Source organism: Rhinopithecus roxellana, chromosome 13 (genome assembly GCF_007565055.1).
Source record: "Rhinopithecus roxellana isolate Shanxi Qingling chromosome 13, ASM756505v1, whole genome shotgun sequence".
Taxonomy (NCBI): Eukaryota; Metazoa; Chordata; class Mammalia; order Primates; family Cercopithecidae; genus Rhinopithecus; species Rhinopithecus roxellana.
The window spans coordinates 70,957,648-71,027,704 of record NC_044561.1 but is presented as its reverse complement, the minus strand read 5'-3'; the positions used below and the strand labels follow the sequence as shown (position 1 = coordinate 71,027,704).

Genomic DNA, 70,057 nt, shown 5'->3' with positions numbered 1-70,057 from the left:
CCAGTTCCCTTCGCCGATTCTAGCCGGCACTCCTTTGCTCTAATGAACAGCAAATGTGAGCACAGCAGGTTTGCGACGCTGTGTGAGCCTTCTAGAGAATCGCAGAGCCTTCTGGAGAATCGTGGAGCCTAAGGGTGGTTTGGGGACATCAGAGCTGCAGGGGGTAAGGCAGTGAAGAAAAATAGACCTCGTCTGATTTCTTCCCCTAGGGATTCAGGCTACTTAATGAGCCAAATAGTCATAAACCGTGTTTGGGGACCGTACGGATAATGGTCTTTCAGTGACTGGCAAACCTGCTGCCTGCAGTGCCGTGTGTGAAGCCTTGGTCCCTAGTCCCACCACAATGGACTCCAAGAGCTTCCTCCCCAGCCCGGCAAAGGGGCTGGGCTGCTGGGGCTGAATGCCTGGCCTGTGGTAGGGACGGGTCTTCCAGGCAGCACAGAACACACCTGAGAGGATCAAACCACGTGCGGTCTCAGCACCTGCCGATGGAGTCATAAGAACAACCGAAAAAATCAGGGAGCTGGGGACAGGGACCGGTGCCTACACCAAGGACAAGCAGCCTCTCATTCCTTATCTAGAAAGCACAGGGGAGGCGGTGCTCGGGGCCCAGCATCTGTGTCTGTTACTTTTAGAAAAGTTTTACACTCAATTATCCATGTCAAGCTCAACATCATTCATTCTCTGAAAAGAAAACGAGCAACAGTTAGGCACCCCAGCCCATGGTCTGGGCTTCCTCTCCCAGAGCAGTCCTCTGAGACCAGGCTAAGCTGTTGGGGGTTGAAAAAGCAGGTCCTGAAGACTTAGAAGTATAGGGGTTGGGGGTGATTGCATGGGGAGGGAGAGCTGGGCCCAGCCTTGGGGAAGCATGTGGTCCAACCAGCAAGGCACTGGGTACAACACAGGGTACAGCAAAGGGCTCCTTTCTCATCCCACAGCCTGAGGAGAGGTACCTGGTGACTTTAAATGGGGAGGGGGTGCAGCCGGGGAGGGGCCCCGAGGGGAGCCCCCACACTGTCCTTCAGGAGCCTGCCCGAGAGGCTGACCTCTCTCCTGGGCTTAGCTGCTCTGCTCTGTCGGCCCTGGATCGGATGTCCGTGCCCTGGTCTTCTGCCCACTGGACACAGTTTCCCCTGACAGGAGAGCAGGGTATCAGGGCCTGCCCTCCAGGTATCCTCATCCCCTAGGAGGTGAATAAGTGATGGAGGTGTCTCCTAAATTCACAGATGACTGTCCCAGGACATCGGGGCACATGGCAAAAACCCAAGTCAAACAGTTTGAGAGAATAAAGGTTCCATGGGACTGAAAGTCCAGGGGGCAGCTGGGGCTGGCCAGGGCCTCAAATGGTGTCCTCAGGAAGCTTCAGGCTCCATTTGACTCCAGGAATGGTCCCAGGAGGGCAGGAGTCCTGGGAAGACATGGGGTTCAGACCCAGAGAGGGGCTTTGTAATCAAATGCATACCTGTGGCTCCTCCAAGTTCCTGGGTTGGAATTCCAGCCCCCGCTCCTCCAAGTTCTTGTCTTGGGATTCCACCCCCCCGGGCAGTGTGAGAAGTGGGGCCTTTGGGAGGGGGTTTGCTGGTGAAGGTGGGGCTTCTTGCAGGAAGGCGCTCTCCGTGAACCAGGAAACAGGCCCTCGGCAGACCTTGAACCTTCCCTTGATCTTGGCCTTGCAACTCCCAGACTGTGAGAAGGGATTTCTGTTGTTTAGGAACTCCATCCAGCCTCTGGTGTTGTGTGTCAGCACCGCGAGTGGATGGAGACAGGCTCCCTCTCTCTTGCTGCTGGGATGTCTCCCCAGGACCTTCCATGTCTTGCCACCCTCACCTCCCAGCCAGAGGGAAGCCAGGAAGCCAGGGAGATGCTGCCTGACTGGCAAGGGTGCCCTCTCTCCACACCCCCTGCCAGAACTTACTCTGTGGCATGTCTAGCTGCAGGGGAAGTGGGAGATGAAGCCCTTAGCTGAGACTTGGGGTGAAAGGGAGGGGGAATTCAGAGGCGGCCGATGGACCAGCCCTGCCTGTGTCCGTGGCTCATGGGAGCCCAGACTTGCTATGTGGACTGGGCTTGGCGTCCCCATGCTGTCCCCCTTGGTGTCCCACATAGGCCCATGCTGGCACCCCTGTGAACCCTCAGCTCTCTCTGAGGGTCATGGAGGGAGTGTGCCACCCTCAGTGAGCTGGGCAGCTGCCCTCAGACCCTCTTGCCCCTGGGGTTCCTTTCCCCATGGCATGGCCTCACGTTGTTAAAGAAAGCGTCTCGAATGGGCCTTTGCAGCTCCAAGGCGAGAATGACAAAGGAGGAACCATTTCAAGGTTTCGCTTTTGGAAACTCCTAGGAAGCGACTACAAAATGGAAAACATTTTTCCTGTTTCAATATTTCTAAGCATGGAGGACTCCTGACTGCGGATAAAGGCATACACTTTGGATCTCCGGAGACGCAGAAGTCATGTTTATGCAAACTCCATCCTTAGACCAAGGAGGAAGGAAGCCTGAAAGTCAGAGGGAAGAGATGCCCCCACCACGGCACCCAGTCCTGCCTTTCCCAGAGGGCAGCCTGGCACAGCCATGTGGAAGGAAGAACAGGCATGACAAGACCCTCAGCTTCCTGCTCCAACTCCAACCCTGCCTCGCACATCTCCTCACCTCCTCCAGGCGGGGGGCCGGACTGCTGAGCCTTCAAGAGAATGCAAGAGCTGCGGGTCCTTTCTCTCCTGACAATAAACGGAAGACTCGTATTAGCCGAATGCAACCCTTTTAGCTTTACATCGCCTAGTGTGCTCACAAGCACGCCTGGAAAGTTAACCACAAATTGGTGCATTTGTAAGAGCCATAAGCCCGCAGCTTCTGGGTGAGAGCAGACAAAATGCTACTTCTGTTTTGCAGATGGAACAGATGGGCTGGCTTGGCCCTCTGCAGCGCCTGTGTTGCCTGTGTGCTGTCTTTTCCCAAAAGCAAATTGCAAAAAGAAAATGGCTTTCTGCTGGGGGCCCAGCAATTAGGAACCCTCCTTCCAGCAGGAGGAGGCAGAGAGGAGAGTATAGGTAGGCCAGGGAGGGTATAAGGAGAAAAGGGAACGGGCTTAGGGGGCTGGGGGCTGCTATTCATCAGTTTTAAACCTTCTAGTCCAGAGAAATTGGTGGAAACGTCACAGGAAATTCTAAGGGACACTGTGTCCATCGGCCTGAGGTGTGTTCATAGCAAGCCCTTCCCAGGAATAATTTTTAGGAAACTGGGCTGCATTGAAATATGTCTTGGAGATGGATCTTCTTTCCTCAGAAGATAATCTACCTAATTCCCTGTTTCCTCCAAAACATCAGCTTTCTTTGTGTGTCTCTTGGCTGATTTCTTTAAAGCTGCTGATGGGTTTCACAATCCAAGGTGACTCCAGGCCTTCTCTGCTTCACCCATCCACGCGGTTCTGCTCAGCAGGCCTGGAAAGGCGCACGGTGAGATTGCTGGTTGGACAGGAGTCAAGGCTGTGCTTCTGCGAGGAGTCAAGTTAGAGCCGTGGCAACAAGTCCCCCCTCCTTCCTCTCCTCCCACCACCCCACTGCCTGCTGCCTCGGGCGGGATCCCAGAGCCACCAGCCCTGACCTGGGGCCCAGGTTGAATGTGCAGTGTCTTCCACTAGCTCCAGGAATAAAACTCCATGTCACAGGCACAGAGGTCCAGGAGCCACGTCCTTAACCCCTCTGTCTTCTGACCTCGGGCTGCACACTGGCCCAACCCCTTGCTGCCCGCCACCCTTCCTGCTTACACACCACATTCCAGGACTCGGTGAACGTGTCCTCCTGCCCTCCTTGGACTAGTCTTCCCAAACTGCCCCACCTCAGCCAGTTCCCCCAGACATCCGGTGCTCTCCCCGTGAACGTGCTTGCTGTAGCAGCCCTGCCGGTCAGCCAGCACGGAGGCACTCAGTGGGCTGGGCAGGCAGGAGTCCCAAGAGCCCGCAAGGCCCCAGCAGGGACATCAGGGTGCAGGACGCTCCAGTGCAGACTGCTGGGGTGCAGGGCGCCCGTCCTTGCTCCTGTTCACGGTCCAGCAAGCTGGGGAGGGACATGGAGCTTCATGGGCAAGATTCCTCCCTAACTGTGCCTCCCCCGCTCCACACAGAGCCGCTCTCCGGGCCATCTCCTGGACACCCACCTCCAGGTGCGGAGCAGCTGCAGCCACCTGGACTGTGGCCTCTGCCTGCTCTGTCCTCATACTGGGTTGGCCTATCCTGAGAGGCCCCCTCTGTCCTCACTCTCCGCAGCACAGCTTGAGACACCAGAGCTGGACAGGAGGGGAGTGGTCTCTGGGCCGTGTGGAGCTGGGCTCTGGTCCTGAGCGCCTTCTGCTTGGAGGTGAAGGCCAGGACAGGTGCAGCCAGGGTGGGCAAAGAGAGCTTGGGGGACCCTGGGCCCCTCGTGCTGTCTTGGAGGGGAGAGGTCTGGTGTATGGCAGGGACTGGGCCCCAGCAGCCTCTTCCCACCTCCCCAGCCCACTTTAGCCATCCTTCCTTCACTCATCATTCAGCCAGGCTCTCTGGACACGACCAGTGTGGGATGCTCACAGCTGGCCTGCTGTGAGGACAGCACCGTGGCTCCCTGTGCGTCCAATGTGCCAGACCCTCTCAGGCTGCCATCACTCTGGTTCTCCTGCCTCTCTATTCCACATTTAAGGGCCTTTGTGACTCCTTTGGGCCCAGGACAGCCCAGCACAGCCTCCCCATTTCATGGTTGATGAGCTGCCTTAATCCGCCTGCTCCCTAATCCCCTTTGGCAGGCACCCCAACATATTCACAGGTTCTGGGGAGTCTGGCATGAACATCCTTGCGGTCCTTACTCTGCGCACCATGTGGGCAGCGCCATCTCATCCACACCCATGAACATGAGGCACAGTTAACATCCCCATATTCCAGAGGAGGAGGCTGAAGCTCAGGCCGCTCACTCTGGAGGTGGCAGAGCCAAGACTTGAAGCCCCTGGGTTGGACTGCAGATCCCAAGCCCTCTGCCTGGTCAGGTGGAGCAGAGTCTCATTCACACTGAGAAACCAACCAACTGCAAGCAGGAGACGGTCCCCGGAGCTGCAGCCAGCGGAGAGGGTCCCTGGAGCTGCAGTCAGGAGATGGGGCTCTGTGCATCTGAGCAGACAGAACACAAAGCATGGCAGAGCAGGCAGAGGATGCCCTCCTCCCTCCCTGCTGGGCACAGCCTTCTTTGCCAGGTGGATGCCAGCCCTGGGGAGAGGAGACAGAGCCTCCTGCGGGGCCTCAGAGAAAGGACAGGAGATGAGCGTGGGAAGAACTGCTCCTGCCAGCAGGGACCCTCTGAGCCCCTGTGCCTGGTAGCCCAACACGCATGCTGGTATACACACATGCGCGCACACACAGACCATGTGGACAGCAGGCGATTCACAGGAAGACTTGCAGGTGATTCACAGGAAGACTTGCAGGTGCTGGCACCCAGGCGAGGGGAGAGGCTGAGCAGGTGAAGTACCAGCTGTTCCCTCCAGGTACTCACGATTCGCTCAACACACATCTCCCTGTCCACTGAGTACCAAGCCTGCGCCAGATTCCCACAGAGCCAGGTGGAAGGCAGATGGCTCTTGGGGGCATGAAAATTAAGGGAACTTGACCACTTTTGCCCACTAGGTGTGAGCCCTTGAACCAAGGGCTCACCAGGAGGCTCTGGCCTCCAGGCAGATGGCAGAGACACACTTGTTGATATATGTCTGACGACTGTGTGAGTCAGACCATCCGGCTGAATCAGAGCCCGGAGGAAATACATGATTGAAAACTGGGCCTGTGGCAGAGCAGCCAGCTCTCCATGGAGCCACGTCAGGTTTGAATTAGAAGATTCTTGGCTTCTTAGCTGCGGCAGGTGAAGGAACCCTGGATGATTTGGGATTTGGAGGGAGTGGTGAGACGTGGTCCCGGCGGGGGAGACCTGGGCTAGGGGGTCAACGGAGCAGGAGAGAGCATGGGAAGGGAGGGAGGCTGTAAGAGCAAACTCCCACAGTACACAGCCAGGGTGACCTTCAGCCCCACTGCTTGAGACTGAGAAGGCTCCAGCTCCCAGGTCTCTGGACTTGCTGCTTTAAAACCTCGAAAGTCCCAGGAAAACCAGAGTGAATTGTTTGTCCTACCCCGAGCCTCCCAGCCTGCTGGTGCCATCTTCCTCAGGCGACCTGCGGGCACTGTGGAATGGCCATCCCGGCTCACCTGAGGCCCAAAACAGGAATGCTGAGTGTCTATGACGCTGATGGGGACCTCACAGAACTCTGGTGGCCAATCTCTCTCCATCCTCAGCCAAGCGCACAAGACAGCCACGGCAACGCCCCGAGCATGTCCCCACTCGGGCACAGACGGAGTGTGTGACCCCACTCCGGGCCATCCTTCTCCCACCCAGCCTCTCCAGCTGCCCTGCAGCCACCGGGGTGAGCCCTGGCCTCTGTGTGGAATGAAGTGTGTGCACATCACAGGATGCTCACAGCAGCCTGGCGACCTAGAGGCCACGTCGTGCATTTCACACACAGGAAACTGGGGGTCCAGGCTTGGTGAAGCTGGGATTTGAAACCACCTCTTCTCCAGCCTGTCACCCCGACCTGCCCTCTGTATCCCTGGCCTTCCTGGGGCCCATCCCATGCAGCAGCCACTGCACTTGTGGGCAGCCACACCCGCTTCCTCTTCTGGTTCTTCCCTGAGAACACGGCTCACGTTTCCAGAAAGCTGGCCAAGGTCCAACGGGCGACCTGGGAATGTGAGGGACAAGGATGCCGATGACTGAGGATTGATCAGCCATAGCACAACCCCCAGAATCTGCCAACAGCCCCAGAGATGCCTGGAGCGCAGCCAGCATGAGGCTGGAAGGCGGCTCCGCCCTCCTTGCGGGCCTGCGAACACTCGCTGTGCGTACACATGTGCAGGTGCCGCTCTGTTTTTAAAGATCCTCCTTGGAACGCTGTACGTCCTGGAACACGTGCAATTTCCGTGCTGTGGGTGGGAAAATCTATAGCCAAGCTCTACTAATTATGTTTATTACTTATCTTCTGTGCCTCTAACACATAAACGTTTCTCCCCCACCTGCCTTCATCCTCATAGGAAACGAACTACTGCTGCCACTGAAAAAATAAATGCCTGTTGTTTTCAGCCACTGAGTGTGGGGCATTTTGTTATGCTGCAATAGATAACTGATGTAGATGTTACTGTAAACTTAATTTTTTCAGTTTAGTAAGAGGGCTTCCTGCTAGCAAGAGTCGCCCAACAGTAGTTGGGGGCCTGAGGGAAGAGAAGGATGGAGGCTGGAGAGATGGTGACTCTCCTACATTCAGAAGCCTGAAGCCTGCTGCGAACCAGTGACAGGTTTTGCACATCCTGCTGGCATGGCCTCATCCTGTTCACCATTGCATCTGCTCCACTCGTGCAACACAAACCCACTGAGTGCCAACTACATGCCGGGCAGCATTGGAGGGACTCAGGGTAAGCTAGACAATGAAACAAGCAGGGACCCCCACCCTTGGGAGCATCTTCCAAGGACCTCTCGTGGTGACTCTTTGGACGTGATTGTCACCCCAGGCACAGATGACTACCTTGCTTGGTAATAAGAACATGGCCTTGCTCACACCACTCAGGGAACCACAGAAAGCCAGACTATCCCCAGCACACGGGCTGCCCCGTTCAGCACTCCTGCTGCACCCTAGCATCACAGCCGTGCCTGTGGACCTCGGTCCTTGCTGCCCTTGGGACCGGCCGGCTCCTCAACAGGCAGCACTGGGAATGTCGGGATCGGGGCAGCAGGTCCCCAAGGTTCTCCAGCTTGCAGGAGACACTCGCCCCTGGAGCCCTGCCCCCCACGAGGCTGTGCCTGGCTTCACGTGTCAGTGAAGGCATCTGGCTGGCCAAGGGTGTGGCTGCATCACCAATGGGCATGACCAGACCCGGCCCAGCCCTTCCCAAGCTTCACCGGCACTTTCTTTAAAGAGTCTCAGCTGTTTAGGAAGGGCTTCTGTCTGCAGACATCAGGAGAGAAAGGGGCAAACAACGTGGAGTTAAAATCTTCTGGCTGCAGAGCCATCCGGTTGGTGAGTGCACAGAAGAACTCAGAACAGGCGAGCGCCTTGGAGCAGCCGAGCGGCATAGCTGCCAGGAGTCCCCACCGGGGGCCCGCCATCCACTGTGTAGAGCAAGGCCTTCCAAGTGACATTTTCCTATGTGGTTTTAAGCAAATGCTCCATCACAATATTTGCACTAAGTTGCCTTTTATGATTTTTTAAGCTCCCAGGCTAACTCAAAGATAAACCTTTGAAAATAAGGGCAGCTTAGCCAAAAGGTCAGGGGTTTGAAAACCAAACAATGAGCTTAGGCAGAGAGAGAGCACAATCTGCTGCATCCTCCTGCTTTGGCGGACAGAGGGAGAGACTCCAGTGGCCATTGCTGTGGCCTTCCTCTTTGTGGGGGTCTCGGCAGAGGTGCCTGATGGCCCAGCCCGTGGTCAGGCCCCAGTGTTACCAAGACAGTGGTGAGTGCCTGGACCTGACACTGTCCAGAACATGTACTCCCTGCGTGGCATGGACACTAAGGTCCCTGCCCAAGCCCCTGTACTTATCTGGTGAATCATGCCTTCCAGAGGACAAATCCGGCCTATTCCAGCCTACTCTAGTGATGGAACACCTCACCTCACACCCGACACTTAGCTGAGGGTATCCAGCCCCTCTTCAGCCTGACATCAACCTCGTTCATTCCCAGTGGAGACCCATCAGTAACAGCCCTGCCCTTCGTTCAGCTGCTATTCCCATTTTACAGACGACTCAATCGAGGCACAGAGACGCTAAGGACACTCGTCCAAATGTGAAGTAGCAGAGCCAGCGTTCAAACCCTATCTGCTGGCTTCTGAGTCCACTATCCTGGCTTCCAGCAAAGGGACCGCTGGCATTTCCTTTGATGCCAGGATTTCTAAACTCTGATGTTTGTGAGCTGCAGCTCCCTGACAACAGTATCAGGCTTCGGTTGAACAGAGAAGCCCAAAGCAGGGAGAGAACGGATGAATAAGCATGGAGTCCCGCTGCCAGCCATCAGCTCAGGAGCCTTGAATTCTCCTAGCCGGGTGGGCCCAGGAGGGGGTTCCTCAGCCTCCCACTTCCCTCAACACCCTGCGACCCCTACCCCAGCCTGCCCAGGTTTCCTGCTCCCAGCACAACAGCTGCAGCCAGCAACATCCACAAAGGCCAGGCTGGTTCCTCACACATGGAGCAGCAGCTCTACCCAACCTCTACCAGGGGTTCTGGGGAGGAGGGAGCAGGGGAGGGAGCGGGGAGGGAGCGGGGAGGGCCTAGAGAAGGGACAGTAGGTGCCCTGGGGGCTCCTGGGCAACCCAGACATGCAGGGGACAAGCTTGTGCCTGGTCACCTATGCCAGTGCTACCAGGCGCTGCAGGGACAGGCAAAGGACAAGAATCTCGCTCTCACCTGGCTCCCGAGCCAGGGGCAGGGCACCCTGTGAGGCGCTCCGAGTGAGGGAGTGGGCAAAGCCTGCAGGGCCTGTGAGGAGGCACTGACGTGTGCTGTGGGGCTGCCCCTCCCAAATCCTGCTGGGGTGTGGGCTCTCAGGGTGACTTCTGATGACAAATCCAGGCAGTAATAAGGGGCCCAGGGGGTCACATCCCATAGCGTCATGAGACCGGCCCAGGGTGCCAGGTGCGGGTCCCTGAGCGGGAACGGTGCTGTTCTGGGCACCTGCTTTCCGCCCTCCCTCATTAACCCCTCCCCAGACTTTGATGAAACCATCTGTGGCTCCTGGCCTCTGCAGGACCCAGCCCCTCAGCTCCTCAGCCTCTGCAGGTGTCCCTCGGTGCTGCCTCACACCATCCTGCCCCAGGTGATAACTATGCCAAGCCCCCACCATTCCCGCTGGGCATATCCCAGAAATAGGCATTCACAGACCAGGCACGCCCATGACCACGGCCAGATTTTTCTTTTTTTTTTTTTTTGAGACGGAGTCTCGCTCTGTCGCCCAGGCTGGAGTGCAGTGGCCGGATCTCAGCTCACTGCAAGCTCCGCCTCCCGGGTTCACGCCATTCTCCTGCCTCAGCCTCCCGAGTAACTGGGACTACAGGCGCCCGGCACATCGCCCGGCTAGTTTTTTTGTATTTTTTTAGTAGAGATGGGGTTTCACCGTGGTAGCCAGGATGGTCTCGATCTCCTGACCTCGTGATCCGCCCATCTCGGCCTCCCAAAGTGCTGGGATTACAGGCTTGAGCCACCGCGCCCGGCCAAGATTTTAAAAGGAATCACAAGCAATGTAATCTCTAGTGGTCCTGGAGCCCCCCTGGGCACCCGGCTTCTGGCACCCTGTGGACACCCAGGAGTAGAGGGGCGGCCCAACCAGCTGCGCAGCGGCCCAGCCCTGCCAGCGGGGAGCTTCCTCCCTCCCTGCCCTCCGGATACACCCTCACCCCCACTGAGCGAGCCCAGGGTTGGGGGAGGTGCATAGTTCCCTTACTAGCCGGAGCGAGAAATTGCGGAGAACAGGGAAAAGGGTGGCAAGAAGGGCCCGGTGCACGATACCCGCCGCACCCGCCCGGAATCCTGGTTCCCTGGAGCGCTCAACCCAGCCCGCCCTGCCCCGGGGAGCGGGAGGGGGCGACCCGCCAGGCTGCACCCGGGTGGGGCGGGGACGACAGCGGGGGCTGCCTCCCTCCTCCGCCGCCAACTGCTGGGCGCGCAGCGCGGCCGCCGGCTCCGTGGAGACGCGCAGAGCCGGGAGGGCGCGGGCGCGGCGGGAAGTGTGCGGGGCTAGGGTGCGCGGAGAGCGCGCGGGAGGAGATTCGGAGCGAGGGAGGGGAGCGCGCCGGGGCAGCCGAGCGTGCATTCCTCCCGGCGCCACAAGCTCGCCCCGCGCAGCCCGAGCCAGCCTGGGCGCTGTCCTCGGGAGCCTGGGGGAACCGCGCGATTTGGAGATCGGAGGCACCCGGAACCCGTGGCAAGCGCCGAGCCCAGAGACAGCCCGAGGAACTGCGGAGTCTGGAGCCAGGAGCTGGGAGTCCGGAGGAGCGCGGAGCCCGGAGCTCAGGGCGACGCGTCTGGGTCTGGCGCTTCCCGGCTGGACGGCGCGCCCGCTGGTCTTCGCCACGCGCCCTCCTCTGAGCTCCCGTTCATCGGTCCCCGACCGAGACGTGCCCACTCCTGCCCGGACTTCCAGCCCCGGAGGCACCGGACAGAGCCGCGGACCCCAGCGCCCACCATGCGCCTCAACAGCTCCGCTCCGGGAACCCCGGGCACGCCGGCCGCCAACCCCTTCCAGCGGGCGCAGGCAGGACTGGAGGCGGGGCTGCTAGCCCCGGGATTCAGCAACGCTTCGGGCAACGCGTCGGAGCGCGCCCTGGCGGCACCCAGCAGCGAGCTGGACGTGAACACCGACATCTACTCCAAGGTGCTGGTGACCGCCGTGTACCTGGCGCTCTTCATGGTGGGCACCGTGGGCAACACGGTGACGGCGTTCACGCTGGCGCGGAAGAAGTCGCTGCAGAGTCTGCAGAGCACGGTGCATTACCACCTGGGCAGCCTGGCGCTGTCCGACCTGCTCACCCTGCTGCTGGCCATGCCGGTGGAGCTGTACAACTTCATCTGGGTGCACCACCCCTGGGCCTTCGGCGACGCCGGCTGCCGCGGCTACTACTTCTTGCGCGACGCCTGCACCTACGCCACGGCCCTCAACGTGGCCAGCCTGAGTGTGGAGCGCTACCTGGCCATCTGCCACCCCTTCAAGGCCAAGACCCTCATGTCCCGAAGCCGCACCAAGAAGTTCATCAGCGCCATCTGGCTCGCCTCGGCCCTGCTGGCGGTGCCCATGCTGTTCACCATGGGCGAGCAGAACCGCAGCGCCGACGGCCAGCACGCCGGCGGCCTGGTGTGCACCCCCACCATCCACACCGCCACCGTCAAAGTCGTCATACAGGTGAGCCTCAGTAACCAGCCCGGGGCTCCCCTCTCCTTCACCCCAAAAGCAGTGCCAGTGGTGTGCCTTCTGGGTAGGGAGTGGGAGAGATGTCACAGAGACGGTCTACTCCTGTGAGGCTGGGAAGGCGGTTGGGGCAGCTTGGGGGCAGCTCCGGAGTTGCCAGGCTCAGCCCCTATCTTCTCCCCTCCTGTTGAGGGGATGGAGCCCCTGCCTGTGACCTCCCTGGTGTTGGTGGCTGGGCCTCGGACGTCTGCGAATTCCTTAAGTTCTAATGGAAACATGTGCGCTGGCACCTGCGTCTCCAGAGGAAGAGGTCCCTTTCATCAGCTTCTCAAAAGGCTTTGTGCCCCCAACAGGTGACGTTCCTCTCCTCTGCAGAGAAGCCCCCAGAATGACTCTGCCAGTGCCTCCCGGCTGCCTGCCCTGACCCAAACTGGGGAGTCAGAGCAGAACCTGATGCCATCTTCGGCCAGTTCCTAGTTTAGCCTCAGCTTTCCCATCTGTATGAGGGGGTAGTCGTAGCTTTGACCTCAGAAGGTAGAGCATTTGAGAGAGAACGCGTGGGAAGTGTTTGCGTAGAAGCGCTCGCAGGTACTATTACTGCTGGATGGTGGGGACGATGTTTCTGCCGGGAAGGTTGTGAGGCTCTGCGTGTGGCGGTGGTGTTGTGGTGAGGTGCGTAAAACTGGAGCCGAGTGACCAAGGGCCCCCCAAGGGTCTGAGCAAAGCGCCGTGGGAATGCAAGTGGGAAGCCCCCTGGGAATCAGTTTGGCTGAGGTTGGTGGCTGGAGGGGAGGACTGATCCAACCAAAGTCCCGAGCCGGAGGTTGGTGTCCAGGGAGGAAGTCAGGGCTGGTCGGGTACTTTGAATGGCATCTTGGACATGAGCAGCCTCAGAGGTGTGGGGTTTCTTCCATTTCTGGTGGGCTAAGGAAGCCAGAGGGTGAAGGATCCAGGCAGAATCGCCCACCTCTGCCCAGCTTGAGGGGCTGGGGTGGCTGGCTGTCCCCCTGGCTCCCCACACACCAGCATTGGCAGCCTCCCAGCTAAGCTTCTGTAGTTGCCTGGGCAGCCTGCATATGCCAGTGTGCCCGGTGGGGGTGGGGGCAGCAGTGCCAGGCAGGGCGTCACCTGGGCCCTAACTGACCCTCCACTGGCCACCACCCAGGTGGGCTGGGGGGTAGGGGGTAGAACTGAGCTCCCAGTCTCCCCAGCTGCACGTAGAACTGGTGGCTGCAGGTGTCTCCTTTCGGGGAGGCCCCTCCCACAGACACTGGTAGCAGGCAATGAGTCAGGGCTGCTTTGCCTCTGCCGCAAGAGTCCCTGCCCTCACCAGAGGCAGAAGTCGGCACGGACCGTGGGGTACACGCAGTGATAAGTGACCTCTCGCTCCCTTTGAGGCTTCGTCTGCTCTCCCCAAGCTCCTGCCTTTGATTGGCATTGGCCAGGGGGAACCTCCCCCCAGTCGGCGTGGAGGGGCCCCAGGGGGACAGCCGCTCAATCCTTCGGAAGGTGAGCAGTGGAGGGGTCAGTGCTGTCACTGCCCACCCAGGAGGTGTCCCCGCTCAGACCCCCAATCCTCCCGCTCCCCTGGCAAAAGGCCAGGAGCTCACCAGCCTCCTGCAATCCTCGAAAACAAACAGCCAAAAAACACAGGGGCGTGACGACAGCTCGGCTCCGCCCCCGAGAAAGTGTCCTCCCCGGCGTGCGTGGGCGCTCTGCTGGGTACTTGGGATTGGGCACCTGTGGGGCATCACTTTGCCTCCCCAGGCACCATCTGCCCAGCCTTGTTGCCTCGAGGCTGCGAGGCAGATTTGGCCAAGTCATGCTGCGGCCAGCCACAGGCACTCGTCCACTCACAGAGGCCTGTGACACTTCAATCCTGGGACAGCGGCCCCACGCCCTGCAGACGCCATGCTGGCCGAGCGTTGCTGAATGCCCCTGGCGTCCTCCACACCCTTGGAGAACATAGTTTCCACTTTTCTTTAAAGGGCTCAGCTGCGTGCCTGGGAGCGGCTGGTTACAAGGGTGCTCCTCCATCCGATGCTGGCGGCCTGGGGCTTTCCAGGGCCCTGATGCCGGCTGCTCCGTGTGCTCGAAAAGAACATTCCTTGTAGGAGAGGCCTTGGCTTCCCTCGACCCCTGCTCTGCCATTTGCCGTTTTACTAGAGGTTTCCCTAGAATTAGGGGGTTTATGATCCCCCCGTGGGCTTCTGGGCCACTGGCAGATCTGGGTGAACATTCAGTTTTCAAACGATGATGTCTGACTGAAGAGGGGCTGGATACCCTCAGCTAAGTGTCTTCCTCTCAGTGACCACGTTTGGAAGTGTTGGGGCAGTAGCCAATCAAATGGCCCCTCTTTCCAAAACAGAGGTCCTTTCCTGCCCCAGGGGCCCCTACGAAATTTTGGCCTGGGCACTTGCAAACAGAAATTGTGTTTAGAAATAAGGTGGTTTGGTGATAACACTTTGAAGCAACTTACGGTAATCCTCCCTGAAGCCAGCTGGGCATTTTCCTAGTGTGTAGCTGGGGCTGGCAGTTGATGGTGGAGTGGGCAGGGCTCTCAGGCCAGCAGACAGGACCTGGTGCCCAGGACCCTCCCAAAGGCCCCAGACCTGGCCCCAGTGCCAGCAGTGTGACTGGGAGAAGGTGCTGGGGGCTCAGGGACTTACGGGTGCTCCTGGGTTCCCCTGGACATCCTACCCCTCCTCTAGCCCACCCACATACGTGGCCCCACACAGGCAGATGGCCCTTGCTTCTTGGATGGTCCCCCATGGCACAGGTCCAACCTCCAGCTTTCACCTCAGCTGTGACAAGGTCCCGGTGGCACAGGCTCTGTGTGTCAGGGCTCAGGGCTGATGGCCCAGATGATGGGTCATCAGAGTCCCATGCTTATCCATCCGTGGTGTGTATACCGAACATATGCACACATGTGTGTATCCAGGGACCCATGGTGGCAGGGGCCTGGGACCTCAGGTATCCGATTCAAATCAGATGAGGTGGCTGCAGCCTTTGAAAGTTTTAGAGATCCGCCCCTGACCATGGCCCCAAAAGAAAGCAAACCCTCTCAGCCTCACAGGCATGAGTCCATTAGATCCTTCTGAGGGGCCGTGAGGACTCCTTTCATCACTGCCATTTTCTGCACCAAGGGAGTCCTGTTCCTGCAGGCTCAGCCTCCCTGCCTCCTCCTTCATTTTCTCTGCAAGCCTTCTTCATATTGAGTACAAACAGCAGTGCTCTTTGCTGGGTTAGATCCCAACTCAGAGGGCACCTGCTCCCTCCCAGGGGTAGACAGGGGCCTCGATTCATGCAGGAGGAGCTGGTGTCCTACAACCCCTGATCCAGAGGCATCCAGGAACAGACAGATCGCAGGGCGACTTGGCGAACACCCCGGCTGTTCACGGCTGGCAGAATTCCAGGAAAGGAGAGGCAGCTGAGACAGGGAAGGAGACGGGTTCCAGTGAAATCCGGCCATGGATTATTTCAGGGCTCCTGTCCCGTGCCCCAGGCTGTGCCCAGCAACCTCCACAGGCAGCATCCTCATTCTTAGGAAGGATACAGAGGTGTTTAGAGTGTGGAGTCTGCAACTTATTCTCAAATCGTTCAGAAAAAAAGGTGTGGCCAAATGGAAGGAGAGCAAGCAGACAGTGAATCAAGGGAGGAGACTGCTCGTGGGCCACGCGGCACTGGGCTGCAGACCTGCCACAGGCAGCCGAGCGTCCTGCGTATTCTTCCTGCAACTGTTCAGCAGTGGGAACTATTTCAAGTTAGAAAGTTGCAGAAGGCCGGGCGCAGTGGCTCACACCTGTCATCACAGTACTTTGGGAGGCCAAGGTGGGTGGATCACCTGAGGTTAGGAGTTCAAGACTAGCCTGGCCAACATAGGGGAACCCCATCTCTACTAAAAATACAAAAATTAGCCGGGCATGGTGAAGGATGCCTGTAATCCCAGCTCCTTGGGAGGCTGAGTCATGAGAATCGCTTGAGCTTGGGAGGCAGAGGTTGTAGTGAGCCAAGATCACACCACCACATTCCAGCCTGGGTGATAAGAGGGAAAATCCGTCTCAAAAAAAAAAAAAGTTACAGAAGAAGGAGTTCTTCAAGGGGTCCTTAGAACAGCCTGCCCCACTCTGACCTCCCCTGGGGACAGGAAGGGGACCCACAACATGCAGCTCTGGGCGGCTCTGGCTCCGGCTGTGGCAGCCACAGTGTCCTCACCTGCAGCGCAGGGCTTCGAGTGCTGTTGGTGTGAGGCCAAGAGTCACACTCTTCCTCCAGTCTGAAAAGCCCATGACCCTTTAGAGGAAAGGAGTGGAGCATTTTTCCTGCCTTTTCTATTCAAACGGTACTTTAGAATAACCCAAGAAGGAGGTAAAGGGCAGAGTCTCAGCACAGAAATGTTCACCAATAAGTGAAGAAGGAGCAGGAGTGTCAGAATCCCACTCATCAGGTGCAATCCTGATCAAACGATGGATGCAGGCATGGATTCTTGGCAGCTGCTGGTGTCACGAAGGGGAGAGAGTTAGGTGTGAGGTGAGCCCTGGTGTGCACATAGCCCATGGTATCCTTGCAGCAAAGCCATTGAATCTGAATCTGATGGAGCCCCTGATGCCACTGCCAACACACAGGACACACCAGGGACAGAGGAACAGGGACAAATGCACCATTAGGATGCAGCCAGCAAAACCCAGACCACAAGAAACACCTCCGGACAAACAACTCATTCTGTCCTACAAATAAACAGGGAATCGGAGACGGTGGCCTGGATTCTTGGCGAAGACTCGGACAAGTCAACCTGTCGCAGAATGCTGGCACCAAAGCTGATCATTCTTCATGCCAAGAAACAGCGAAAAAAGCCTGGGTAGTTGAATAGCTACAAATTCTTGCTGTCCAGAGCTGTTATGGGTGTGGTTTTCAAAATGGTCCTGATCTCTTAGAGGTACATATGGAAGTGTTTACAGACAAAATGATACAATGTCTCAGAGTTACTGAAGCATGATCTGGAGGAAGGGACTGTAGGATGGCAACAGAAGAGACAAGATTGGTCTTAAGTCTATAATCGTGGAAAGTGGGTGTTGATGACATTCTTGGTGTATGTTTACAAAATTTAGTAATTACAAGTTTTCAAAAGGTTAAGGTGCTATATGTTGGAAATAAAGAATTTGGCATGTGAAATCAGACGTTCAGATGGTGACTCGGAGGCTGTGGGGGGTGAGAGGGCAGGACAGGACGGGGAGGTGACCTTGGCCTTGTTCCAGGCACCAGACCTGCCTGTTGGAGCCAGGTGGGAGACGGCAGGGAGAGGACCTGCAGACATGCAGGTCCATGTCTCTACCCTGTAACCCCATTTCCCAGATTAAGCGGAGGGCAGAACCACCTGTGTGTATCACGTGGCTGGAGAGACAGGGCCTGGAGGTGCTCTCAGCCGGGGAGGCCTAGTCTGACCCTGTAGTGCTCCCCATGGGGACAACGGTCAGGCTTTTGAGTGAGATGGGTAAGGGTGGGAGTGTGAGGGTCCCAGAGCTGGCCATGGCTGGCTCTGACTGGGCTTGGAGTCCTCAAGAGTGACTTGGCCCAGAACCAAGTTCAGGCTCACCTGTTCATGGCTCTGCACTGGGACCCGGGGTCAGCTCTCCCAGGCTGTCCTATACTTGGACTGACAGTATTCTGAGGACATTCAACTCCAAGGATAAGTGGGGTCATGGGGCTGTGCCTGCGGTTCTGTGGGTGCTGAGGGCAGCAAGGGGGTATGGCCACCCTGTGCTTGCCAAGAACCACTGCAAGCCACCCCACAGGCGAGGCAGGGCCTCGGGCAGCAGCCCAGGGATCTCCAGGTCTGTTCTCAGGGGCACCAGGGCTCCCAGCTGGTAACATCTGATGATGGGCAGAGAGGGCCCTGAGTTGAGCAGGGCCCGAGAGGGCATCCGGCCTGTGCACAAACCAGAGGCTGCCTTTGTTTTTCTCAATCACAGAAATAAATTCCCAAGTGGTGATCTAGTAGTTTGTATTAAGAGGAGAAAAAAAGCTTTTCTTTATTTTTGAATCATGGTGAAACACACATCACTTAAAACGTGCTGTTGTACCCTCTGTAAGGTCGCAGTTGAGCGGCGTGGAGCACGTTCACATTGCTAAGCAACCGTCACTGCCATCCACCTCCAGAACCTTCTGTCTCCCCAGACTGAAACTCTGTCCCCATTAAACCCTGACCCCCAACGCCTGGTAACCTCTTGTCTGCTTTCTGGCTTGGTGAGGTGGGCGAGTCAGACTGGCAGAATTTCAGGCCTCCCCTGGGTCTTCTTTAAAATGCAGGTTCAAGAAGGCGCACTTTATGCTGAAAGACGCCAGACTCCAAGGCCCTGGGTGATTCCAAGCACTTGAGGTTTTGGAAAAGGCTGAGCCGTTGGGACAGGAGGAAGGTCAGAGGAGGGATGGGGTGGCCGTGGGGGCGCTGGGAACTCTGGGGTGATGGAAATGTTCTGTATCTTGGTTGTGGTTCAAAGCTTGTGGTTTCAGCGTGTGTCAGTCCTGCCTCCGTGAGTCTGTGTTGGTTGTGGTTCAAAGCTCATGGAGCTGTAGGCTGAGGGGTGGATTTCAGCGTGTGTTAGTCCTGCCTCCGTGAGTCTGTGAAAAACAACAGCAGCAGAGAGTGGCCAAGCTGCCGTCCGCTCAAGGCTGTTTCGGGTGGCCAGGTCCTCCCTCCTGCCGGCCTGTGTGCACTCAAGATCCTCCTCCTCTGCACGGCCACGAAGGGCTGTGGGGACACGAGCCCCCCACCCCACAGCCCCTCGTGCCCTGACCAGGCTGCTGCCTGCACTATGCTAGCTCTGCAAGGCGGGCACAGAGGGGAATAGAGATCCTGGTTCTTGGCACTTGGAGGGATGGTGTTCCTGAGGTCACAGCCACGGGGTCTGCCTGCCCCAGAGACCCCCTCTGTTCCCCAGCCACACCCTGGAGTTTGACCTTACCACCGCCAGTGAAGGTGCAGTCGCCGAGGGGATGGCCCCATCCACGTGGCATCCCAAGGGGAGTGCACAACTCCAGAGAGGGACCACCGGGCTCTGCAGCGTCAGTGAAGAAACTGAGGCCCAGAGAGGGGCAAGGCGCCTGCCCCACCCCTGTTCCTACTGCTCTTCCCAAAAGCATCGCCAGTGGGCCACCACCCACTCCAGGAGGCCAAGGAGAGAGCCCTGGGTCTGGAGTGCCACATGGACCTGGTATAGGTTGGAGAGGGGAGGTGCCCAGCGTGCTGACCCACCCGAAGCCACCCACACCTGCTTTGGGACTTTACATCCCTGTGCACCTGTGGGGGCTGCGTCCTGCATATCCAAGGCTGGCTCCTGAAGGCAGGCAGGGGAGCGAGAAGGAGATCAGGAGAATGCTTCCCGAGAATCGGTGGTTTTGGGTTGTGCCCAGTGGCTCGGAATAGTTGGCTTGCTAGAACCCAGGTTCAAATCCCAGCTTCATCGCTGGCCAGCAGCATGACTCTGAGCAAGTGGTGTGACCATCTGTGCCTCTGTTTCCCCATCAGCCAACTGGAGGTGGCAACTGCCCTGCGGTCTCATGAGTTAATGACATAAAACGCTAGAAACTGTGCCTAGGGCGGAAGAAGGACTCAATTACCCACGCATACTATTTGTGTTCTCCCCTGAACAGCAGCAGAAATGCAGCAGCCCTCGGGAGAGCCGGGAGCCTCCCCAGGCAGGAGGAATTCTCTTCTGAGCATCTGGGCTAACATCTTTCCTTCCTTCCTTCATTCACTCATCATTCATTCACTGAACACCTACTACATTCCAGGATGGGTGTATAGTGGCCCCCCAAAAATGGCAAAAAGTTCTGGCCCCCTGAATTCATGTCCCACCAGAGAAGATAGAAAATAAGCAAAATAAATAGGCACGATACATGACTGGCAGAGAGTAACAAGAGCTGCAGAGAAAACCACATGGGGGGAGCGTGGGGGTGCAGGCAGGTCAGGAACGCCTCATGCAGACCCTGCAGGAGCACTCTGGTGGGCATCGGGGAAGATGCCAATAGGGGAACAGCAGGTGCAAAGACCCCAGGGCAGGCACGTGCTGTGTGTGCTGGAGAAACAGGGCTCGCCTGGCTGCCAGAGCAGAGTGAGCAGAGGGCCCTGTGAGAAGCCACCGGCAGATCCCGCCGGGCCTCATAGACCTGGCTGCAGCTTTTATTCTAGAAGCAGTGAGTGGGCGTGGGAGATTCTGAGCAGAGCCGCCACGCAACTTACATATTAAAGGGACAGTTCCGAGTGCTTTGTTGAGAATGCATTTAGGGGTCAGGAGAGTGATTGCGAAGCTGCTGCCAGGTGTCTTGGGAGTGACCAAGGTGACCTAGGCCAGGGTGGGGATGGAGAAGGTGGTGGAGGGGGTAGGATACCAGATACGTGCTTTTCTTTGTTCCTACTTCATTTTTCAACTGACATGCAATAAGATTCCCTTCTGTGCTTGTTCGCACCTACGAGCTTCGATAAACGCAGCCCTGTATCCCCACTTCAGAAGACAGACCAGCCCCAGCCCCCACACCCTGTGGCCCACCTACCCCGATGTCAGCCCCTCCACCCACTGGTCTGCTCTCCTTCCCCACAGCTTTGCCTTTTCTGGGATGTCGCATGAGTGGAGCCAGCTGGGCCGTGGCCTCTCGAGCAGGCCTTCCTCCTTCACTCTATCCTCTGAGCTGTTGCCTGCATCCACCAGGCATTCCTTTTTATTGTGGAGTCAGATCCATTGTGTGGATAGACCACGTTTTGTTGATGCATTTGCCCACCGAAAGACTTTTGAATTGTTTCTAGGTTTGGGTGATTATGAATAAAGTAGCTACAAATATTCACATATGATGAATTTTGTGTAAATATACATTTTCATTTCTCATGAGTAAATACATTGGTTTCAGATTGCTGGGTCATACAGAAAGTGTATATTTGCCAGCATTTCCAAAGCGATGCACTGTTTTGAACGTCCCTAACCCTAGCCCTAACCCACAAGAAAGCACCGGTCACTCTGCATCCTGGCTGGGTCTTGGTCTTGCCTCACTGCTCTGGCTATGACTTCCAGTATGATGGTGAATAGGAGTGATGAGAGTAGACATCCTTGCCTTGCTTCCAATCTTTTTTTTTTTCTTCCGAATCAGGATCTTACTCTGTCACCCAGGCTGGAGTGCAATGGTGCAATCTCAGCTCACTGCAACCTCCACCTCCCGGGCACAAGAGATTCTCCTGCCTCAGCCTCCTGAGTAGTTGGGATTACAGGCACATGCCACCACACCCGGGTAATTTTTTGTATTTTTTATGGAGATGGGGTCTCACCATATTGCCCAGGCTGGTCTCAAACCCCTGGATTCAAGAGATCTTCCTGCCTTGGTCTCCCAAAGCATTAAGATTATAGCTGTGAGCCACCAACCCACCCTGCTCCCAATCTTAGGGGTAAAGTTTTCAGTCTTTCTAATTAAGTGTGAAGTTTTTACTTTTTAGTTTTTTGTCAGTGTTTTTTGTTTTGTTTTGTTTTGTTTTCATTTACCCATTCTAATAGGTGTGTATCTTCTTGTGGTTTTAATTTGCATTTCTTTAGTGACTAATGATGTTAAGCATCTTTTCTTATGTTTAAGTGACATTTACATATCTTCTTTGGTAAAATGCCTGTTCTAATTGTTTGCTATTTAAGAAATTGGGTTGTTTTCATATGGTTTAGTTTTGAGAGTTTTAAAAAGACATTCTGCATATGAGACCTTTATCAGATATGTGATTTGCAAATATTTTCTCCCATGTAGCTTTTCTTTGCATTTGCCTAACATTGTATTTCACACGGCAAAGAGGTGCAATTTTGATAAAGTCCAACATATCATAAATTTTATGGATCACTCTTTTGGTGTGGTGTCTAAGAATTCAATGCCTAGCCCAAGGCCACAAGGATTTTCTTCTGTATTATCTTCTAGAAGTTTTATAGTTTTATATTTATGTTTATCAGCTATTTTGAGTTCATTTTTCTGTAAGGTGTGAGGTATAGGTCCTCTTTTGCATATGAATATGCAAATGTGCCAGCATCCGATAACACGATGACAGCTTTCTCCATGGAAGCTTCTTTGTGCCTTGGTCAAGATAAGTAAGCTGACCACATCTATGGGGTCGACATCTACTTTCTCTTTATTATTATTGTTTTTTTTTTTTTTTTTTTTTTTGAGACTGAGTCTTGGTTTATTGCCCAGGCTAGAATGCAGTGGTATGATCTCACCTCACTGCAACCTCCGCCTCCCGGGTTCAAGCTATTCTAGTGCCTCAGCCTCATGAGTAGCTGGGATTACAGGCAGGTGCCACCACACCCAGCTAATTGTTGTATTTTTAGTAGAGATGGGATTTCACCATGTTGGCCAGGCTGGTCTCAAACTCCTGACCTCAAGTGATCTGCCCCTCGGCCTCCCAAAGTGCTAGGATGACAGGCATGAGCCACCGTGCCCGGCCTATACCCACTTTCATCTGTTCTTTTAATCTGTGTATCCCTAGCATCTCGATCCCACACTCTGTTGATTACCTTAGCTTTACACTAAGTTTCAGGTAGCCTGAGTCTTCCAACTTTGTTCTTTTTCAGAATTGTTTTGGTTATTCCAGTTCCTTCACTTTCTATGGAAATTTTAGAATCAGCTTGTTAATAGCTACAAAAAATGTCTGCTGGGATTTTGTTAATGTACTACACATTTGGCATCCTAACCTTGAGACTTTCAATCCATGAATACAGCACATCTCCCCATTTATTCAGGTCTTCTTTGATTTATTTCGTCAGTAGTAGTTTCCAGCAAGTAGATCCTACTCATTTTTTTTAGATTTATACCTAAATATTCATGGTTTTGGTGCTATTGCACATGGTACCTTTTTTGAAATTTACTCTCTTCAATTTGTCATGGCTAGTACATATAAATATAATTAGTTTTATATATTGACCTTATATTTGCATCCATGATAAACACACTCATTAATTCTAACAGTTTTTTTGTAAGATCCTTGGGATTTTCCACGTAGGCAGTCATGCTGTCTGTGAATAAAGAAAATTTTATTTTATCCTTTCTAATCTGTATATGTTTATTTCCTTTTGTTGCCTTATTACTCTGGCAATGACTTCCAGTATGATGGTGAATAGGAGTGGTGAAAATTGACATCCTTGCCTTGTTCCTGATCTTAGGCAGAAAGTTTGTAGTCTTTTTACTTGAGTATGAAGTTTTTCATTTATTTAAGCTTTTGGTAGAGCTCTTTATAAAGTTAGGAAAGTTTCTTTGTATTCCTAGTGTGCTAAGAGATTTTTTTCTTAATCGTGAATGAATAAATTTTGTGCAATGATTTTTCTGTCTCATCATGCGGTAAGATCATGTGGATTTTCTCCATTAGTCAGTTAATGTGGTGAATTATATTGATTACTTTCCAGTTGTGATAAAATGTACATCACATAAAATTTACCACTTTAATCAATTTAAGTGCACAGTTCTGTGGCACTAAGTACATTGTCACGTGTCCATCCCCACCCTCCCTCTCAGTACATTGTCTTGCGACCTTCTCCACCCTCCCTCTCCAGAGCGCTTTTCATCTTTCCAAACTGAAGCTCTGCACCCGTTAAACACTAACTTCCCATTTCCTCCTCCCCCAGCCCCTGGCAACCACCGTTCTACTTTTTGTCTCTATGAATTTGACCACTCCAGGTGCCTAATGTAAGTGGAAAACCTTGGTTAATTTTTGAATGATGAACCAGCCTCACACTCCTGGGATAGACCTCACATTCCTGGGATAGACCTCACATTCCTGGGATAGATTCACATTCCTGGGATAGACCTCATACTCCCGGGATAGACCTCACACTCCCGGGATAGACCTCACACTCCCGGGATAGACCTCAAACTCCCGGGATAGACCTCACACTCCCGAGATAGACCTCACACTCCCGGGATAGACCTCACACTCCTGGGATAGACCTCACATTCCTGGGATAGACCTCATTTGGTCATGTATTAGCTGGTTTTGACTTGCTAGTATTTTGCTAAGGATTTTTGCTTATGAGAAGAGCTATGCTTATGAGAAATATTGGTCTGTAACTTTATTTTCCTAGGTTATCTTCATCTGGTTTTCTGGCCTCATAACATGAACTGGGAAGTTCTTGTTCCTTTTATGTTTTCTGTCAGAGGTTGTGTAGAATTGGCATGATTTCCTCTTTAAAGCTTTGGTAGATTCTCCAGCAAAACCATCTGGGCCTGGAGTTTTGTAGGAAGGTTTTTATAAATTCAATTCTTTTCAAAGAGACCGGGTGTAGTGGTTCATGCATGTAATCCCAGCACTGTGGGAGGCCAAGGAGGGTGGATCACCTGAGGTCAGGAGTTTGAGACCAGCCTGACCAACAGGGTGAAACCCCATCTCTACTAAAAATACAAAACTTAGCCAGGTGTAGTGGTGGGCGCCTGTAGTCCTGGCAACTCAGGAGGGTGAGACAGGAGAATTACTTTAACTCAGGAGGCAGAAGTTGCAGTGAGCCGAGATCACACCAGTGCATACCAGCCTGGGTGACAGAGTGAGACTCCATCTCAAAAAACAAATTATTTTAAAAGATAAAGGAATATTCAGGTTATATATTTCTCCATGAGTAAGTGTTAGTAATTTGTATCTTTTGAGGAATTGGTTCATATAATCTATTTTGTCAAATTTTAGAGCATAGATTTATTTGTGGTATTCTCTCATCATCCTTTTAATGTCTGTGGGGTCTGTAATATTGGTAATCTGTGACATCTGTCTTTTCTCCTTGGTCAATATGGCTAGGATTTTATTAACATTATTGTTCTTTTTCAATAATGAGCTTTTGGTTTTGTTTATTTTTTTCTAATGTCTTTTAGCTTTCAATTTTATTTATTTATATTTCATTTCCTTTTTCTGCTTGCTTTGGATTTAATTTGCTCTTCTTTTCCTAGATTTCCTAAGGTGGGAGCTTAGATTATTGATTTAAGATCTTCATTCTTTTCTAACATAAACATGAAATGCTATAAATGTCCTCCTAGTTAGTGCTTTCGTGGTATCTCAAAATTTTTGAACATTGTATTTTAATTTAGATCAAAATATTTTTATATCTCTTGAGACTCCCTCTTTAACCTTTGAGTTACTTAGAAGAGTGTTGTTTAGTTTCCAAATGTTTGGGATTTTCCAGATATTATTTTGTTATCCATTTCTAATCTAACCCTATTATGTTTAGAGAACAAACTTGCATGCTTAAAATTCTTAAATTTGTGAATACTTGTTTCATGGTTTAGGATAGTGGTCTATGCTGGTGAATGTCACATGCACACTTGAGCAGAATGTGTTGTGCTACTATTGCTGGGTATATTATTCTATGAAGGTCAATTTGTTTGATAGTGTCATAGTATTCTAGAATTTTTATTGGTTCTTTTAATACAGTTTCTTTTTCTCTTTTAAAAACTTCCATTTTTCCATTTACTTCAAGAGAGTTACTTTTACATCAAGGAGCATGGTTATAATGCCTGCTTTAAAGTCTGTCTGGTAAATCCATCCTCTGGGTCATCTTGAGGGTGGCATATATTGATTATCTTTTCCTTGAGAGTTAGTCCCATTTCCATGGTTCTTTTTCTGTTAAGTAATTTTGAATTAATTCCTGAACATTTTGAATTTTGTTGTGGTTGTTTGGGTTATGTTAAAATCCCCCGGAGAGGCAGTCATCTTGGTCAGAGCTGCCGCTTTTGTCTCACCGTCTGTCCATGGTGGTTCTGATGTCAGGCCTGTTTTTGAGTCTTTTGCCGTTCAACCATTCCACATGCAAGCACCATTCAGGGGCAAGCTTAGATCTTGGAGATGGTTTATATCATAGCGGGTTTCAAGCCCTTGACTATAATTGTTTAGCTATGTTCCTTATATATGGTAACTCAGGACTTGTACTGACTCATACACAGAACTGGGGGATCCCCTTGTTCAGCTCTCGCCTCTCTGAGATTTCCTCTCACGCTCTCTAGTTTCCAGGGATCCTTTATTTAGTCCTCCAGCCAGGAAGCTGGAGTATTCCATGTTATGTCCTCTGCTGACTTCTTTAGATCCACCTCTCTGTATTTGCTCTTGGAATGGTTGCTCTGGAATATCAGTGTGCCTCTGAGTGGTCAGAGTCTGATCAGATTCATATCATGCTGATTTATACCTGACATTTCTTGCTTCTCACTTCCACCTTGAGGTCTGTTTCAATGGACTCATTTTCTTCTTGTCAGTGGGTCACATTTTCCTTTCTTTGCATATCTATCATTTTAAATCTGTACTAGACCTTGTAGATGACACATTAAAGAGACTGGATTGTGTTATGTTCCTTTGGAGAGCGTTGATGCTTATTTTAGCAGGCAGTTCAGTGGCAGACTCATCATCTTGAACTTGGATTGGCTTGGTTTCGTGCTTTGTTGAGTAAACAACTACGGAAAGCACAAGGCATTTTCCAATTCCTTCTCACTTGGAAGAACTCAGCGTGTACCTTTAGCCTCCTCTGTGGATTCTGTCTTGGCTGGGGTGGCTTTGGAGGCCTCGCTCCAGGGCTTCTCCATCCTCCTGTGCCATGGGCTCCCTGGCATCTCTGTTGCCTGCTCCATGTGTTAATGAGACGTCTTCCCTCTAGCTCTGCCAGGATACCAGCCGCCCTCCAATAAGCCTTTCATGGCCTTGTTCTGTACACACTGGGCCAGCACAGATCCCACAGGAAAGCCAGTGGAGGCTCCTGAGGATTGTCACCATGCAGTCCCCCTCTCTAGCACCTGGCTCTGCAGATGCAGCCACGGCCGCAGACCCTGTCTCTGATCTCTGTCTTCTTGGCTCAGACAGTCGTGTTCTGCCTGGACCTCAGCTCTTATGTCTCCATCAGGAAACTGTCCCCAAACAGCGGCGTGGTGATGATGGGCTCACCTTGCAAGTATCCCTGCCCTCCAGGGCCACAGTCCTGAGGTTTGTCCAGGGTCTGAAAACAATTGCCTGATACATTGTGTACAATTTTATGGCTGTTTAAGGCAGGAGAGTTAGTCCAGTACCCCTGGTGAAAGTCATCCGTAGATTTTAAACACTGCCTACTTTCAAAAAGATCTGGGGCAGCTTATGATAAAAGGCTCGGGCTCATAGGAATTATTAAAACAATGTTGTAAAAGAACACAGAACAAAGAAATAGAGTTATCCAAGAAACATGAGGCTGAGGACAGCCACTGTGTTTGAGTAAATCTTACACTGAAACTTATGAAAAAGAGGAACATTATTTGGACTTAAACATTTTTAGCCTGTTGTCTGTGAAAAGGTGACCTTACTGTAAATTTCAGTAACTCTCCTTTGACATATTTAAAGGCTAAGAGAATTCTTTCAAGAGCCTTGTTTTCTTATAGCTCAAAAACGGTTCCTCTCCTTAAAAACTCACACTGCCAGGCTCTCAGCGTTCAGCGAGTACAGGAGCTGTCTGGGAATCAGTCCTGCTTGGGAATCACTAAACTGTGACTGCCCACAACAGCCGTGGGATGCTGCTGTCTGGGTGTCACTTCCCAGTTGTTTGGCAGAATCACGAAGCCCCCGGCTCCTGCGAGTCAGGGAGGGACCTCAAGTGTGTCTGGGCCGTGTCACTCTAGAGCTGTGCGCGGAGCTGTCCGGGATTTGCTGGTTGGGAGCCAGGGCAAGGAACGCTCGTTTGTCCACCTGTCGGCTTCAGGCTGCGTGCCCAGCAGGATGTGCACAGTAGGAAGCGGCTGTCGGGGGTCACTATTTATTGCCTGAAGCTGAGGGATGAGCTGTTCCATCTGGGCTGACCCCATGGTAGAGGACCAGATCCAGGATCCCCAGACCAGGGTTTGCCAGCAGTTCCCATCACTGCCGCCCTGCCCTGCACCCTTAAAGCACAGAAGCTGGCAGCGGAGACAGAGGTCTTTCCAGCCAGGGGCCTCCTCAGACACAGCAGCCTGAAGCTCTCCTCTCTGGACTGTCCTCAGGACAGGGAGCCCCCAAGCACAGGGCTTTATTTCCCCTGCGCCTGTGATGGGCTGAGGGAGTCAGGGCCGAGCCAGCGAAACACTGGGGTTGCTTTGAAGCTGGCTTCAGGTGAACACTTGCCCCCTGGGTGGTCTCCAGGTGGTCTTCCCATGGCAGCAGGTCAGGTAGAGGCAGCAGCCTCTGGGGCAGGACGCAGAGATGAGAGGAGCCATGGGCAAGGGGTCTGGCAGCTCTGTGTCTGCCCAGTGGCTTCAGCCAACTTGTAGGAGGCAGTGGGGAGTGGCAACCCAAAAGGCCCCACTGCCCCTACAGGCCTGGCACAGGGTTGAGGGTCCAAGATTCTGCCCCACTCAGAAGTTTGCTTTGCCGAAGTGGCCTGAACTCTCAGGGTACCCGAGCCACGGCCTCCCAAGTCCTGGGAGGAGCTAAGAGGACCCTTGCTGCACCCAGACCCCAGCTCAGAGGGTAGCAGCTCTCAGTGGAGCCCCAGGACAGTGGGCCCAGAAGGTTAGGGACAAACACTCAGATGCTAGTGCAGTGACCTGGAAGCCTGAAACCGAAGGAAGCGTGCCTGGAACGGTGAGGGTCCCCGAGGCCCTTCCCTGGTGAACTTGCCACAGACTAGAAGCAGGTAATTGCAGGGCACTCAGACAAGGTTAACACCCATTAAACTTCCTGCAGTGGATTTTCCTGACAGCTTCTTCAAAAGGAGCCCATCCAATGTATTAAAAATACCTGCATTTGTGTCCAATCAGCACAGAGATGCTCAGAAAGCCTCCAGGTAAAACCACCGGGGCAGAGATCTATGTTTTGACAGCTCCAACCCCAAACACCTTTTGTGCTTCTGCCTGTCATGAGGAACCACAGAAACCTTGAGGGTCTCCTGGGCAGTCACTGGTCTCTTGGGGCTGCAGACTGAGGAGCTCAAAACACAGAAATGTGTCTTCCATGGCTCTGGAGGCCGGAAATCAGGGTCCCAGGCCCACAATCCCCAGACGCTCTAGGGGAGGACCCCTCCTGCCTCCTCCAGCTCCTGGAGGCTCTTGGCATTCCTTGGCTTGTGGCCGAATCGCTCCTTTCTCTGCCTCTGTCTCAAATGGCTTCTCCCTGTGCGTCTCTGTGTCATCTAAGGATACTGGTCATTAGATTTAGGGCCTGCTCCAATCCAGGATGATCTCATCTCAGTCCTCAGTTACATCTGCACACTCTTTTCCCAAATAAGGTCACACAGGTTCCAATGGACATATCTTTTCAGGGCTGCCAATTACTCCACAATACCACAATTCAAGGGGAGAGGCAGCAGGCACCAGGCCTCCTCTCCTGGCACGCAAGAGCTCGCTGAGGGCACTGCTTCCCAGGGCACAGGGTGGGACTCCCTGGCTCCTGGTGGAGAGCAAGCACCAGAGCCCCAGATAGGTGCAAGGGGAGAAACAGGAAGGGGCTGGGGAGCTACCCCAGCCCCCAGCCCCAGCTCAGTTGCCTAGAACAGCCCCAAGACCAGCATGATTCTGGCCTCCCTGTGAGGGGGAAGTAAGAGGAGCAGGAGTAGGAGTGACTTTTCACAGCCTCATCCTGCAGGGCCTCCAGCCAGGTCAGGCCATGGGAGACATGGTGGGAAGTGGGAGGCAGGAGGTGACTGGGCTCGGGGCATTTACTGCTCTCTCCCCATTGCACTGTCTCTGCACTGTTGTCCTAGTCTCCCCATGGCTGCCTCTCGGTCCCGTCACTGCCCACTCCTCTTGCTCCCTGGGGGATAAGGTGGAAAGAGGTCCCCTGGATTCAAGCCTTAGAATCCTGCAGCCACCCAACCGTCCGCCCCATCTGTCCATACCTTGTCCGCTATCCCTGAGCTCAGTGTCTTCCAGTTGCTGGTTAGAGGTGCAAGCTGGTTCCTGCTGGGTCCATCTGACAGTGACACAGGGAGGTTCAGGCGGGCATGGGCACTGCCACCTCAACTCTGAGTGTTACTAGTATCACCCCCCACCTTGAATCCCAGCAAACCAAGAGGAGGGAGGAGGAGGGAGGGAGAGGGAAAAGGAGGGAGGTGGAGGAAGGGGGAGGGAGAAAGAGGAAGGAGGAGGGAGGAGGAGGGAGGGGAAGGGAGAAGGAGGGAGGAGGGAGGCTAGCAGTGCCCAGGATCACCCAGCCCAGGAAGAGCGTGGAAAGGAGGCCGGCCCTGGCTTGGGGGTGGGGGGACTCTGGGTGGCTCTGCCGTGCACCCTGAAATCTCTGTCCACCAACTTCATGGGCCAAGAGATCTGCTGCCCTGTCCCTGCCCTAGGGCTTGACTAGAATGTCAGGGACAGCGTTTGGGGTAGAACAAAATGGACATGCTCCCCTGCCCTTAGGGTGAGCAGCCCCCACTGGGTCGCCGGCAGCTCCATCCCAGCCCGAGGGGTGAGCAGCCCTTCCGAACCGGTCTCAACCCTCTCTGTGGGGCTGCCATTCTCCTGATTCCCTTCCCAAAATTGTCAGCTGGGATCACCTTGCAGAAACCACAGTTAAAACCCAAGCGCAGGACTCCGAGGAGACGGGATCTCCCGAGAGGCTCCAGTCTCTGAGAGCTGGCAGATCAGCCTGCATCTGTCAGGGGAACTGCCATGACTATTCGTCCATAAATAAAATCTGTTGCCATTTCTCCTGCCCTCAAGAAACTGCTGCTATCGGAGACCAGACCCAGGAGGGTGGGCTGCTTATAAAGGAAACCCAAGAGGCACCAGCAGGGCCTTGCTTGGCACTGCATCCCCACTGCCTGCCTGCCTGTCCCCAGGAGAATCAGCCATCCCGGGCACAGCAGGCTTTAGGATGCTGAGATTGCCTGGGCATGCTGGCCGGTGCCTGTAGCCCCTGCCATGGAGGCTGAGGCAGGAGAATCCCTTGAGCCTGGGAGGTCGAGGCTGCAGTGAGCCGTGATGGCACTACTGCACTCCAGCCTGGGCGGCAGAGCAAGACCCTGTCTCAAAAAAAAAAAAAAAAAAAAAAAAAAAAAAAAAAAAAAAGATGGCGGGAATGGCTTCACAATTGTGGAGTGCTTTTCTCATTTTACTAGGTGAGGAGGAACAGGTTCATGTCCCCGAGACACAGGCACCTAAGACAAGCCTGTGCCGGCCGCGTTCATGGAGGAGGCTGCAGATGGCCAAGATGCTCACAGGCCAAGTAGTTCCTGCCCAGGCTTCAAATGTGGCCTTATCCACACTGGGATGGTTTTGAGAACCAGATGCCGGCACGTGCACCTGTCCCTCTGAGCCCCATCTGGAAACTGCTTTGTGGACAACCGTGGCCTTGGATGAAAGGGGTCCTCACCGGAGCTTGCGAGGGTGCAAGGCTGGAGGAAAAGGGTTTCTTTTTTTTTTTTTTTTTGAGATGGAGTCTCACTCTGTCACCCAGGCTGGAGTGCGGTGGCACGATCTCGACTCACTGCAAGCTCCGCCTCCCGGGTTCACGCCATTCTCCTGCCTCAGCCTCCCAAGTAGCTGGGACTACAGGCGCCCGCCACCTCGCCCGGCTAGTTTTTTGTATTTTTTAGTAGAGACGGGGTTTCACCATGTTAGCCAGGATGGTCTCGATCTCCTGACCTCGTGATCCGCTCGTCTCGGCCTCCCAAAGTGCTGGGATTACAGGCTTGAGCCACTGCGCCCGGCCTGGAGAAGGGTTTCTGTGTCACCTGTTTTCATTGGTCCCAAGGCTCAAGGCCCTCCTGGAGTCCCCGAGAGACTGCCTCGTCCACCTGGGAAGCAGGTTGCCTGCTTAAGCCAGGGCAGGACACGTCAGCCCCGCACAGGAGCCCATGAGGGCTCCTCACTGCCCCCCTCCTGAGCTGGGCTCCTGCAGGCTCCCTTGCCCCACAGACCTGTCACCATGTGGATGCGCTATCTGCAGCTCACAGGCCTGAGGGCAGGGTTTCCTCTCCACCCTCGGAACAGCAAGGGCTGGGTGGAAGTGGGGGTTCCCAGCGAGTCCCAGCCCAGAGTGCCAGGAACAGGTGAGCTGGAGTGAGAAGGAACACTGAAAACACACAGGCTGTCTCCGCCTGGGGCCACGGGTTCTGCCCCAGAGACAGTCCCAACCAGACTGCCGATGGGTCTGGAGCCACCTCTGCACCCTGCCAGGTTGCCGGCGCTCAGCACCGGTCTGAGGAGAGTCCACTGTGGTGCGGCCGCTGGGCAGTAGCTCTGAGCTCCCGCCTCCAGCATCAAGGTGACTGAGGGGATAGCACAGAGAGGGCGGATGGACGTGGATTTCCTGGAAGGGAGGCGGAAGTGCCTGAGCCACAAACAGGTTCCATCGCAAAACCTGTGTCTGGCGTGGTGGCAGGGGGACCTGTGGGCTGAAACCAGCGGCCCCTGGACCAGCAAATGGCTGTGGCCTTAGAACTGCACAGCAGTGGCCAGGGCCCACGGCCTCGGGCCAGACCTCAGTCTTCTGGAGTTTCCTGAGGGCCAGAATGGGAGAAGAGCAAGAGCAGGTGGGCATGGCTGCTGTGGCGAGGGTGGGGCCAAGTGGGCAAAGGGACAGACCTGTGTTCCCGGTGCTCCCGGCATTGGCCGACCCAGCACCCGGGGCCTGCACTCACTCACCTCCTGTCACAGCAGACAGTGCTGCGGGCTCAATGAGTCCTCAGGGCTGCCCAAGGCCCACAGTGCCTGCAGGGCCAAGGCAGAGCCAGTCTAGGCCCGGCCCTGTCATCTGGCCCTTTATGCACCCTCCTAGGGCTCCTTATGACCACAAGGAAGAGCCACATTGACGGATGAGGGGTGTGCACTGGATAGCAGGGAGGGCTTCCTGGAGGAGGCGCCAAGTCGGCTTTGAAGTCAGGGAAAGGGAGTGATGCACGGGTCCCTCCCAAATCTCCCAGCATCTGAGCCTTGATCAACAGGAAGGAGACAGGTACCTTGGGGTCAGGGCTCTCCCTTTTCCTCCCCGGTTACTCAGCCGGACCCCAGGGTCACCTCCTCCATCAAGCCCCGTTTCCCCATCCCTGTGGTCAGTGTGTGCGGCGGCCCCACCCTGAGAAGGGGTGGAGCTGGGTGGCTGCAGACACTGCTGATGATGAACAGACAGACATCGTCGCTGCAGGAGCAGGCGGAGCTTCTGTTTCCAGCACCAGCTTCATTCCCGGGGATTTTACTGTTCGGTTCTAAAAACGGCAGAGAGTTCATTTCTCAACATGCCCTTGGCAGGGCTGCTTCCATTTCGGTGAAAGTGGGGGCCGTTCATGGTTTTCTCTGCCTGCCGGAGTCTGGGCCACGGTGTCTGCCGAAGATGCCATGTGCACAGCTGGGCTTTCTTTGTGTGTGCCAGCATTGCTCAGGAAGGGGAAGGAAAAGGAAAATGAGTCGTGAAGGGCAGGCCAACACCCGGAGGCCAAACAGGTTTCGCGGCAGCTGCTTCCGCCAAACGCCAAAGGCACGTCCACCAGGTCACCTGGACAGCCCAGCCAGGTACCCAGCCAGCTGCTGTCACCTGCACCCAGAGCCAGCCCTCAGTGGAGTCCGCACTCCAGACAGAGGGGCTTCCAGAGTGCAGACGCCAAGGCTCATCCCAGACCAACTAGATCAGAATCTCCAGGGAAGGGACCTAGAACCTGGGCCTTGGGGTTTCTACTTTTTTTTTTTTTTTTTTTTTTTTTTGAGACAGAGTCTCGCTCTGTCGCCCAGGCTGGAGTACAGTGGCACGGTCTCAGCTCTGCACCTCCCAGGTTCAAGTGATGCTCCTGCCTCAGCCTCCTGAGTAGCTGGGATTACAGGAGCCCACCACCTCCCCTGGCTAATTTTTTATATTTTTGGTAGAGACAGGGTTTCACCATGTTGGCCAGGCTGGTCTCAAACTCCCAACCTCAAGTGATCCACCTGCCTCGGCCTCCCAAAGTGCTGGGATGACAGGCCTGAGCCACCGTGCCTGGCCATCTAAATTGTTATTAATAGGCTTTATTTTTTAGAACAGTTGTAGAGAAGCGTTGAGCCCACAGGACAGTGGCTCCATGGTGGCTCCTGGCCCCCACTTGTTAATAACGGGTGTCTCCCTGTTACTAACATTTTGCATTACTATAGTGTTACAATCAATGAGCCAATATTGATACATTATTAAGAAAGGTCCGCAGTTTATATTAGGGTTCACTCAGTCTTGTACCTTCTGTGGGTTTGAACAAATGTGTAATGTCCTATATCTACCATCCCAGGATCCTGCAGAAGAGTTTCATTGCCCTAAAAAGTCCTTGGAGGCCGGGCGCAGTGGCTCACACCTGTAATCCTAGCACTTTGGGAGGCCAAGGCAGGCGGATCATGAGGTCAGGAGATCCAGACCATCCTGGCTAACACGGTGAAACCCCATCTCTACTAAAAATACAAAAAAGTAGCTGGGCGTGGTGGCGGGCACCTGTAGTCCCAGCTACTTGGGAGGTGAACTCGGGAGACGGAGCTTGCAGTGAGCCGAGACTGCACCATTGCACTCTAGCCTGGGTGACAGAGCGAGACTCTGTCTCAAAAAAAAGAAAAAATCCTTGGAGCCCCATGTGTTCATTCCTCCCTCTCCAAAACCCCTGCACCCACTGATCCTCTCACTGTCTTTCCAGTTTGTCTTATCCAGAACGTCATACAGCTGGGGTTTATACAGTATGCAGCCTTTTCAGACCGGCTTCTTCCCCTTCACAGTTTGTAGCTAAGGTTTCTCCCTGTCTTTTCATGGCTTGATAGCTTGTTCTTGGTACGGCTGAAGAATATTCCGTTATCTGGATGTCACAGCTTGTTTACTCACTCAGCTACTGAGGGACATCTCGGTTTTTGGCATTTATGAAGAAGGCTGCTAGAAACATACATGTGCAGGTTTCTGTGTGGCTTTCTCCTCCTTTGGGAGTAGAAATGCCAAGGAGGGCGGTCGTTGGAACACGTGGTACGAATATGTTGAGCTTTGTAGGAAGTTGCCCAAGTGCCTTCCAGTGGGGCTGTGCTGCCTCGAACCCCAGCAGCCGCGGTGAGGGTTGTTCTGTCTCCACAGCCTCGCGAGCGTTCGGCGTTGTCAGGATCCCAGTTCTGGTTTTTGTAGCCATTCTCATTTGATCTCAGTGTTGTTTTCATCGACATTTCTCTAATGACATGTGATGTCGAGCATTTTTCGTGTGCTTATTTTTCCATCGCTACGTCTTCTTTGATGCGGTGTCTATTCAGACATTTTGCCCATTTTTTAATGTTTGTTTCCTTATTGTCGAGTTTTAAAAGTTCTTTATATATTTTGGATAACAGTCCTTTATCAGGTATGTCTTTTGCAAATATTTTCTTCCAGGCTGTATCTTGTCTTCTTATTCGTTTAACAGTGTCATTTTTAGAGTGTTTTTTTCTTTTTTTTTTTTTTTGAGACACAGTTTCGCTCTTGTTGCCCAGACTGGAGTGCAATGGCGCAATCTTGACTCACCACAACCTCCGTCTCCTGGGTTCAAGTGATTCTCCTGCCTCAGCCTCCCGAGTAGCTGGGATTTCAGGCATGTGCCACCATGTCCAGCTAACTTTGTATTTTTAATAGAGACAGGTTTCTCCATGTTGGTCAGGCTGGTCTCGAACTCCTGACCTCAGGTGATCTGCCAGCCTCGGCCTCCCAAAGTGCTGGGACTACAGGCGTGAGCCATCTCACCTGGCTGTGTAATTTTTTAATTTTAATAAAGTCCACCTTATTCATTTTTTTCTTTTTGTGGATTATGCTTTTGATATTGTATCTAGAAACTCATTGCCAAACCCAAGATACCTAGATTTTATACCCAAGATACCTAGATTTTATTACCTAGAAATTTTATCTTGCATTTTATATTAAATAAAATGTGTTATTATCTATAAATTGTATAATCTTGCATTTTATATTAAGGTCTGTGATGCCTTTTGAGTTAATTATCCCAAAAAGTATAAGATCCATTTTCTTCTACATGTGGATGTCCAGTTGTTCCAGCACCATTTGTTGAAAGACAGTCTTTTCAATATCAATAACCTTTGCTTCTTTCTCAAAGATCATTTGCCCGTGCATGTGTCCGTCCACTTCTGGGCTCTCTCTTCTGTTCCACTGGAATATTTGTCTGTTCTTTAGCCATGATTACACTTTACTGGCCAGGAGAGGTGGCTCACGCCTATAATCCCAGCACTTTGGGAGGCTGAGGTGGGTGGATCACTTGAGGTCAGAAGTTCGAGGCCAGCCTGGCCAATATGGTGAAACCCCATCTCTACTAAAACTATGAAAATTAGCCAGTTGTGGTGGCAGGTGCCTGAAATCCCAGCTACTCAAGAGGCTGAGGCAGGAGAATCACTTGAACCCAGGAGGCAGAGGCTGCAGTGAACCAAGATCATGTCACCACACTCCAGCCTGGGCAACACAGTGAGACTCCATCTAAAAAAAAAAAAAAGTTACACTGTACAGATTACTGGGGCTTTATAGCAAGTGTTGAAGTCAGGTAGTGTCCATCCTGTGAACTCACAGTATGACATTAAATAGGAGTGAGGATAGGGGACCTCCCTGCCTCCTTCCCTATCTTAGGAAGAAGAGCTTCAGGTTTCTCACCATTAGTATGGATATGGGCTGTAGGTTTTTACTAGATGTTCTTTACCAAGTTGAGGGAGTTCCCTTGTATTCCTGGCTTGTGAAAGGTTTTTCTCACAGATGAGTGTTAGGTTTTGGGAAAGGGTTCCAGTTGCCGTGATGGATTTCAATCATCTGTTTCCGAACCCTGCAGCAGCCTCGCATACCTGGAATAAATCCTGTGGTGTGTAATTCTTAGCATGTAGTGCTGGATGAGATTTGCTGCTATTTGTATAATTCTTAGTATGTGGTGCTGGATGGGAAATCCTGTGGTGTATAATTCTTAGTATGTCGTGTTGGATTTGCTGCTATTTTGTTGAGGGTTTTGCATCTGTGTTCATGAGACATCTTGGTCTGCGTTTTCCTTTCTTGTAACATCCTTGGTTTTGTTAGTGGGGTGATGCCGGCCTTGTAGAGTGAGCTATAAAGTGTTCCCTCTGCTTCGATTTCCTGGAAGAGACTGTAGAGAATATCTGTCATCTGTTCCTTAAATGCATGGTAGAATTCGAAGTCAGTGTCCCTGCATGGCTCCGGGCATGCTGGTTCCCAATATGATCTCTCCGCTTCTCTTCCTTGGGCTCTTGCTCCTGGGCCTGGAGGGTCACAGTGGGCACAGGAGGCGGCTCAGGCTGAGAACCAACAGTGCTGACATGGCCTAAAGGAGGTTCCTGGCTGGCAGCCTCCAGGTGCTGGAATGTTTCTCGGTGAGAAGCCACCAGGGGAGTCTGTGGACTTGTCACGTCACCCGCAGGCGTGGCCCCGAGGCCATGTATCCAAGCAGCAGTGCCGTGCATATTCATGTCGGCATTGGACTTGCAAATTCCGAGTGAAGTAAATGTCATCGGCAGCGTGTAGACATTCGTTCTTTCAGGAGAAGATCTGTCGGAGAAAATGCAAGCTGATTACCAGCCTAACAGAGAAATGTGCATCCCGGTCCCCGCAGGGCCACCTTGGAGGCGCCTCTGCACCTCCCAAGCACAGCTCTGGGGGAGCTGAAAATTAGCGCCAACTAGGGGAAAATGAAGCTCTTGGTTCCCTCCTGAAGCACTTGGTTGAAGCTTGCTGCGCTCCTTTCTGGGGGCAAATGAGCATCTCTCGGGACAGTTGTGTTTCCCTTAGGCAGGGAGCCACTGGCAGCTCCCCAGTGGGACTTGTGCCTTCCAGTCCAGATTTCCACTTCGGAAAGGGAAGGTTCTAGAAAGTTCTAGAAAGCTCGGCTGTGGCTGACTCCTGGCTTAGGGCTCCAGCCTGTCTCACCTAGCAATGTGGGGTGAGCCATGTGGGCCGGCTTCTGGGGATGGGGAGGAGAGAGACAGAGAGACACACAGGGAGAAACAGGGAGATAGAGAAGAGAGAGGGAGAGAGAAAAGGAAAGGGAGAGAGGGAAAGGCAGAGAGAGAGAGACAGGGGGAGAAACACAAAGGGAGAGAGGAGGAGAGAGTCACAGAGAGAAAGGGAGGAACAGAGGAGAGAGAGGGGAGGAGTGGGAGGGAGACGGCATCCTCTCCTCCCTACCCTTGCCTGGGGTCTCGGCTGAGGGAGGGAAGGCTCTGTGCTGGGGAAGAGGCCTCCAGCAGGGAGTAGTGACTGATGAATATATGATTGCTACTTTATCTCAATAGAGGATTCGAACAGCCCCCAGACAAGGTCACATCTTTAATGACGGTTTTGGGTGCTGAGCCAGCCCAGCTTGGAGGGGGCTTCATTTCACAGATGAGGAGCCTGAGGCTGGGGGGAAGCCACTTGCTCAGATGCACACAGCTGGGGACGGCGGCAGGTTTGCCCGACCTCAATTCTGTGCTTCTCATCCTGGAAGCGACCGCCTTGTCCCCTCTGCAGCCTCCTTCTCTGGCTCAGCCACGTGGTTACTACTGAGTTTACTCTTCAGCCCTGGTGGGGGACGGGCAAGAGAGGCGGCGTGGGGGATGGGCAAGAGAGGCGGCGTGGGGGACGGGCAAGAGAGGCGGCGTGGGGGACGGGCAAGAGAGGCGGTGTGAGGGGCGGGCAGAGGCAGCGAGGCCTGGGATGAGAGCTTTTCTGGAGACTTCTCTGGATTGTGACCCCCTCCTCACCAAAAAAATATCTTGGCTCAGCTCTCGGGCTTTGGTGCAGCGGGGCCAATGCAAAGGAGGCCGAGCTCTGCGCCTGGAAGGACGTGGCCCCGCTCATCTTACCCAGACTTCATTTTGGGGCTGTCTTTTTAGATGGTTGAAAATGAGTAACTCATCCTTGACCTTGTGCAATGCCCATGCCCTCTGTCCAGGGCTGACCTGGAGGCCCTGGGTTCTCTGCTGAGCAGAGCTAGGGCCAAGACCACGCCTGGGGAGAGAGGGGCAGATGCTGGTATGCCTGGCCCAGGTGGCTTCCCACAAAAGCTGCAGGCAGCCCTGTCTAATGTGGCAGCCCTGGGCCACACGTGGCCACCGGGCATTGAGACATGGCTGGTCTGAGTGAAGATGAGCTTCGGCCTGAAATCCGCACCGGGTTTTAGAGAGTTAATGCAGAAAGGCGGGTGTACAATAGCTCACTAATACTGTTGCACATTGAAATGATACTTTGAATACATTAAGTTAAATAAGACATCGTATTAAAATTATCATAACTGTTTTCTTTCCACTTTTGTAACACAGCTACTGGTACGTTTAAGCCTCGCGTGGCCTGCGTCCTATTTCCACGGGACTGTGCTGCCCGAGTCCCTCCCCGCCAACGAGAAGAAGCCCTCAGGTGGCTCGGGGCATGTCCAGAGCCTGTGCAGCCTCCCCTCGGGGTGGGGTGCCGCGTGCGGGGTGCCAGGCGCCAGCTGAGGCCCCATATGGAGGCTGCCCTGCGTGATGGACAGCAACCAGCGGGATGCCATCGTGGGCAGTGATGTGCACGCTAAAGAAAGATGCCCAGCTCCCTCTTCCCCCTCCGCCCGGCCACCAGCTCAGTGCCAAAACCGTGGGCAGGGGGTGGGAGGCAGCGGGTGCCCTTGGGGAGCTACCAGGCCTGTGGGGTCCTTGGCAGAGGGGCAGTTCTCAGCCCCGGGAGGAAACTGTGCAGGACGGTCAGCCTGTCCCCACAGCAAGGGATGCTACCTGGGGCTCCAGGGTAGCCCCATTCATAGTTATTGGAACTGCTGCGATGGAGGCAGGTGGAAGAGGTGGGACTGCCAGGGAAGCAGGGGCCCCGTGGGGAGACAGTGGGTGCCTCCTTCACTTTCCTCAAAGCCTGGCAGCCTTGCAGTGAGACTGCCACTCTCTACAACAAAGAGCCAGCACCACAGCACACGCCGGAGTCTCACAGATAAGCTGATTATGTCTTTGTGACAAACACATTATTAGGAGTGAGATAAATTCCTTCTGTGGGTGGGGATGGTTCAGCAAGAGGCATTCCAGCCCCAGGAACAGCCTCACTGCAAGGTGGCCTCAGCCTCCCCCACGCTCCCCTGGAGGCCGCTCCCTGGCTTGGGGGGTGGGTAACACGGGAGCCCCCCCGACACGGTGAGGTGAGCTCACCTCCTGAGGCTGGAGCGCAGGGAAGGAGGAAAGGGCACACACAATGCCCGAGGACCAGGACGGGGTCTTCCCCACTGGGACCTGTGGGGCCGTGCAGGGGGCAGGAGCAGCCCCCATCCCAAAAGGAAATGGGACAGGAGTTGCCGAGAACCGGCCCCCTCACCCTTCAATTCCTCACGGGTTCAGCACTTTCTCTGAGGGGGTCTGGCCTGAATCCCAAATCCACATTCTGTATTCAACTGTTCCCTTCATTACAAAGAACACATTTCAGAGCCCAGTCATTCCCGATTAAATTTGTCAATTTTCATCCCTCGATAGAAACGAGTGTGTGGTGATTACGAAAACCGGGGTATTAGCCCAGTGGACAGTTTGTTCTGAAACCTGTCCCTTCAGGGCAGGGCCTGGATTAGGAGGCCTGAGATCTGCCTGGAGCCTGGGCAGGGGTATCGTGGCTGCGGGTCCTCTGCACTTGCCCCATGTACCAGGGTGGGAGGGGTAGCCAGCCTCCTTTCCCAGTCTGGGTCTGGGGCTACTGCCCTTGGCAGCTGGGGAGACCCTGGGAGCCCAGAGGCAGAGCCCCACTCCCTGTACCCTCAGGCGCAATCCCCTGAAAGACAGGTGCCACTTGGTTTTCAAAAAGGCAGGAACCAAACCCCTCTCACAGTTCCAGAAGCTTCCCTGAGTCCCAGTTTAGATGCAGAATCTCCTCTGTGGATCACTCCAACTGGGGAACCAGGAGAGGGGGTTTGGGAGAGGAGGGAAGTGACTTTCACCTGCGGGTGGGGCAAAGCGAGGGCCTCCAGCTATGCAGGGCGGGCCCGACCCTCCAGGAGAGCCCTTTTCCCAGAGAGGACTCTGAGGCCCTGGCCTGTGTCTCCCAAGGAACAACCTGGACCCTCAGCATAGGACCCGCAAGCCAAGACCCTCCTCTGTTTTACTGCTTTGTTTTCCATCTGTGACCAGGACCCAGGCCACATGCACACACCTTGCCTAGGAGTTACTTAGTGATGTGTTCAGCGGCGTCGTGTTCAGCAGCGTCCCCACCCACATCTCATCTTGAATTGTAATACCCATAATCCCCCGTGTCAAGGGCAGGACCAGGTGCAGCTGACTGGATCATGGGGGCGCTTCACCCCAGGCTGTTCTTGTGATGGTGAGTGAATCGCATGAGATCTGATGGTTTTAGAAGCGTCTGGCGTTTGCCCTGCTCTCAACTCCCTCCGTCCTGCTGCCCTGTGAAGAAAGTGCCTGCTTCTCCCTCCACCGTGATTGTAGGTCTCCTGAGGCCTCCCTAGCCCTGCAGAACTGTGAGTCAGTTCAGCCTCTTTCCTTTATAAGCTGCCCAGTCTTGGCAGTTCTTTAGAGCAGTGTGAAAATCGACTCAGACACTCGGCCTGGGCCCAGTCTTTTCCGGATGGATGGTGCGATGGTCAGCCCTGTGTTCACGAGGACGGGGCCAACCCCCTGCACCTGGAGCTAGAAAGTTCGTCAGCCCCACCTGCCCCTCTACGTACTGCTGTGGCCGCGTCGGCCACCGTGAGTGGTTCTGCTCAAAAGTTGAGATCCTCTGGCCCACGAAGCCACAGCGACGGACTCTCTGGACCTTCACAGAAAGCATCCACTTGCCCCGCCCTGGGATGTGTGTCCAGAGGTGAAGTGGCTCCCTCTGTGCTGTCGGAGAGCCTCTGGCCTCACAGCTGCGCCCCTGCTCATCGGGCACAATGGCAGGCACGTGACCCCTGTGGGGCCACTTGTCCCACTTGCAGGGAGGGGCCAAGCATGGGACGCAGCATCCACACCTGCACTTCAACCAGCCCTCGGTGGCCTTGCCCCGCTCAGGGGCTGAGGAGAGCCTGGAGAGAGACGCCATCCCTGCCTGGGTGCTGCAATCCTCCTTCCTTCCCACCTGCCCTCGCCCCCACATCTGCCCATCTCCAGGTCCCGCCCCAGATGCAGGCCACACCTGAGTTCCTCCCTGGCCCCAGCCCTGAGAGCAAAGCCAAAATACAATTATTGCTGCAGCGGCCTCCTCCTTTACCTCCTGCTGCTCCTTCCCACTTCTGAGCAGCTCCAAGGCCAGGACTGATGATTTGACCCTGTCCCCGGTCCTCCCCGCCCCCCACACCCCTGCACCACCTCACACACTCTTACCTCCTTCCTCCCGACCCACAGATACCCTTCAGCCCTGGAGCCTCTGCGTAAAGCTCCCTCCTCTGGAAAATGGCCCCTTGTCTCCCCAAGACCACGCTGCATGCCCCCTGGTCCTCTGTCACAGCCGCATCCCTTTCCCTGCAGTGCCCATCTGCCCAGGTCTGCACGCCCCACCCCTCCTCTGCCTCTGTGTGAGGCGCCTCAGATGCCTCAGGTGCACCGTCAGGACTTGTGAAGGCTCCATGAGGCAGGTCTGGGCACACAGTGCACACAGAGGGTGCTGGAGGGTGCAGATGGCCGGCCTGGCTGAACCCAGGGAAAGGACAGACAAGGCAGGCGCAGCCACTGAGTTCTGGAACATTCCAAGAAGAGTCAGGCAAACTACTCCCTGCTCAAGTCTGCAGCCCAGCTTGGGGAGAAGCCTGAAGCTGCGGGGTTGGCCTCCCAGCTGCCAGCAGTAATAGCCTGAGCCACGGGGAGGCCTCATTTCCTAAAATGGCCTCAGCTGCCACCGTGTTCCTGCAGGGTGGAAGGACAGGCTGATGACCACGAGCAAAGCATCAGGAAAATCTCCCAGCGAGCCTATGAGCCATGCATCTGGCTCTCTAGAGACAGACTTCTGCTGGAGCCAATCAGCCTTCTCTGGCTTTCACTGGCTCATACCTTGCAGGGTGGCCACAGGCCTCAGCCGGGCCTGGGTCGGGGCCTTCAGCCACATCTGGGTGGTCAGGGAGCCCTATGCACAGCCTCTCTTCTTCCCACGGGGTTAGCACGGCAGGAACCCGGGCTGGAGGCTGGAAACACGCCCAGGCTCGCACTGGTCCTTCAGGTGGCTCCAACCTTGCTGCTCTTGGCAGCAGAGATGGCGGAGGGTGTAGGTCTCAGGCCAGAGATCTCCAAAATGGACCAGCCCATCCCTTTCCATCATGAGGAGGAGACAGGGCCAGAACGAGAAGGGAAATAAGCTCAGGGTCGTTCAGCCACAATCCTGGCTGCCTTGTTCTTGACTCTAGGATCTAGAAACGGAAAATCCGGGACCTGCCGCCTCCCTAGTGATCCATCTTTTACACACGCGTGTTTTCACGCACTGAGCCATTCATAGAACAGAAAAGCCTGCTCACTGTTGGAAAGGAAAGCCCCGCTTGGCGGTAAGGGAGACGCCTGTGGAAGCTCATGTCGTGTGGCGACGTTGGGGCCCCGTCGGGCTCTTGAGACTGAACCGGGAGAGGCTGAGAGGCTCTCCAGGACATTTCTGGGCAGCAGGCCCCCTCTGGCTGTGCTTGGCCCCAGCCCCTGGGCTCTCTTGGTTCACGGAGTCTCCTGTGTCCCATGCTCTCGAATTCCCAGACTCGGCATTTGATGGGGCGGCCCTGGGTCCCACTACCTTTCCAGAGCACTGGCCCTTCTTAGGGTGGAGGCTGGCGCCCCTGGAATCACACAGGAGGGGCCTGGCTGAAGCACAAAGGGCAGAGATCCAGGGTTAAGCCAGAGCCTGGGGCCCCTCTGAGCCCAGGGGCTGGGCAGCTGGGAAAGCAAGGAGAGCCAGATATCACTGAGTCAGTCCCTCCCGTGCAGGTACTTGGGGGTGTGAGGGGCAGCCCCGGCCCTCTCTCTCACCCCTGCAGCCTCCTCCGGTGGGTGAGGACCCTTGGCTCTGTGTCCTCTGTAATCAGATTCACCACGGCAGGGCAGAACTAATTCCATTGACACTGCTGAGATGCTGTGTACAGCCAGATGTCCATGGGACACGGTGGCCAGCTTTGCCAGTGTGTGGCCACTGGGCGCTGGGAGGGGCAGGATGTGCCTGATGCCCATATGGCTGCATGGCAGAAAGGCACACAGAACCATGGGGCTGGAGGTGCAGCGGCCAGTGACGGCCAGAACTGAACAGGCCAGTGGGGTGCAGGGCATGTCCTGCACATACAGCCCGGGCATGGCTGTCCTGCAGGCAGCTGGGAACACTCGCTCTTTTCCAAATGTGTCCTCTGTAAATGGAAAGTTCAGTCCTGCTGGGACTGCTGGCCCCCAGCAGCACCACCTCGTCCCCAGCTGCAGGGCCTCCGTCTTGGTCATAGCTGGGGCTTTGCACAAACTCCCCGGAAACCCACGGCTTGCATTTGCAGATCTCTGGGCTTTTCCTGCATGGAGCAGAGAACTTTTCCAGATGGCTTGGCTTTTGTCGAGGGACTGGGCTCCAAAACGCTCTGTGCTAAGTGTGTTGGCCCCACTTCTAATCTGTCAGGTTAGTGCCCTGCATTCTAGAAAAGTGTAAACAAAAGCCTTAGCAAACCTGATCAAATGGGCTCATTCTTAGTCATAGGGTGAGCGGCAGGCAGATCGTACAAGTCGTGCAGGGCAGAAGGAAAAGGGTTGTGCCGACAGTCTGAGGGTAGAGATGAGAGCTGTGGACTCAGGCCCAGGGGAGCCCCCACCTGGCCACGGGTTTCCTCATCTGAGAAACAGGAGTGTGAGGCCCCACCTGGGATCCTTCTGCTCAGATGCCCAGAAAGGTGGGGGCCGTGACTGGGGCCAGAATTCCACCCTGACTCACTGCTCTGCGCAGCCTCCTGTGCTTGTCAAGAGTTTTTAAAGCCCCGTCGTTTCTTCTCGGCAGGTGCCTCGTGGGTGTGAGCATTCTCATGGGCTTGAAGCTGGCAGGTATTTGAAAACATGGCAGAGACCTGCAGCCTCAGCCGCTGGCTGTCACCTGTCACTGCCTGGGATTTACTCTTGAGAAATGCTGGAGCAGCTGAAAAGCAACTCACCAGCCCAGCACTGCCCTCAGAGTGACTAATGGGGCATACCTTCCCCAGATGTTGCTGAGGGTCCTGGGCCCCGGCCAGGCTCAGCGAGGGGAGGGCTGTTCCCAGGGCTAAGGGCACCTGCCCAGCACAGGTGGAGGAGGTGAGGATGTCAGGAAGGCTCTTTCCCTGATCCAACTGAGGCCCTCTGGGCTAAGTCAGTGGTCTCCTGGCAGCCAGGCTGTCAGCCGGGCACAGACAGGATGTGGCTTCCAGGGGCTTCTGTTCTGCCAAGTCCCCACTCAGACAGTGGCCTCTATGGCTCCAGCAATCAGGAGGGAAAAGATTCCGACTCCCACACCCAGGGATCCCTGCTGCCTGGAAGAGGAGAGGAGGGCACACCTCTTGCAGAGGTGACGGGTGACTCACCTGCCCCGCTCAGAGGAGGGGGTCTGCAGGTGGCCAGAGTTCTCCTGATGGGGTCCTTGCCCCCCGCTGGCTTGGGGGTCCCCACACTGGCCCCCTGTCCCACACCATGTTCCTCCCCACCCCAGGTCTGTGCGCCCCTTCAAGCATGCCTGGGCACTGTCCGTGGTACCGAACCCCTGAGGCTCCCTGGCACTCTGGCATTCTCTTGAGCCTCTCCCAGAAATTCCAGACCAGAAGAAAAGTACAGGGACCAGAGTGGAGGAGCCATGGACAGAGGCTGTGGGGCAGGCTCTGTCCCTGAGAGATCAGCAAGGAGCCACAGCCTTGGACTAGATGCTCTCAAAACCTGGCAATGGCCCACAGAAGGCATCTGCTCAGGTGAGGCACGTGCCACCAAAGCTTCACCAGTGGGGAGGAGGACCCTGCTTGTAGGATGGTCCCTGATGTAGGAAGTGAGAGCTCATGCTGTGGGATCAGGCCCCTGGGTTCACACCTGTGCCTCGGTTTATCTACAAAATGAGGCTGACAGGAGCCTCTGCCTCACAGATAAGACCTGTGTGCCTGAGGTGGTGCACGCAGAGTTGTGTAGACCCCAGGACAGTCAATGTCAGCTAGAAAGTGAAGGTTAGAGGAATTCAAACCATTTTTTTTTTTTTTTGAGACGGAGTCTCGCTCTGTCGCCCAGGCTGGAGTGCAGTGGCGCCATCTCCGCTCACTGCAAGCTCCACCTCCTGGGTTCACGCCATTCTCCTGCCTCAGCCTCCCGAGTAGCTGGGATTACAGGTGCCCGCCACCACGCCTGGCTAATTTTTTGTATTTTTAGTAGAGACGGGGTTTCAATGTGTTAGTCAGGATGATCTCGATCTCCTGACCTCATGATCCACCCACCTCGGCCTCCCAAAGTGGAGGGATTACAGGCGTGAGCCACCGCGCCCGGCCCAAACCATTATTTTTTAATACTGAGCCAAAACCTGCACATCAGAGCTCTCTGATGAAGGTGTGGACGGGGTCGTGATGGGCCAAGTACTAGCCAAAAGCTGTGCTGTCCATTTCATCCTCTCCCCACGGTGGTCCCACAGACACCATGGTGGCTCACATGGCCCCTCCAGGTCATATGCCTGTCCTCTCCCCAGTCCTGCCCTCGGGGACTCAGAAACCCTGGCATTCCAGGAGGTGGTGTGTGGGCTCCTCCTCAGGCCAGGTCTGCGGTCACTGCTGACCACACGGCAATGCACGGCTTTCCAGGCTCCCGTCCACTGTGGGTCAGGCATGTCCCCACTGGGCAGCAAGTCCCACAGCTTTGCATTCCAGATCCCAGCAGCATCGCGAGCCGGGCCTGGTACTGCTTAGATGCCTGGGAGGGATGACCGAGGGCAGAGACTGGGGACTGAGGGACAGCACAGTATCCCAAGCTGGCCACTACCAGAACCTTCTAGAACAAGGTCACACCGCCAGTTCTTTATGCCTTCCGTCCTCTGCTCCCCAGACACCTGCTTCCACAGAGTCCTAGGTCTCAGGTGTCCTGTGGGTGGCCCAGGGTGGCCACTGCTTTTCCCTGGGTCCCCCCATGGTGTCTCTGTTTGGATGAACGGAGGCAAGATGGTGCACTTCCGGGTTCTTCATCCCCCCCAACTTTTCCCGCGCGCGCGAAAATCCAGCCGGCGACCCGGGAAGGTGCAGACCAACTAGGCACTGCGCCAGGTGATGTCAATCTGAAGAGACCAAGATTTACCTGGTCGCACCTGTGGAACGCCCCCTGACACGCCCGTGCCCCGCCTATTGCCCTCCCACTCCTAGAAAAGCCGCTCCGGAGGCACGCCACGCGCGGCCTTCCTCAGTCCTCCACTCCTGTCGGGATGTTAGGACTGCGGGAACTCCGTCCGAGAGCTGTACGGGTGACTCTGGGGGCCCCTTTTGTCGGGGGGCCAACAGACCTCTCCCTACCCACCTTCTTCCCTTGAAGCTAGGTGACCAAAATAAACTTGCAGTTTTGCTCCTACCCTTGCCTAGTCGCTGGTTCTTTTGTACCCGCTCTGGTGGTCTTAGAAAAACAAAACAGTCTCCTCTGAGGACAGCCACTGGTCAGAGCCTCCTGGATGACCTCACTCCTGGAAAGCACTGGGCTGTGTCACCTTAAAGATCCCTTTGCTCTCTTGGCCCTGGCACCCCACCTCTGGCATGGGGAGCAGGGACCCACCAGGGTTCCCATCCCTCTCCCCCAGTGTTTCCTCAGTTTCAGGGCTGTGAGGTGGTCACAGTGGCTTTGGTGTGGCTGCGGGGTTCCTGTTCATCCCAGGGCACCTGTCACAGGACACATCCACAGCAGAGGCAAATGGAACGTTCTCTGAGTTTCAGCTTTGTGTTGGTAGTTCACTGTGGGAATCTAGCTTTGGGGGAACACATCTGAGACCCTCCCAACTACCCTGCCCTCTCCCCAAATCAGCTCAGTGGGCTCCAATCCAGAGAGTCAGGCTGGGAGGGGAGCACAGAGCCGCCCCTGCTGGACGCGTATCCCAGCCATCTCAGGCCCACCCATTGCCTCATTGCCCCCTGCCCCCAGTCCAGTCAGCCGAGGGCCCCGTGGTGTGAGTGCGTCATGACATGGTGACCAGCCCCAAAGGGTGGGCCTTTGAGTTGTTTCCCAGTCGTTGGTGTTTTGAATAAGCCTGTGCTGACAGCCCTGGCACACAGCATTTCTGAATTAACTCTGCCGTCGTTCCTGGCCTCAGCTGCGGTGGGGAAGGCAGGTCGGGGTCATGAGAACCCTGAGGGTTGCTCCCAAGTCAGTGTTTGCTGGGTCCAGCGGGGGCCTCTCCACCTGGAGTCTGTCTGGGAGGTTAGAAGAGACCGTCCCTGAGCCTGGGCCCTGCTGGGGCTGGTCATCCGCTCAGGGAGGGGCGATCCCCTGCCAGCCCAGCAAGGCCACCCCAGCGGTCACCACCTTGGGAGGGTGTGGACAGGAGCCTCCCCTCCCACCCGCCGCACAGCTTCTGCAGCCATCTTACAAAGCCTCTGGGTTCTGCAAAGCAAAAGTATTTTGCACCTTCCCACTCAGCACAGGCTGGCCATGGAGCCGGGAAGCAGTGGGCCAGTCTGGGGCTGTCTCTTGATCTAAACACAATGGGATTAATTAGAGAGAAAGGCAGAATACAAAACAAGCAATTGCTCTCGAAGAGTGAGGTGAGAACGCCCTGCCTGAAGTTGAGGGGCTGAGGCCGGCTGTCTGGAGCCTGTGTTGGGGGCACCCTCCTGCTGGCTGGCTGTGCACTCACCCGTGGGCAGGCATGCCGTGTGTACCCCTCCCACTCCCCACCTGGTCTCCACGGCCAAGCTCGGACCAACCACCCAGAGGCTGCAACCCCACCCAGATCCCCCTAACACACCTGCTGTTTCATTGTCTAATCTTTCACTCAACCTCCCTCCTCCTCAACAAAATTACAAATGCAAGGGGCAGAGGCCAGGCTGTCCCTCCCATAGGCCTGGCCCCACCAGCCGTCACCCCAGCGTGTCCCATCCCAGCCTCCCGAGTCGCAGCCCTGTGCCCCCCAATTTGCTCCCTTTTCTACACCCAAGGGAGCACAGTCAGTGCTCCGGGAACTGAGGCAGCACCTCTGGGGTCACTCTTCTAGAAATGATGCTGAGGGGCTGGTCGTGGTGGCTCACTCCTGTAATCCCAGAACTTTGGGAGGCTGAGGAGGGCAGATCATGAGGTCAGGAGATTGAGACCATCCTGGCTAATGCGGTGAAACCCGTCTCTACTAAAAATACAAAAAAAATTAGCCAGGTGTGGCAGCTAGGCGCCTGTAGTTTCAGCTGCTGGGGAGGCTGAGGCAGGAGAATGGCGTGAACCCGGGAGGTGGAGCTTGCAGTGAGCTGAGATCGCACCACCGTACTCCAGCCTGGGTGACAGAGCAAGACTCTGTCTCAAAAAAAAACTAAAAATAAATAAAAAATAAAAAATTAGCTGGGCGTGGTGGCACGTGCCTGTAATCCCAGCTACTTAGGAAGGCTGAGGCAGAAGAATTGCTTGAACCTGGGAGGTGGAGGTTGCGATGAGCCGAGATTGCACCACTGCTCTCCAGCCTGGGTAACAAGAGCAAAGCTCGGTCTCACAAAAAAAAAAAAAGAAAGAAAGAAAAGAAAAAAGAAATGGAGCCTAGGAGGACCTGCTGAGCTCACAGCTGGCCACCCCTCCTGGCACCAAACCCCAGGCACTCGGCTGCCTCCCAGAGACTTGAGGCCCTACCAGCCACTCAAATGCCATCCCCTAGACCCAGACAGGGCCAGGAGGCAGGGGATGGCTGCTGAGGGGTGCACACAGCAGAGAAGACTGCCCAAAGCACGAATGAGATTCCCATGGAGGCAGCCCCACCTCCAGACCACCACGGCTGTCACAGCAGACACCCCTGTTTCCCACCACGACCTTCTGCTCCGAAACAATCACCCCCAAAACCTCAGACCCAGCCATTGAGGCCCACGGCCCAGAGCCTAGCTACCCAGCCGGCTCCGAGGTGGGCGGCCCAGCCAGTTCCTGCCACCTGAGGGTGTTGATGCACACACCAGACTCAGAGGGTGACCCAGACAGACAGCGACAGAGACAGAGAAACAGACACCCAGAGGAAAACAGAGATACAGAGAGAGAGACACAGGGAGACACAGAGACACAGGAAAACAGAGAGATAGAGAGACAGACACAGATAAGATACAACAGAGATAAACAGATGCAGGAAAACAGACTCAGAGAGAGACACAGGAGAACAGAGACACAGAGAAACAACAGAGACACAGAGACAGAGACACAGGAAAACAGTGAGACACAGAGGAAAACACACAGAGAGGTAGAGAGAAACACCCCAGAGGTATAGACACAGGAAGGAAAACATACAAGGAGAGAGAGACAGAGACACAGAAAAACAGAGACATCACAGGAGAAAGATACAAAGAGAGACAGAGACACATGTTCTGTCTCACCTCCAAATCCAGCTGTGGCATGGACCCCGCTGGGACCGGACAGCCTCGCCATCCCCAGGGCTTCCCTGATGTTGGCAACGACCCTCCCCTGCTGCTTGGAATTGCAAAGCCAGGTGGTCTAGGAGTCACAGCCACCACGCGTCCCCCAGAATATTCATGGGGCTGGGCCAGGTGACTCCCTGCTCTCTTTAGAGACAAATAGAAAGGCTCCAGGGTGCTGTGGCATCAGTGGCACTGAGCCATCCTCTGGCCGGCCCTGCATGACCTTCAAGCTGCTTGAGTCCACTAGACAAAGTCCCTCAAGGCCACCCTATGTGGCCAGGGCTGAGACGCCTAGAGGTAGATGCTCAGCCTGGGCAGGGACGGGGACCAGACCTAGCAGGGGTCAGAGAAGGGGTCAGCCAGGAGGAAGGTCCAGGCTGCCGCCCGGCGGGTTAGCACCAGGCCCCCACACTACCCCAGCCTGGCCGTCTGCCTCCTGTTCAGTTCTCACCCCCTGAGTTCTCAGGTCCTTGAGTTTGCTGGACCATCTGCCAGGAGTGCTCAGGGTCCCTGCAGGCTCGTGGGTGCCATCAGGTCAGAGATGAGAAGTCACCTCTGAGCAGAGGCCTTCCCAGAACCCCCAGCACTACCGCAGCCAGGCTGCCACAAGCATCGCTGTGTCTGTAGCTCTTATTGACCCTGAAGTTACTGCAGGTGGTTCTGTCAGTGGTCTCTCCTCCCCAGGATCCAAGACCCCTGACGGCAGGGGCTCCTATGCCTTCTCCAAGGCAGTGATATTTGTGGGAGGGGACGGAAGGAGAAAGGGAGAAAGGTGGAGGGAAGCTAGACTAACCAAGAGAAAAGGGAGAAGGCGTAGCTAAAATCAGAAGTGGAAGAAGAGACTTTACGAGATGCCACAGAAATCAAAAGGGTCATAATAAACTGTGAACAATTTTATACAAACCAGCTGGACAACCTGGAAGAAATGGATACATTCCTAGAATGTAAAGAAACTCACAAGCTTCCTAGAGTCAAACATGAAGAAATGGAAAATCTGAAAGGACCAATAACAAATAAGGAGACTGAATCAGTTATCAAAAACCTCCCAAAAAAGAAAACCCCAGGGCAGGGCCAAGTTGCTTCACTGATGGATGCTACAAACATTTAAAGAAGAATTAACACTAGTCCTTATACAACTCCGAAAATGTGAAGAGGAAGGAACACTTTCTAACTCATCTTACGAGGTCAGCATTATCCTGACACCAAAGCCAGAGAATGGCGCTATGAGAAAGGAACCAAGAGGCAAAAATCCTCAACAAAATACTAGCAAACTGCATTTGACACCACGTTGAAAGGATCATCCTTCATGAGCAGGTGGGATTTATCCCTGAGATGCAAACATGGTTCAGACACACGAATCAGTAAACGTGATTCACCGTATGAACAGAATGAAGGACAAGAGCCATTTGATCATCTCATTTGATACAGAAAAAGCATTTGACAAAACTCAGCATCCTTTCATGATAAAAACACTCAACAAACTGGGTATTGAAGGCATGCTACACAATAAAGGCCACGTATGACAGACCCACAGCTAACGCCACACTGAGTGTAAAGGCCACGTATGACAGACCCACAGCTAACTCAACACTCAGTGTAAAGGCCACATATGACAGACCCACAGCTAACGCAACACTCAGTGTAAAGGCCACGTATGACAGACCCACAGCTAATACCACACTCAGTGTAAAGGCCACATATGACAGACCCACAGCTAACGCAACACTCAGTGTAAAGGCCACGTATGACAGACCCACAGCTAATACCACACTCAGTGTAAAGGCCACATATGACAGACCCACAGCTAACGCAACACTCAGTGTAAAGGCCACGTATGACAGACCCACAGCTAATACCACACTCAGTGTAAAGGCCACGTATGACAGACCCACAGCTAACACCACACTCAGTGGTAAGAAGTAGAAAGCTTTTTCTCTAAGGTCAGGCGAAGCGAGGATGCTCTACTCAACATGGTCCTGGAAGGCCTAGCCAGAGTCATTAAGCAAGACAAAGCAGTAAAAGGCATTCACATCAGAAAGGAAGAAGTAAAATTTTCTCTGCAGATGACATGAACTTATGTATAGAAAACCCTAAAGATGCCACCAAAAAAAATTTTTAAAAAAGCTGATAGAACTAATAAACACATTGAATAAAGTTGCAGGATAAAAAATTGACATATGAAAATGAGTTGTGTCTACACTAACAATGAATTATCCCAAAAAGAAATCAAGAGGGCTGGGCACAGTGACTCACACCTGTAATCCCAGCAGTTTGGGAGGCCGAGGCGGGTGGATCACCTGAGGTCAGGGGTTCAAAACCAGCCTGGCCAACATGGCAAAACCCAGTCTCTATTAAAAATACCGAACTAGCTGGGCGTGGTGGTACGTGCCTATAATCCCAGCTACTTGGGAGGCTGAGGCAGCAGAATTGCTTGGACCTGAGAGGCGGAGGTTGCAGTGAGCCAAAATTGTGCCATTGCACTCCAGCCTGGGCAACAAGAGTGAGACTCTATCTCAAAACAAACCAAAAAAAAAAAAAAAAAAAAAGGCAAGAAAACAATCCCATTTACAATAACATCAAAAAGAGTAATTTAACCGAGGAAGTAAAAGACTTGTACACTGAGTGTAACATGGTGAAAGAAACTGATACAAATATATGGAAAGATATCTCACGTTCATGGTTTGCAAGAATCAATAGTGTTAAAATTTTCGCACTACCCAAAGTGATCTACAGATTCAGCGTAATCCCTGTCAACATTTAAATGACATTTTATGCAAAATAGAAAAAAATCCTAGGATTCGTATTTAACCACAAAAGAGCTCAAACAGTCAAAGCAATGCTAAGAAGGAACAAAATGGAAGGCACCACACTTCCTAATTTCCTTTTATATTACAAAGCTATAGTAATCAAAACAGCATGGCACCAGCACCACATAGATCCAGGAACCGAGCAGAGAGCCCAGAAATAAACCCACTTCTGTACAGTCAAATAATCTCTGACAAGGTGCTGTGGTTTGAATGTCTCCTCCAAAACTCGTATTAAAACTTCATCCCCGGTGTGACAGGATTGAGAGGTAGAGCCTTTCAGAGGTGATGGGATCTGTGAGGACTCGGCCCTCATGAATGGATTCATCCATTCATAAATAAATGAGTTAATGGATTAAGGGGCGATCACACAAGGGGAGCTGGTGGCTTTATGAGAAGAGGAAGAGAGACCTGGGCTAGCATGCTCAGCCCTCTCTGCATGTGATGCCGCGCGCCACGGCGGAACTTTTCCAAGAGTCCCCCCCAGCAAGAAGGCTCTCATCAGTTGCATCCCTTGGGCCTTGGACTTCCCAGCCTCCATAACCATGATAAATACATGCCTTTTCTTTATAAATTACCCAGTTTCAGGTCTTCTGTTATAAGCAACATAAAATGGACTTAGACACAAGGGCACCAATACACAGTGAGGAAAAAGCAGTCTCCTCAGTGATGTGAAAACTGGATATCCCCATGCAAAAAATGAAATTGTACCCTTATCTCACACCATGCAAAAAAAAAAAAAAAAAAAAAATCAGCTTAAAGTGGATTAAAGATCTAAACATAAAACCTGAAACTATAACACTGCTAGGAGAAAACATAGAAGAAAAGCTTCTTAACATTGGTCTTGGCAATGATTTTTTTATGACAGCAAAAACACAGGCAACAAAAGCAACATAAATAAGACTACATTAAATTGAAAAGTCTCTGCACAGCAAAACAAACAACAAAATGAAGAGGCAGTCCTACAAAATAGGAGAAAAATAAGCAATTTTAAAATGGAAAAGGGACCTGAGTAGACATTTTTCCAAAGAAGAGCTACTTATGGCCAATGGGTTTATGAAAGGTGCTCAACATCGCTAGTCATCAGGAAACCACAAATCAAAACCACGGTGAGCTACCCCCGTACACCTGTTAGGGTGGCGATCATCAAAAAGCAGGCAGATAACTAGTGGTGGGGACAATGTGGCGAAAAGGGAACCCTGGTGCACTGTTGGTGGGAATGTATGAAGTGGGTACAGCTGTTACAGAAAACAGTATGAGGGCTCCTCAAAAAAATTAAAGATAGAACCACCATAGGATCCAGCAATCCCACTTCTGGGTCTTTATGCAAAGGAAGTGGAATCTGGATCTTGAAAAGATCCCTGCAAGCCCATGTCCACTGCAGCACTGTTCACTATAGCCAAGATACGGAATCACCCCAAGTGTCCCTCAACAGACCCCCGGATCAAGAGAGCGTGGTGCAGATACACAGCGGAGTGCTGCTCTGTCTGGAGAGCATGATGCAGATACACAGCGGAGTGCTGCTCCGTCTTGAAAAACAAGCAGATCTTGTCATTTGCAGTAACCTCAGTAAACCTGGGGACATTATGCTAAGTGAAATAAGCCAGGCGCAGAAAGACAAATACTGTGTGATCTCGCTTATGTGTGGAATCTGAAAAAGCCAAACTCGTGAAAACAGAGAGCAGAGCACTGAGTGCTGGGGGAGGGGAATGAGGAAGGGGAAGAGGACAATCAGGGGCTGCAAAGTTTCAGGTATAAGGCGAGTAAGTTCAGGAGCTTTGAGGTATGGCATGAGGACCAGAGTTAACAATACTGCATTGCACACTCAAAATTTCCTAGAATAAATCTTGTGTTCTCACCACGATAAAAGGGGGCCACTATGTGAGGTGATGGATGTATTCATTAGCTTGATGGTGGTGATCACTTCACGATTATCCATAGATCAAAACATCACATCGTACACAGTAAATAGATACAAATTTTTTGAGATGGGCGTCTCGCTCTGTCACCCAGGCTGGAGTGCAGTGACGCAGTCATAGCTCACTGTAGCCTCAGCCTCCCAAAATACTGGGATTCCGGGAATGAACCACGGTACCCGGCCAATAGATACAATTTTTATTTGTCAATTATCCCTCAATAAAGCTGTGGGAAAAGGTTAAAAATATATACATTAAAATTTAAAACTTCCATGAAGGTTTTTGGTTTTAGGTTTTAATCTTTTCAATCTTCTCACCCCATCTGGAATTTTTTTGGTGTAAGATCTCTATGAGTTATGGTACAAGCTCCAGGAACTAAGTCAAATTGTCTTATTCCTTAAAAAAAGGAATATTTATTTCGCTCAAGACACACTGAAAGTCCAAGAGTAATAGCTGCAGGCACAGCTTGATCCAGGAGCACAAACGGTGTCCTGGGGTGCTCTGTTCCACCGGTGCTGGCTTCACTCTTAGGCAGGTCTTCCCTGAAAGGTAGGAAAATGGCACCAACGGCCACAGATGTATGTCCCACTCAGTGAGCCCAAGCAAAGTGTTGTCTAGCAAAGGCCTGGGGCTGGCCCTCATCAGACAAATGTGATTGGTGCAAATCTTTGGCTGACTTGTCCAATGAGGGTCCACCCAGGCCTGTTGGGATGTGTTGATTGGCCAGGTCTGGGCCACATGCCAGCTGGATGGAGGGTGCACGGGTCCCCAGGGGAAGGAGGCTGTGGTCCAGTCCATCAGCTGTCCAGCACCATGCCTGGGTGGCCAGTCTTCTCCCGGATGATCTGGATGCTGTCTCCATCACAGACGGAGCTTCTGTCTGATCTGGCACAGTCAATGCCTCATTTTCCTCGTTAAGGTCACTCTCAGTGACACTCAGGTACATCCCAGTGGCTGGCAAGGCTGAGGCGCCCTTGTCTCAGCGACCTGCCTTTCAAGAGCCTTCCTGGCCATTCTGAGACTATTGTGTGTGTCTACGCACATAGCTCTCGTGTTTTATGGGGACTGGATGTGCAGAGGTGATCTCAGCGGGTCCTTCTGTCCAGGAAGGGGCCTGTCCTTGCCCCTGCTCAGTCCTTCCCTCACCCCGGCAGCATCGCAGCCTTTCCTCCGAGCCCCCGCGCTGCTCACGGACGTGCTCCCTTTGCCTGTCGTGGAGGTGGGGGCAGCTCCTTACCTAGAGAGGGAGAGAGGGTAAGGATGCCACGAGCCAAAGCCCCTGCTTCCAGCTGTGCGTCTGGGAAGAGAAGCCTGGCCCCAGGAGTCAGGGTGCATTCCCGTCACCCCCCAATCCTACTCAGCTTCAGTCTCCAGGGTGGACAGGTGGGGGAGGCGGGGGAGGGCCGCACTCCCTCTGCAAGGCAGGGCTGCCCTGCCTCTGTCCCCACACATGGCCCTGCGGCAGCCCCTGCTCCCTCCCTCTGGAAACTGCAGGATCCTTCCACAGGGGCAACCAGGGGGTCAGGGCCAGACCCCACAACCCACCGGCCCCCAGAGGTAGCTATTTTTGCCGCCCGTGTCGGTGAGGTTGGTATTTTAAATGTTTTGACATTTAAAATCTGTGTTGGATACATTGGTGCTGTTTAAACTATCCCCGGATTGCAGTGACTCACAGGGAATTGGTTTGTCTCCTGAGGCGGGGCCTGGCCATCCCCCGTTCCCGCTCCCAGCAGCCCAAGTGGGAAGAGGGAGTTTTTACCTGCCCCCAGTCTCACCAGCACCTTGTTGTCCTGCAGAAGGTGAACTTTAGCCAGAGTAGCAGAACATGAGGGACGTGGGACAGCCTCAGATCCAGACACCCATGCGGGGGAGGGCAGAAGAGACCCGTCACCCAGCCACGGTCAGCAGCAGTGGCAGTAGCTGTCAGGAGCCCACACAGGTGGCAGGAGCGAGGGACGCGGGGCTGGCAGGTGCAGGACGCTGCCTCCCGGGGGTTTGAGTGCCCCCTCTCCATGCATGTCTTCTGATCTATTAGCTGAACTCTGCTCAAATGGAAAATGTGGGTGAACTCAGGCTGCTCCTCCCTGAAGGCCTCTGAGTGCTTCTGAGTGGAGCCGGGAGCTTCAGTGGGAGCAGGAAGGACCTTCAAAGGTGCCTCAGTCAGTGCCCAGAGGGGGCCAAGGATAAACCCACCGACATTCCCATGACCCGGCACCTCTCCGTGGCTGCTCTGTCCCATGGCCACCGCCGCCTTCATTAGCGGGACACGGCGAGGATTGTCCTCACTGGGACCGTCCTGACTTGGACTGTTGAGGCCACACAGCTCTGCTCTCCCTGGTGGGAGGAGGTCGGAAGGGAGGTGGCCCCTGCAGCCCAGCCCAGGGAACCCCATGGCTGATACCCCTGAACTTTCTACTGAAATCACAGCCACGGGCCGCAGAGCCAGTACACACCATTTCTCCAAGACAGCCAAAAGCTTCTTGGAATCAGAAATTCAGCATGAGGATCCCAGGCAGCTTGGCAGAGAGGGAGCAGCCTCCGTCTCTGGCACAAGATCGAACCCGCAAGTGTGGAAGCCAAAGGCACCAAGATCTGGCTTGCAGAGAAGAACATCTTACAAAGAATCCAAGGCCAAGGAAGATTTGAAAGCCATTGATGGCTGTTATTCCACTGCCCCGGGGAGGGGTGCCGGTTTCTCCACTGGAAGCTGGGCCATGGCCGTCCTGGCAGGTTCTCCTGCTGCGCGTCCACAGACGCATCCCCTTCCTGTTCTGAGCAGCAGCTCTGGTTGAGGAGGAGGCTGGGCCACTGCCCCATTTGGGAAGCCACGGCCACGCTGCCAGTGCCTGCAGAGTCACATCTCAGCCAGGAGTCGCAGAAGGAGCAGGACTCAGCTCAGGCCAGGCTCAAATCCAGGCGCAGCCCCTCCTGCGCTGGAGTCTTTGGGCAGGACCTCTAGCCTGTCCAGGACTCGGATCAGGTGCCGAGTAGCTGTGATGACCCAGCCTTGTGGGTTGCTGTGGAAGCTAGAGTTGGGGAGCGGGGGCTCCAGGTGCTAATAACAGGGGCCCTGTACCTTTCAATGCCCTGAGAGGTAGCTGGGGTGGGCGAGAGGAAGGGGCTTCTATTAGTGTGAGCTGTCAGGACCTAAGAGAACCGTCTGCACACAGCTGCAAGGCCAGGGCTTGGCTGTCCCACAAGACGGGCCTCAGAGAGGGCAGCCACGTGCTTGTGGGCTTCAGCCATAGACACAACATGTCCAGACCTGGGAACCAAGAGCCCAGGACCTTTGCCACAGCTGGGACACCCCCGTGTTTGTGTTCCTTGCTGTGTACAAGTGGGACCCTCGGGAGGGGCCCATGAAGGTGGGGGAGTCTGCAAACTTCTTCCCAGTCAGAGGCAAGGTTGGGGGCAGGCTGAGGGCCAGCTTGGAACAGCGGCTGGGGTGGCTGTGTCTTCCGGGCAGCTGGGATAGGGCCGGACCTCCTGAACTTGTGTTGATTGAGGGCCTCGCACCTAGCAGGCCTGACACCCCAGCCAGCACAGCAGGGAACCCAGTTGGGGGTGCATGAGTCCTGCTGCTAGCTCTGACGGCCTCCCCGTTCCTCTCCGCAGGTCAACACCTTCATGTCCTTCATATTCCCCATGGTGGTCATCTCGGTCCTGAACACCATCATCGCTAACAAGCTGACTGTCATGGTGCGCCAGGCGGCCGAGCAGGGCCAGGTGTGCACGGTTGGGGGAGAGCACAGCACATTCAGCATGGCCATCGAGCCCGGAAGGGTCCAGGCCCTGCGGCACGGCGTGCGCGTTCTACGTACGTAACCTCTGGGCCCTCCAGGGGCGGGAGGCAGGCCAGGGCCAGCAAAGGCAGCGCGCGCTGAACCACCCCAAGCCTGGGCAAGGTTTAAAGACATAGGGATGGAGCTATCAGGCCAAGACCCAAGGGTGCCAGCTCCCCCCAGGGGTGAGTGCCATTCTGCACTCCATCCCTCCATCCATCCTTCCCTCCACCCATCCATCCATCCTTCCTCCATCCCTCCATCCATCCTTCCCTCCCTCCATCCTTCCCTCCCTCCATCCCTCCATCCATCCTTCCCTCCCTCCATCCTTCCCTCCCTCCATCCTTCCCTCCCTCCATCCATCCATCCTTCCTTCCCTCCCTCCATCCCTCCATCCCTCCTTCCCTGCCTCCATCCATCCACCCCTCCCTCCTCCCTTCATCCCTCCCTCCATCCAACCATCCCTCTCTCCCTCCCTCCATTCACTCCTCTACCTCTCCCTCCCTTCCTTCCTCCCTCCCTCCATCCATCATCCCTTCCTCTCTCCCTCATTCCATCCCTCCCACTCTCCCTCCCTCCATCCCTCATTTCATCCCTCCCTCTCTCCCTCCCTCCATCCATCCATCCCTCTCTCCCTCCCTCCATTCACTCCTCTACCTCTCCCTCCCTTCCTTCCTCCCTCCCTCCAGCCATCCATCCCTCTCTCCCTCCCTCCTTTCATCCCTCCCTCCATCCATCCATCATCCCTCCGTCCCTCCCTCATTCCATCCCTCCCACTCTCCCTCCCTCCATCCCTCATTTCACCCCTTCCTCTCTCCCTCGCTCCATCCATCCATCCCTCCTTCCATCCCTCCCTCCCTCCCTTGTTCACATTCTCCGAGCAGGGCTTGGAGAGTGTGATGGGAATAGGAGAGAATGAAGCCCTTTCATGCCTGAGACCCAGGTCTTCAGTTTGATTTGCCTGAAGCATTTGGCTTGAGCTCCTCCCTGGTGCTGGCCCATTTTCAGGGCTTGTTTGAAGATGTGGCCAGTCACAGGAGAGGCCCACAGCCAAGTATACTACCCTAAGAGAGCCTGGCTCTGGGCTGAGCCTTCCCTGCTCATGGGAACCAGCCAGGGCTTTGGACACAGAGCTCTCAGGGCTGGTGAAGCCCAAGGTGTGGCCCACAGCAGGGCAATGCCCATTCTGTCAAAACCCTGAGGACCAGCCCCAGCTTAGGACTGCTGGCTTGCCGACCTCCGAGGTGTGTCCTGGGCCTGGCGTGTGCCTGTTGTTTTAATAGTAGCCATCCTAATAGATTTGAGGTGGCATCTCGTTGTGGTTTAGATTTGCATTTCTCCAGTGATTTATGATTAATGATTAATAACATCTTTCATGTGCTTGTTGACCATTTGTATCTATTTTGGAGAAATATCTGAGTCCTTTGCCCATTTTTGAATTGGATTGTTTGTTTTCATGTTGAGTTTTAAGAGTTATACTCTTGAGGTTAACTCATTATCAGATGTGATTTGCAAATATTTTCTCCCTTTCTGTGCGTCGACTTCCACTCTCCTGATGGCATCCTTTGATACACAGAAATTTAGTGTTTATGTTGTTCAATTTATCTACTTTTTTCTTTTGTAACCTGTGCTTTTGGTGTCATACCCAAGAAATCATTGCCAAACTCAGTGTTGTGAACTCATTATGTTTTCTCCCAGGAGTTTTATGGTTTTAGTTCTTATGTTCAGGTCTTTAATTCACTTCAAGTCCATTTTTGTATATGGTGTGAGGGGAGGATCCACCTTCATATAAGTGGATGTCCCGTTTTCCTGACACCGTTTATTGAATAGACTGTCCTTTCCCCACTGAATGGTCTTGTTGAAGATCGCTTGACCATAAAGGTGAGGGTTCGTTTCTGGGATTTCTAGTGTACTCCCTTGGTCTATTTGTCTATCTTTAAGCCAGCACAATACTGTAACTTTGTAGTAAGTTTTGAAATCAAGAAGTGTAAGACCTCCAACTTTATTTTCTTACAAGATTGTTTTGGCTGCCCGGGATCCTTTGAGATTTCATATGTATTGTAGGATAGATTTTTCTATTTCTGCAAAAAGCACTCTTGAAATTTGATAGGAATTGAATCTGTAGAGGGCTTTGGGTAGTACTGACACCGTAACAATATTAAGCCTTCCAATCCATGAACATGGGATGTCTCCCTGCACCTCCCTCAGGCCATGTGTTTCTTTCTCTGAGGCCATTATCTCTCTGTCTCTGAGACCATGTTTCTGTCTCTGAGCCAGTGTTTACCTCCCTGAGCCCATGTCTCTCCCTCTCTGAGCCCGTGTCCTGTCTCTGAGCCTGTGTCTCCTTCCCCAAGCCCATATCTGTCCCTCTCTGAGCCCGTGTCCTATCTCTGAGCCCATGTCTCTGTGCCTCAGGTGCAGTGGTCATTGCCTTTGTGGTCTGCTGGCTGCCCTACCACGTGCGGCGCCTCATGTTCTGCTACATTTCGGACGAGCAGTGGACTCCGTGAGTACTGGGAGGTTGGGTGCTGGACAAGTAAGTGCTCCCAAAACAGAGGGCGGGTGTGGCAGGCACTGCTGAGAGGACCCACTCAGGACAGGGGTGTGGTGTGTCCCCCGGTGACCCCCTGGGCAGGGGTGTGCTGTGACTGGGGCCGAGAGAAGGCCTTGGAGGGATAGGTTCAGGGCAGGGACTGTGCAGGCCAGTCTGGTACAGAGAAGGCAAGTCGGTCCTAAGAGAGATGGCCCAGCCAGGCAGTTTCCCGAAGGCGTAAAGAGAGACATCCCTGGCTCTGCTGGGGACATGGTGGGGGTGTCACCTCCTCATATGGCAGCTGTCAGAGCCCCAAGGCCACCCAGGTTGGACCCACAGGGCTCAGCCTGGAGTTATACTCAGGGCTGTGACTTATCACAGCAAGAGCTGCAATACTGACAAACTTGGCTTATACAGCAAAGTCAACAAAGGAAAAAGACACACGGAGTGGGGTCCGGGGAGACCAGATGCAGTGTCCAGGGCCCCCTCCCAGAGGAGCCTCACGGGACAATGTGGGGGCTGATCACAGGGGCACCCACTGCCTGGCAAAACCCCTACTGTTTGCACCAACAATTCAGGTGCAGGGAGCCCCTCTCATCCGAAAATGGCAGAGCCTTCCCAAATCCAAAGCCCCAGGTGCCAGCCAGAGGCCAGCCTTGCCAGCTGGCCGTCCTGAGATGGCAGCTTGGGACCTACTTGTGAGCCGTTTTCTGTGCAGTGGGGCTGCCAGATTCCAGAATAACAGGTGCCTTCCAGTGACAACCACTGGGGAGGGCGCACCTAGGACCAATGAGGGGGAGAAGGCACAGGCAACAGAGTGCGGCCACCGCAAAAGCTTCTGAAACTCAGGACTGCCTGGTGGTAATTGAGCTGCCTGGTGAGGGAGGAGGCAACAAGTTGAGGGCAAGGTATGTGGCTGCTGGGGAGATGTGAAGGGGGTTCCTGCCCTGGCTGTTTGGTTGGGCCAGGACCAGCCGAGCCCTGGACCCTTGGATGCACAGAGCTGCGAAGGGCAATGCAGGCGGCCGCAGGGAGAGGTAGGGATGGAGAAACAGAGCCCACGCCCGGCCTAAAGAAGGCCAGGCTGGGCAGGAGCACAACCGTAACTTGCAGCTGCTCAGGAGAAGCCAGACCCTGGAGTTTGCTGTGAAACATCCCCATGCGCAACCATTCTCAAGTGCTGTTTTAATCAGCATCTGAGCCACCACGTCCCTCGGCCACTGTGGCCCCAGCTCTCACCCCTGCCTTGGGGCCCTCAAGAGCTCTGTCTGGGGTCTGAATGCCTCCTCTCCCCGCAGGTTCCTCTACGACTTCTACCACTACTTCTACATGGTGACCAACGCACTCTTTTACGTCAGCTCCACCATCAACCCAATCCTGTACAACCTCGTCTCCGCCAACTTCCGCCACATCTTCCTGGCCACACTGGCCTGCATCTGCCCTGTGTGGCGGCGTAGGAGGAAGAGGCCAACCTTCTCGAGGAAGGCCAACAGCGTGTCCAGCAACCACACCCTGTCCAGCAATGCCACCCGCGAGACGCTGTACTAGGCTCTGCGCGGCAGGCCATGTCCAGGAGGAGCCTGGCCATGGGTCCTTGCCCCCGAAAAACAGAGCAGCCCCCACCCGGGAGCCTTGATGGGGGTTGGGCAGAGGCCAGCCTGTGCTGGAGTCTGAGGCCTGGGACCCCCCCTTCCACCCCCTAACCCCTGTTTCTCATCCACGTCTCCCGGGCCTGTCCCCAACTCCTCCCCACCCCTCCCCCGTCTCCTCTTTGAAAGCCAGAACAAGAGAGGGCTCCTCTCCCAGATAGGAAAAGGGCCTCTCACAAGGAGAAATTAGTGTGCAGCCAAAGGCCGTTTTCTTTGTTCCCTGACTAATGGATGGTTCCAGAGAAGGAAATGAAAGGTGCTGTGTGGGGCTGGGCCTCTGGTGTCTGGGCTGCTGTTCCCATGTCCACATCTCTGAGGCCTGCACCCCTTCTGTCTAGCTCGGGGAGTCCAGCCCCAGTCCCACAGGCTCTGTGCCTTTGCGCCTTGCCTGCAGACCCTGCCATGCAGACGCATGCCCCCCTCCCTCAGGCAGTTCCAAGAAAGCTCCCTGACTCTCCCCTTCAGGCCTGGCAAGCTGGGGGCCCACTGCTGGGGCCAGGGTGTCCCTCCCACCACCCTTGCCGCAGGCAGCCGTAGCCCCCAGAAGGGACCATGAGCCCAAAAAGGACAAAAATGGGTTGACCTAGAATCGCCCAGACCTCAGCCTCCCCTCCTCCCTCCCTTCTTCACCCAGGCCAAGGCCCAGGGGCTCTGCCGGGACACCAAGTGGGAGGGGGCTCAGGCCTCAGCCTCATGATCTTTAGCTGTGGCCTCTCAGGCTCCGCAGAAGGGATCAGGGGCCTGGTCTCCCGCACCTGCCCACGTGGCCATGGCTGGGATGGGGTGCGCATTCCGTGTGCTCTGCTTGTGGCTGTGCAGGCTGACGTCTGGCAGCCATGCCCAGAGCTGGCTTCAGGGTGGGGCCTTGTAAAGGGGAATGTGGGACAGGGGCGATGGTGCCTGGTCCGAGTAAGACGCCAGGTCCCAGGAACTCAGGCTTCAGGTGAGAAGGAGCGGTGTGTCCAGGCATCGCTGGCCGGCAGCCCTGGGCTGAGGCACAGACTCATTTGTCACCCTCTGCCGGCGGCAGCCCTAGCCCCAGCCTCCAAGCAGTTGAAAAGGCTGGCGCCTCCTTGGTCTCTAGGATCCAGGCTCCACAGAGGACAGGACTGGCCAGGCCCCTGGCTTAAGAAGGTTGCCTGAGCCCAAGAGAAGACATTCCCAGGAGAAGCTGGCCAGGACCAGCCAGGAGCTGGGAGCCACAGGAAGCAAAAGTCAGCCTTTTCTTCAAAGGATTTCCATGTCTCGGAGCAGCCTTTGCCCAGGGGAAATGGGCTCTGGGCAGGCTGCCTGCACCGGCCACGTGGACCCGGGACCCGGACACCTGATCTTGGGCTGTGTTCAGCCACTTTGCCTTCTCCAGACTCAGTTTCCCTGTCTGTGAAATGAGAGTTGAAAGCTATAGTATCTGCAGTCACTTGGATCTGGCTGTTGAGTTGACGGGTTTCTTGAGCCCCACAAAATCCCTCTCCAACCACAGGACCCTTCGGCTCACCAAGAACAGGGCCCAGAGGAGTCAGGCCCATTCGCTGCACTTCCTGTCAAACCTTGCCTCCCACAAGCCTGGTCGTCAGCCAGGCAGCCCTCCCGGCGACCGAGGGCCACCAACCCCAGGGAAACAGAGGGACCTTCCTCCCCCGCAGAGCTCCCATGACATGGTCTGCTCTGGGCAGAGGAGCTTTGCTGCCAGCCAGGGGGGTCCAGAGGCCAGTGCAGCCCCTACCCCTGCTCAGGAGTATCAGGAGTGGGCTCAGAGTTCAGCAAATGCTAAGGCCCCTCAGCCTGGGCTCTGAACGCGGACCTGGACTCGGAGCCAGACAGGAGAGCCTCAGACCCTTCTCTGGGGCTCCTGGACCTTGGGCCATAATTTCTGAGCCTCGGTTTTCCCGTCTAAGAAATAGGTGTGGTCATTCCACCCTCTCACCTGGATGGGACTGTCCTGGAGGACACGCCCTGGAACAGACAGAACGGTGTCTCTCAGGATGGTGCTCTGAGAAAGGGCAACGTGGATGCCCCACTGCCCCAGACCCTCGGTAGACGCGGGATCTCCAGGGCGGGGTCTGTGACTGACTGTGACTGAAGTCGGCTTTTCCTATTGATGTCTTTGTGCCCCTCTCTGTGCACTTGCTGTAGTTAGGGACACATGTCCACGCACCACAGACACACCCACGACACCTGATCCCATATCATTAGCTTGCAGCCAGGTTATGATGTGTGCCCAGAAGCTGGCCCTGTCTGCCATGAGTGCATCGGTCATGGAGTCTGGAGCCCCTGAGCCACCCCTGGGGATGACGCAGCCCCATAGCTCAAACGCCCACCCCCACTCCCACCGTCTGCAGTTGATGAAAACAAACCCCTGTATCTCTCAATAAAGGTGTCCGAAGGGCCCTGGATGTGGACTTGAGTGTTGAGGGCCTGCATGTGCCCACCCACTCATTCATTCGCTCACTCATTCATTCAGACACGCACCGACGCAGCAGCCAGCCTGCACTGGGCCTCTTACCAAGCACCACAGGGCTTTGGCTGCAGAGGCTGGCGGGCGGGGGTGCCAGGATCCCTCTACTCACAGCCCACCCACCCTCCCTAATTCTTCAAGGAGCAGTGGACCTCCTGCAGGGCCTAGTGACCACTGAGGGGCCTGTGCGGGCAGGTCCTCACCGTCTCCTGAGCTTCAGTCTCCTGATCTGTGAGCTGGACACAGAGGAGGCTCAGTGAAGCGGGGAGCCCAGAGTCCCGTGACCGCTCAGGTCAGATCTCCATGGCCCCTCTAGCCAACCCAGGGGTCCTGTGGTTGGAGGGATCATGGCCCCGTCAAGGCCTTAGCAGTGGACAGATAGGCCTGGGTGCAGTACCGAGCCTCTGGCCTGGGCCCAACCCCGTGCAGGCCACTGAGGAGACAGAAGATGCAGCTGAACCCTCACCCCAGGACTTCTGCTCTAAAAATGAGGGTTCCCAGGCACCTCCCTGACCCACCGTTTCCGATTCTCCCCCAACAAGGCCCTGGTCATTCTACATCCCTGGATGGGCGGCTCTGGCTCTCTGCTGTGCTCCTTTTTAGGGCACCAACAGCTTTTCTCCTGCTTGCCTGAGCCTGAGCCACAAGAGGCTGGTGACAGCAGAGTCTGCAGGGTGGCGCCCTGGAGTCTTTCTCACAACCCTCCTGGACCTCAGGATTAGGCGTGCTGGGCTCACCCTGTGGAGCTCAGCAAAAGAAGCATTTGCTTGGGCTTGAACAGTCCAGGAAGGCTGCCTGGAGGAGGAGGCAGGTGGGCCGGTGGGAGGCAGAGCTTGAGCAAGGGAGAGTGCAGGAGTGAGGGGTCTCCCCAGGGACATGAGGGGCTCAGAGTGGCTGGAGAGGAGAAAGACAGGTGCTAGGGGAGCAGCAGGGGAGGGAGAAGGCGGGTCGGGAGCATGGGGGATTTGAGCGCCCACAGAGGGGCTGAGTAGGGCCCTGGTGGGAGGCAGAGGGGAGGAGCCTGGGGGCCCCCGTGGTCAGGAGACTGCTGTGGTTCCTGGCTCCTGGTGGCAGAGAGCACCCCTTTCTGAGGGGGTCCTCTTGGCCACCTTCAGCAGCCCTGGCCCTGCCTGTCCCTCCCTGCAGCACTTAGAGATTCTCTAAGTGTTGTTTTCCTGTGCCTGGGGGCTCAGGACTCCTTCCTTTGGGGGCAGTCGGCTGGCAGCAGGGCTGGGAGGGGTCTGAGTGAGGGTGGGGAGATAAACTATAACCCTGATCATCTCATGGGGTCTTGGCACGTGCTGCCAGGCCCCTCCCTCCCAGCACCCAGCACACACCTTCATCTGCCCTCCCAAGGGGTGCTGCCCTAGATCCTCACCAGGCTCAACCTGTCCTTGTCTGTGCTAAAGTGGTAGTGGCCACAGCATCTCCTGGTAACAAAGATCCCCCCACCTTAACCCAAAGGACAGCAAAAACACAGGACAACCCCACCCACCCTAGGGGCATGGTGCCCCACCTTCCTCTCCATGCTGCACCTGCCCAGCTCGGAGGTGGGGATGGCTGGAGAGAGGACTCCTGGGCCCCTGAATCAGAAGAGGCTGCAGGGTCTCTGGGAAGACCCTGCCACCCAACAGCTGCTCTCTCCAGGTAGCCTTAAATCCCCGACAGAGGAAAGCCCAGAGCCAGGAGGAGGCCGGATGGGGGCAAGGAGAGCCTGCTGCCTTGGGGTCCCCCTTCCCTTCGGCTGTGAGTGGTCACAAGGTGGGCACAGGGAGAGGGCACTCACCATGTGGAGCCCTTGGGGGGCCTGCGTTGTGCACCCAGAGGCTGAGTGGCGAGCGTTGGGTGAAGAGGGGATGCCAGCTCTTCCCTCTTCCCCAGGCAGCACAGCACAGCCATGAGGGCACAGGTGCCGACGCACAGGGTCCTGGGCTGAACTCCAGCTCTGCCACTGTGAGCTGGGACGTGGGATAAGGTGGAAGTTAGCACTCAGGGCCCTGCCCGCAGGACCAAGGTTGGCCCCGCCAGGGGAGCTGGGAGGGAGGCGGAGGCTGCCTTCCTTGGCTTCGGGCCTTGGCGGCCAGGCCAGTGTCCCTCCTGGCCCAGAGTGGCACCTGGACCCTCGACTGCTGCCCTCCACAGGCTCCCTGCCTGAACCTGTCTACACTCCCAAGCCTTCAGAGGAGGACGGTGGCCCGATTCGTCCCCAGGGTTTGACACTTCGCAATGTATAAGGTTAAGGAACTGGTATCTTTCATGAGCCTCGTGCCTGGCTGCCTGGCTCCTTCTCTGCCCTGGTCTAGTCTGACCCCCCCTCCACCAACCGTGGAGCCTGGTGCCACACCTCCTGTCACTCTGGAGGTGGCCCGGGGTATAGCACTGTCTGCAACCAGGTCCTTGCTGTCCTCTCCACTTTAGAGCCTCTCTCCCCTCCAAGCCTCTCTCTGGTCTGAGCCTCCCTCCCCTCTGAGCCTCCCTCCAAGCCCCTCCTCCCTCTCCTCTCTTCTCCCTGCCCCTTCCTCTCGCCACTTCCTCCCTGGAGCTGGGAGCTGTCTCTCTGACTGCATCTCTGGAGGAGGAGGAAGAGGATTGAGAGATAGGACTTTAAGGGCAGATTCTGTCAGGCATCGCCCGGGAGCCCTGGCTGAACCCAGCTGTGTGCAGGGAGCCTCTGGCCGCCCTGGGGCTGAGTATCCTTAGGTCACTGTTCCCATTTGACTGGCCGAGGAAGCCAAGGCTCTGGTAATCTGCCAGGAGCCCACAGCCTCCCTGAGCTTGAAGACCATGGTCTCATCAACTAACCAAGGAAGGAAGGAAGGAAGGAAGGAAGGAAGGAAGGAAGGAAGGAAGGAAGGAAGGAAGGAAGGAAGGAAGGAAGGAAGGAAGGAAGGAAGGAAGGAAGGAAGGAAGGAAGGAAGGAAGGAAGGACTCACCCACCATCTGCTTGTGAGCTGATGAGGAGGTCCCTCCCATCCCCACAGAAGGACACCCCCACAGGAGGACAAGAGGACACACCCACAGGAGGACCCCTCCCCGAGAGCTGACAGCCCCACAGAAGTGCCTTCTGTGCTGGGCGTGTCCCTGCCTCATCCCCCTTCCCACCTCCCTGCCTCTGCCTCCATCTCACGTAGCAGGGTCCCTCAAGCCCCCTGCCCAGCCCCAAGCCTCTAGGGCAGAGGCAGGGCCTTGTTGACGGCCAAAACGCTGTCCTCTGGGGGACAAAGAGGAAAGCCCCTTTCCCAACCACAGGCCTGCAGTGCTCCCACTGCCCCTGAGCCTTGTGTCTCCTGGGCAGGCAGATGGGCGGGCTCACATCAGAACCACCAGGAAGCCTGTTCCAGACCAGCTTCCCAGGCCCCAGCTGAGCCCCAGGCAATCAGAAGCTGGGGTGGCCTGGAAATCTGCATGTTAACAACTTCTCCAGGAGAGTCAGATGTGCCCTGGGGTGGGAGAGCCACCTCCCTATACCTACCCATCCATCCATTCATTCATTCATTCATTCATCCGCTCCGTGCTCCTCGGGACCTGGCTGACTCGTCACCCCCCTGGCTGGCACAGAACGGAGGATGTGGGGCTCTGCTGCCCCAGCCCCTGCAGGGAATTCTCACAACCCCTGTTCACTGCAGGGCGTAGGAGATCAGTGCACCCCAGCCCGAGGAACACTGACATTGATGAGAACATCACAGGAATGGAAATACAATCGTGGAATTCCACCGTCATGGAGCAGGAGATCTGGAGACACTGGCCGGGCAGCCTGCCCCAGGCGCCCTCGAACACCAGTCCCATGAAGCCAGAGCCCAGGTCAGGCCCTCCCCACCCAGCAGGTCTGCTGAGCTCCGCGCTGTTCCAGCACAGAGACAGAAGCCCATCAGCTGTAAGACCCGCCCAGGAGGACAGTGCTGGCCTGTCGCCATCATGAGGCAACAGGGGAGCTCCTGGGAGAGAATTCTGTACACTCTAAATACCTCTGAAGGAAGAAAAACCAGCCACAGCCACTGAGACCTGAGCTTCCTGTACAGAAAAGATCCCCTACCACCTCCTCGCTTTCTCCCAGCTCCCTCACTCCCTGCAATTATGACTGGAATTCCAGTTTTATCAGAGCACCATGGAAACCATGGCCAGGCTGAATTTATGAAAGGAGTGACGCCAAGCAGAGAGAGAACCGGGTAGGGGAAGGCTGGGAGCCAAGGCAGGGCAGCGAGAGCAAGGCAGACAAGGAGGGGCTGGCACCCGCACGGTGCCTGCAGCACGTGGTGAGCAGGCCCTCCCCAGCACACATGCACGTACACAGCATGCACACACACCCATGCACACACATAACCATGCACACACACCATGCACATGTGCCAGCACATGCATACACACAGGCACACTTGTGCACATACATGCACCCACATGCACACATTTACACTCAACACCCACACACGCGCAAGTGCATATATACATGCTTGCATGCACACACAGGTATGGCATGTGAACATGAGTGCACACACACAAGTGCTCACACTCGGGCACACTCAGCCTGCATAAGGCCTCCCATCTCACTAGGAACGGCTCGTTCCTTGGGTCTGTGAGACCTGCCACTTTTCATACTGCCAGGCCAACTAACCAGGT

At 54.8% G+C, this 70,057-nt stretch overlaps 1 protein-coding gene across 1 annotated transcript; it reads left to right on the top strand.

Annotated features, from left to right (window-relative positions):
• The first annotated feature begins 10,871 nt into the window (after positions 1 to 10,871).
• On the top strand, positions 10,872 to 65,387 carry NTSR1 (neurotensin receptor 1). The gene is made up of 4 exons (XM_010365207.2): positions 10,872 to 11,938; positions 58,640 to 58,841; positions 61,222 to 61,312; positions 62,638 to 65,387. Exons 1-4 carry the CDS (start codon positions 11,225 to 11,227, stop codon positions 62,885 to 62,887), a joined length of 1,257 nt encoding a protein of 418 aa, XP_010363509.2. The 5' UTR covers positions 10,872 to 11,224; the 3' UTR covers positions 62,888 to 65,387.
• The last annotated feature ends 4,670 nt before the right edge of the window (positions 65,388 to 70,057 follow it).

Bases quoted from the DNA above. Each gene is read 5' to 3' on its own strand.
- NTSR1 (XM_010365207.2), top strand. From the start codon at position 11,225: ATGCGCCTCAACAGCTCCGCTCCGGGAACCCCGGGCACGCCGGCCGCC. The intron at 11,939-58,639 runs GTGAGCCTCAGT...TCCTCTCCGCAG, and splicing joins CCGTCAAAGTCGTCATACAG to GTCAACACCTTCATGTCCTT. The intron at 58,842-61,221 runs GTACGTAACCTC...TCTGTGCCTCAG, and splicing joins GCACGGCGTGCGCGTTCTAC to GTGCAGTGGTCATTGCCTTT.